This window comes from Schistocerca americana, chromosome 2 (genome assembly GCF_021461395.2).
Source record: "Schistocerca americana isolate TAMUIC-IGC-003095 chromosome 2, iqSchAmer2.1, whole genome shotgun sequence".
Lineage (NCBI taxonomy): Eukaryota > Metazoa > Arthropoda > Insecta > Orthoptera > Acrididae > Schistocerca > Schistocerca americana.
In genome coordinates, this window is record NC_060120.1 from 1,098,191,843 (window position 1) to 1,098,263,931 (window position 72,089).

Here is a 72,089-nt window from a genome sequence, read left to right on the forward strand (position 1 = left end):
AACTGGGGAAGTTTGGCCACCGAGTGCGAGTCTTATTTCAGTTGTCACCACATCGGGTGACTCGCGTGCCTGTGATGAGGATGAAATGATGATGAGGACAACACAACAACCAGTCCACAAGCAGAGAAAATCTCCATCCCATCTTGGAATCGAACCCGGGCCCACTGCATGGGCGGCAAGCATGTAACCACTCAGCTAAGCAGGCAGACACTGTCTGTCAATGAAGCTCTGGTAAGGTTATCAGCTTATTTTTGACAACTCCTGCTTTACATTGCAGATGCAGTGACAATGGGTGGCAAGGCTGTGAGGAAGAGAGTTTTTGACAGGATATGGGTGACAGCTGTCAAAGTGGAAGTACTGTTGGTAGTTAGTGTAGCTGATATGAACAAACATATTTATGGAACCATCTGAGAGGTGGAGACTGACATAGGAAGGTGGCTTGTTGAGTTCAGAGTGACCACATGAAGCATATTTGGGACAAGATCTGGAAGTAATGGAGGAAAGGGCAAAGATTTTCCTTGCCATGGATACAGACTTTCAAAATGTCTTAACTGAAGCTGAAACAGAGAAGGGGTTTTAGGTACTGACTGGAGAGGAAGCACTCCTCCAGATGGCTCATAAAATGTTGGCATAGGATTGTGCCATGTGAGTATCCTTGCAGTACCACAGATGTGGCCTTTGGATGTGATACAACTGTGGGTCAGGTTGTGGTTGCCAACAAGGATTAGGAAAGAAGAGCTGGGTTTGGTATCAAGAAGACACTAGGAAAGGTAATGTACCATGGTTGCAAGGCTTTGAGTGTGGGGGATGTTGGTGTATAAGATCATTGCACTCACAATGAACAACAAGGAATCTGGTGCTAATGGGACAGGAACAGTGGAAAGATGGTGAAGGAAGTGAGTGGTGTCTTGAATGTAGGATGGGAGGTTACAGACAGTAGTTTGGAGATGTTGGTCAATACAGGCAACAATGGAATGACCAGTAGGGAGACCTGTGGGACTCGGTTTATGGACTTTGGGGAGTAGGTAAAAGGTAGGCATATGGGGTGTTGCTGAAGTGAGGAGGAAGATGAATTCAGATGTCAGGTGTTGGGATTGACCTAATGCCTCAAGGAGCTGGTGGAGGTCCTCTTGGGCCAATGAGATGGAATTGCAGTCAAACAGTTTGTAAGCATAGGTCTCAGAAAGTTGGGGGAGACCCTCAGCCACATAGTCACTATGCTTCACGACCACTGTGGTGGACTCTTTGTTTGTGGGAAGGGTGACAGGGTTTGGATTGGTTTTTAGTTTATGGATAGCAGTAATGTTCCACAGGACTGATGTGGGACTCTCAGGGGAGGGATCTGGCAAAGGAAGGTGAGGCAAGGTTACAAGTGAGGAATTCCTGAAAGGTTACCAGGGGTTGACTGGATGGAAAGGGAGATTGATCATGGTTGGATGGAGGTTGTAACTCTTTTAGACAAAGTTGTATATGCAGTTTTGGTTGGCTGTTGCCAGTGGGATGTGTGGTGAAGAATTGTTTCCACTATAGGGAACAATTAAAGAAAGGAAGGTCTTTTACAGCGCGGCATAGCTGACTTAAGCTTAGGGCTACTGGTGAGGTCTTTAGAAAGTACAGAGACTTCCACAGGTATCAGAGTTCTGGCAGGTTGACAAGAGTATTAAGGGGTGGTCGTTCGAGATCAGTGGAGGGTGGAGGAAATTTTTAGGGATGTGGAAGGTGGAAGAAGTGAACTCATATAGCAGAAGGTTCACTCTCGTGACACGTGTGGAAGTACTTGTTACCAGTATGTGGCACATTCAGAAACACAACGGACAAAGTGATCAAATTAATCCTTACTAAACTGAGAGTTAGCGCTTTTTTCTGCTAACCCCCTAACTTTTAGTCAACTCTTGGTTGCTTTCATGGAATAGCCATCTTAGCACTCTTTGTTAGTTGGGTACAAGGGCTTACCAGTTGTCCATCCAATCCTCTGAATGTTTTTTATGGGAATAAATGAGTTTCATTTTGACAGCAGAGTAAACTAGTTAAAAATGGTTAATCAAAAAAGGCTAATATTTCCGGACAAGAATAATACACAGTACATGTAGAAGTTCCCAAGAAATGGACCAATTAATGATTGTTTTACTTTGAGAGCCATAAGTCATCCCATAACTATACACCACACTATCTACACCTGAATTATACTCCTTGTACATTTGTACGGAATGTGTGGTGAAATATTAAAAAGTCAAAGTCTCATAAGTTAGTGCATCATGAGTATCCTAACTAATGACTGAAACGAATAAAAGCACAAGAAAATAGCACTTTCTGATGTTTTTAATGTTGAGAGGAGTAACATGAAGGTGCTTATTTAACAATGCGCTCAAGTGATGAGTCTTGGAGTCACATCTTTGGACCTCACTAGGGAACCTCCCCATCGCACCCCCCTCAGATTTAGTTATAAGTTGGCACAGTGGATAGGCCTTGAAAAATTGAACACAGATCAATTGAGAAAACAGGAAGAAGTTGTGTGGAACTGTGAAAAAATAAGCAAAATATACAAACTGAGTAGTTCATGCAAAGATATGCAACATCAAGGACACTGGGGACGCAGGAGCGCTGTGGTCTCGTGGTAACGTGAGCAGCTGCGGATTGAAAGGTCCTTGGTTCAAATCTTCCATCGAGTAAAAAGTTTAATTTTTTATTTTCAGTTTATGTGGCAAACTCTTATGTTTTCATCACTTTTTTGGGAGTGATTATCACATCCACAAGAAAACCTAAATCGGGCAAGGTAGAAGAATCTTTTTACCCATTCGCCAAGTGTACAAGTTAGGTGGGTCGACAACATATTCCTGTCAAGTGACGCACATGCCGTCACCAGTGTCATATAGAATATATCAGATGTGTTTTCCTGTGGAGGAATCGGTTGACCTATGACCTTGCGATCAAATGTTTTCTGTTCCCATTGGAAAGGCACGTCCTTTCGTCTACTAATCGCACGGTTTTGCGACGCGGTCGCGAAACACACACACTAAACTTATTACAGTGAACAGAGAGGTCAATGAACGAACAGACAGATAATAGCTATGCAAAAATAAAGAAAGTAAAATTTTCACTCGAGGGAAGACTTGAACCAAGGACCTCTCATTCTGCAGCTGCTCACGCTACCACGGGACCACGGCGCTCCTGAGCTCACATGGTCATGATGTTGCCTATGCGGCCCATGGAGTACTCAGATTGTATATTTTGCTGATTTTTTCATAGTTCCACACAACTTCTTCCTGTTTTCTCAGTTGATCTGTGTTCAGTTTATCAAGGCCTATCCACTGTGCCAACTTATAACTAAATCTGAGGGGGGTGCGATGGGGAGGTTCCCTTGTCAGGATAAGGAGAGTCACCAAGAAATAAGAAGACAACAGTTGCAGCTTGAACAAAAAAGAAGAACAAGATTTCTTTCTGATATGGCCATCAATTTCAAAGAGTTGTGATATAGTTTGCCACAAGTTCATTAGTCAAAAGAAATGTCTTATATTCTTCTGTTACACAACAAAGTCACAATGCCAGAAAATTGTATCCTAGTGCAGGAAGACCTGTGGTGGATTAACAACTGGAACTGGGAAAGCACCTGACCATACATACAGACAGTTACAGGTAAACAGATGCAGCAAACAGTAAAACCCACACAATATCTAGCACTGCAGTACCCATCTGGACCTAAAGTGGACTGGTCACACATAACTAGTTGTAGGTAAAGTAGGTGCCAGCCATGACAAAAGTTTTGATGTCATTCAGTACATAATGCCCCAATTTTTCTACATCTGTTAACATACACCGGTATATGGAAATTTCGTTTTAGATGCTTGAAATCTGATGTTTCTTCTGCACGTGTGTGGAGTTTCGAATCATTCCAAGCTGTAGTGGACCATTAACCCCTTAATGCCGTGTGCTGCAAGTTTGTATCATACCTGTTTAGGTTAACTGTTTTTGAGCACAGGGCCACTACGTACAGATTCTACACGAAGCTACCAGTTATTCTGACATATGATGCTATATCCGTACTGCTTCAGGTACATCTAGAACTATATCACTTTTTTTTATTTTTTATTTATTTAGGCAGTAAAATGTTAACATGGCATCTACACAAGATGCTCGTTAGGAGCAATATGCTTTACTGAATTCTTGGTTGTGGGAAAAGAAAGCAAGGTGAACACCATGAAGTGTTTTTATGTAGTGTATGGTTTTGATGCAGTTGACAGGAGTACTGTTGGGTGGCAGGTACAGAGAATTAAAAGCATCACAAAGTGCAGAAACTGAGCTCCACAATCGGGTCACATTTCAGACATCCCACCACAGCCACTAATCCTGAGAGCACGAATTGCACGGACATTGTTATTCACGCAGACCGGCACATCGAAACTCGATGGCTGGCTCTACAGCTACTGGCAACTGCCGAAGTACAAGAGCAGTGATCTAGATTCCCAGTTATAAAGGTGTACTCGAGATGGGTTTCACAGATGCACACAGCAGACAACAAGACCCAACGAAAAACCGTTCAGCTGAACTGTCGGAGTGTTTTGAAACCGATGGAGATGCCTTTCTACCATGGACTGTTATGTGTGACAAAACCTAGGTGCCTTACTTTAAGCCTTACTGCAGTGACACCAAAAATCACCAAAAAGAAAGACGTTCCAGGCTGCACCCTCTGCTTGCAGTCACGATGAGAATCTTTGGAGATTGTAAGGGTGTAACTCCTGTGAATGTGTTGCCAAAAGAGTCACCAATATCTGAGGCATATGTGAAGGCTTCAAACAAATGCAAGAACCATTTTCAAGCCTTTTTTTTTTTTTTTTTTTTTTTTTTTGGGAAGAATCGAGAAATCTTGCTTCAACATGAGACAGCACAGTTGCAATGAGTCTCAGAAGCTGGGAAGACATCACCAGACTTTACAGCCCAGATCTAGTGCCCACCTGTTTCAGTCACTTGACGATTTTCTATGCAAGGCACGATTTTAAGATGATAAAAGTGTAATGCACACACAATGGCTACAAGCACAGGGTAAATCTTTTACTGACAGGTAATGTGTACTCTTACATAATGCTGGCAAAAGGCTGCAAAATGTGATGCAGGCTACATAGAAAAACTGTACATGTAAAATAAATGTTGAATGAAGCTGTGGGGCATTATTCATTGAACGAATCTCGTAGTTTACAAAATTGTCAGTCGACTGATTTGTGAACATGGCTCATTATCCTGGGAGTAAATTTTGTTGAGGCAGAAAAGCCTCTGTCTAGAAACCAGCACAGAGTTAGAAAGTGTTGCTCTCGCGAAATTCAACTTGCACTTTTCTCACGTGATATCTTACGAATGATGGATGAAGGACAGCACACATAGATTCGATAGTCCTACATTCCAGAAATCTTTAGACATGATGCCCAAATGCACAAAGTTAATGAATGTCTAAGCATACAGATTAGATTCACAAAGATGTGAGTGGCTCGAAGACTTTTTAAGTAAAATACAGTACTTTATCCAGGATGGCGAGTGTTTGTCGAAGGAAAGCATATCATCATGAGTGTCCCACAGAAATGAGATAGGACTGCTCTCATTCTCTATATACATAAACAATTGGACAGAGAGGGTAAACAGTAAGCTGCAACTGCTGATGATGCTTTACTGTATGGGAAAGTGTTGTCATTGACTGATCACTGGAAGATACAGAACAGTTTAGACAGAATTTCTAATTAGTCTTATGCATAACAACTTGCTCTAAATGTAGAAAAATGTAAGCTAATGGAGATGAGTAGGAAAAACACTCTTGTGATGATGACACGATTGTGTGAACACACGACAGCTAGGTCTTTTGCACCCATACTAAAATGCAAAGAGTTGAGTGTGGATGAAGGTCGTAAATGGAATCTACGAATAAAAACATAAAAGAAGTCTTGAAAACTTGCTTACACAGTTCTCAGACACAGTAAAAAAGAAAAAAAAATCAATGGAAAAAATTAAAAGAAGATAGCACACACCTGCACCTGGCTGATCCCTCGAATAAAAGGGACACTTGGTCACTCCACAACATGTTAAATTCTCCAGCATAAAAGCTTAGGCCATAGTTCAGATATGTCACAAAATGCGAAAAGCTCAACTACACTCGTCATCAGCTAAAACGGGGCAGATTTTCACCTACATTTCACATAAATTTACCTCTGCCCATATATCATAAAATAAAATGCACACACTTAAAATGTTGCATACAGTCATTTGCATACCACAGGCATCGTAGGCCAGAGGATGCTACCGTTGGAGCAAAATGTCACATTTTAGGGGACAGTGTCCAATATGCAGGCAGACTGAGGCCGCTTTGTCCTGCAGGCATAGTCCATATCATAGGCTAGGAAAAATCTTACCTTCATAGTCTTGAGTGTTATTGAATTTAGCGTATGTTAAAATGAAGAACTAAGTAAAGAACACGTATTTTTTTGTTTCTCCAGAAAAATTTCTGCTCCGAGATACAGTCCTCCAAAGATAACAATGCGCATACCATTTTGAACACGCGAATTTTGGAAAAAATTTTAAAATGGTGTATCTCTGGAACAGTTCTAGATAATTTGTTGGTTTTTTTATTTGAAAGATAACTGCTTTATGATTCCATAGAAATCCTCCATTTGGACTTATCTGTCAAAGTTCTTTTACTACAGCATTCTGAACTTTCTTTATAATTTACAGAATTTTTTTTTCTTTTTTTCCAGAAATAGCAATCTATAAAATTTTGATTATTTTCTTCTGTTGATTAGCACCATATAGTTCTACATTCCCTGAAAAGGAAAGCTTCCACTTTTAGGAACAGATTTTTATAAACAACTGACATTTTTGCCATACAAAAAACCTGTTTTATTATCACATTATGACATAACAGGCTCATAAAAATCAAAACCTAGCCTTATTTAACATAATTTTAGTTTTGAAAAATGAGTAAGCGACTCATTTTTCAAGCAATTTAAATGATTCCAAAATGTATGATAAAGATCCAAAGGCTTAATAGTTTCAATTTATACAACTTCTGTGCACTCTGTTTTGTACTGAAATCAGCCAGTCAGTGAATTAAAAACGTGTTCCACTGCTTCAGTATCTTCCTTTCTTCTTCTTTTTTTTCAAATGGGCCTAATTTGGACCACGTTTGCATAGCTGTTGGGGTTTGATCTTTGCCCAGTGCTGTCGCATCCTCTGTTGGTGTAACTCCTTCCTTTCTTCTGTCCAGGGGGTACCTCTTCTTCGGGGCTTTTCCTCAAACCCTCGGACTTCCTTCATGGTGTGTCTCAAAGGCTGTCTGTTCTGTACATCAGTTATTCCCAGTTCTTCATTGTCCTACTCGATTTCTGTCAGCCAAGTGGTGCGAACCTTCTTGTTTTGCCAGAAGGTGAACAGACGGTTGGTCAATCTGTTTGGAAGCAATCTTGCAACGTGGCTACAGAAAGCTACCCAACTTTTTCTTGCACAGTCAGAGAGTGTCTCGGTATGTTTGTAGAGATCCGAGTTGTGCTGCTTTCTGAATTCCCCAGCTTTTTCTACCGGGCCTAGGGTCTTCCTGAGAATTCAGCTCTCTGAGACTGCAGAAATGTGTGCAAGTTGCGTTTGTGTGCGTGTGTGAATGTGTGTCTACTGCTGACAAAGGCCTTAATGGCCGAAAGCTTTAATTGTGTGAATCTTTTTGTTGTGCCTATCGTGACTCAGCACCTCCACTATATGGTGAGTAGCAACTTTCCTTCTCTGGTATTATAGATGTAACATTTTTTAGAGATGCAGTTGGTAGACTTTGGTTTATTGGTAGAATACTGGGAAGCGTAATTGGTCTACAAAGAAGATGGCTTACAAATCACTTGTGTGACCGGTTCTAGAATATTGCTCAGCCAGTGCACTCCCTGCCGCCGTTATATAAGCAGCTGCCAGCAGCAAGTCGTATACTCTTAGCTCACTTATTTGTTACATAGTTTAATTCTTAATTCTTTGCGTGTTTTTGGGTACTTGCATTGTTTAATTCATAAATTTCGGGCGTATTATAGTATTTGAGAGTTGTAGCATCGCACTTTAGTACCTGAATAGTGTAAAATCGCATAGTTTCCTTTTGCCGCCGAGCACTGTGTCAGCAGTGCGCAAGTAGCAGCATTACTGCATTTACTAGGCAATCTTGTATTTTAATAACTGTTTAAATTTTGTGCCGAATTGTTTGTGCTCTCTGTAAATTAGTTCAGACGATCTTCGCACAACAGTTTTTAGCATGGATAGGGACTGCGACTGCTGTGTTCCGATGCGGGATGAGTTGTCATCCCTTCGCTCCCAGCTTCAGGCAGTGTTGGCTTCGGTCACACAGCTTGAGGCTGTTGCCAATGGGCATCACTGTGGGGGTCCGAATGGGGGTTTGTCGGGGACGGCCAGCTCGTCCCACGCATCCCTCGATCGGACTACGGTTGTAACTGCCCGAGATACTGCCCACATTGTGGCCGACCCCTTACCCATGGTAGAGTGGGAGGTCGTCTCGAGGTGTGGCAGGGGGCGAAAGACATTCCAGAGGGCTGAACGGAAGGCCTCTCCAGTTTGTCTGACGAACCGGTTTCAGGCTCTGTCTCCGGCTGATACTGATCTTCAATTGGACATGGCTGCTTGTCCTGTTCCAGAGGCTGCACCTCAGTCTGCAAGATCCGGGTGGTCGCAGAGGATGGGCTTACTGGTAGTTGGTAGCTCAAATGTCAGGCACGTAGTGGGGCCCCTAAGGGATATGGCAGCAAGAGAGGGGAAGAAAACCAATGTTCACTCCGTGTGCATACTGGGGGGAGTCATTCCAGATGTGGAAAGGGTCCTTCCGGATGCCATGAAGGGTACAAGGTGCACCCATCAGCAGGTGGTTGCTGATGTCAGCACCAATGACGTGTGTCGCTATGGATCGAAGGAAATCCTCTCTGGCTTCCGGCGGCTATCTGATTTGGTGAAGACTGCCAGTCTCGCTAGCAGGATGAAAGCAGAGCTCACCATCTGCAGCATCGTCGACAGGACTGACTGCGGACCTTTGGTACAGAGTCAAGTGGAGGGTCTGAATCAGAGGCTGAGACGATTCTGCGACCGTGTGGACTGCAGATTCCTTGACTTGCGCCATAGGGTGGTGGGGTTTGGGGTTCCACTGGATGGATCAGGAGTCCACTACACACAGCAGGTGGCTACACGGATAGCAGGGGTTGTGTGGCGTGGACTGGGTGGTTTTTTAGGCAAGTACAGAAAGGGCAACAGCCTCAAGGGGTGCAGGGCACAGTCAGGACATGCGGGGACCAAGCAGCAATCGGTATTGTAATTGTAAACTGTCGAAGCTGCATTGGTAAAGTACCGGAACTTCAAGTGCAGATAGAAAGCACCGAAGCTGAAATCGTTATAGGTACGGAAAGCTGGCTGAAGCCAGAGATAAATTCTGCGAAATTTTAACAAAGGCACAGACGGTGTTTAGAAAGGATAGATTGCGTGCAACCGGAGGTGGCGTGTTTGTCACTGTTAGTAGTAGTTTATCCTGTAGTGAAGTAGAAGTGGATAGTTCCTGCAAATTATTATGGGTGGAGGTTACACTCAACAACCGAGCTAGGTTAATAATTGGCTCCTTTTACCGACCTCCCAACTCAGCAGCATTAGTGGCAGAACAATTGAGAGAAAATCTGGAATACATTTCACATAAATTTCCTCAGCATTTTATAGTCTTAGGTGGAGATTTCAATTTACCAGATATAGGCGGGGACACTCAGATGTTTGGGATGGGTGGTAGGGACTGAGCATCGAGTGACATTATACTGTGTGCACTATCAGAAAATTACCTCGAGCAATTAAACAGAGAACCGACTCGTGGAGATAACATCTTGGACCTACTGATAACAAACAGACCTGAACTTTTCGACTCTGTAAGCGCAGAACAGGGAATCAGTGATCATAAGGCCGTTGCAGCATCCCTGAATATGGAAGTAAATACGAATATAAAGAAAGGGAGGAAGATTTATCTGTTTAGCAAGAGTAATAGAAGGAATATTTCAGACTACTAACAGATCAAAACGAAAATTTCTGTTCCGACACTGACAATGTTGAGTGTTTATGGAAAAAGTTCAAGGCAATCGTAAAATGCGTTTTAGACAGGTTCGTGCCGAGTAAAACTGTGAGGGATGGGAAAAACTCACCGTGGTTCAACAACAAAGTTAGGAAACTACTGCGAAAGCAAAGAGAGCTTCACTGCAAGTTTAAACACAGCCAAAACCTCTCAGACAAACAGAAGCTAAACAATGTGAAAGTTAGAGTAAGGAGGGCTATGCGTGAAGCATTCAGTGCATTCGAAAGTAAAATTCTATGTACCGACTTGACAGAAAATCGTAGGAAGTTCTGGTCTAACATCAAATCAGTAAGTGGCTCGAAACAGCATATCTAGACACTCCGGGATGATGATGGCATCGAAACAGAGGATGACACGCGTAAAGTTGAAATACTAAACACCTTTTTCCAAAGCTGTTTTACAGAGGAAGACCGCACTGTAGTTAAGAAATCCTCGCACAAACGAAAAAATGGCTGACATCAAAATAAGTGTCAAAGGAATAGAGAAGCAGCTGAAATCACTCAACAGAGGATAGTCCACTGGATCTGACAGGATACCAATTCGGTTCTACACAGAGTACGCGAAGGAACTTGCCCCCCTTCTAATAGCCGTGTACCGCAAGTCTCTAGATGAACGGAAGGTTCCAAATGATTGGTAAAGAGCACAGGTAGTCCCAGTCCTCAAGAAGGGTCATCAAGCAGATGCATAAAACTATAGACCTATATCTCTGACATCAATCTGTTGTAGAATTTTAGAACATATTTTTTGCTCGCGTATCATGTCGTTTCTGGAAACCCAGAATCTACTCTGCTGGAGTCAACATGGATTCCGGAAACAGCGATCGTTTGAGACCCAACTCGATTTATTTGTTCATGAGACCCAGAAAATATTAGATACAGGCTCCCAGGTAGATGCCATTTTCCTTTACTTCTGGAAGGCGTTCGATACAGTTCCGCACTGTCGCCTGATAAACAAAGTAAGAGCCTACGGAATATCAGACCAGCTGTGTGGCTGGATTGAAGAGTTTTTAGCAAACAGAACACAGCATGTTGTTCTCAATGGAGAGACGTCTACAGACATTAAAGTAACCTCTGGCGTGCCATAGGCAACGGCCTTGCCGCAGTGGATACACCGGTTCCCGTGAGATCACCGAAGTTAAGCACTGTCGGGTGTGGCTGGCGATTGGATGGGTGACCATCCAGCTGCCATCCGTTGTTGCCATTTTTCGGGGTGCACTCAGCCTCGTGATGCCAATTGAGGAGCTACTCAACGGAATAGTAGCGGCTCCGGTCAAAGAAAACCATCATAACGACCGGGAGAGCGGTGTGCTGACCACACGCCCCTCCTATCCGCATCTTCACCTGAGGATGACACGGCCGTCAGATGGTCCCTATGGGCCACTTGTGGCCTGAAGACGGAGTGCTGGCATGCCACAGGGGAGTGTTATGGGACCATTGCTTTTCACAATATATATAAATGACCTAGTAGATAGTGTCGGAAGTTCCATGCGGCTTTTCGCATATGATGCTGTAGTATACAGAGAAGTTGCAGCATTAGAAAATTGCAGCGAAATGCAGGAAGATCTGCAGCGGTTAGGCGCTTGGTGCAGGGAGTGGCAACTGACCCTTAACATAGACAAATGTAATGTATTGCGAATACGCAGAAAGAAGGATCCTTTATTGTATGATTATATAATAGTGGAACAAACACTGGTAGCAGTTATTTCTGTAAAATTTCTGGGAGTGTGCGTGCGGAACGATTTGAAGTGGAATGAGCATATAAAATTAATTGTTTGTAAGGCAGGTACCAGGTTGAGATTCATTGGGAGAGTCCTTAGTAAATGTAGTCCATCAACAAAGGAAGTGGCTTACAAAACACTCGTTCGACCTATACTTGAGTATTGCTCATCAGTGTGGGATCTGTACCAGGTCGGGTTTACGGAGGCTATAGAGAAGATCCAATGAAAAGCGGCGCATTTCGTCACAGGGTTATTTGGTAAGCGTGGTAGCGTTACGGAGATGTTTAGCAAACTCAAGTGGCAGACTCTGCAAGAGAGGCGCTCTGCATCGCGGTGTAGCTTGCTGGCCAGGTTTCAAGAGGGTGCATTTCTGGATGAGGTATCGAATATATTGCTTCCCCCTACTTATACCTCCCGTGGAGATCACGAACATAAAATTAGAGAGATCTGAGCATGCACAGAGGCTTTCCGGCAGTCTCTCTTCCCGCGAACCACACACGACTGGAACAGGAAAGGGAGGTAATGACAGTGGCACATAAAGTGCCCTCCGCCACACACCGTTGGTTGGCTTGCAGAGTGTAAATGTAAATGTAAATGTGTGGGACTGGTACCAAATAGGACTAAAAGGGAATATTAAACGTATACAGAGGAGGGCAGCAATAATAGTAATAGGTTTGTTTGATCCATGGGAGAGTGTTACAGGACTACTAAAGGAACTGAACTGGAAGACTCTTGAAGACAGACATGAACTACCCCGACCACTCTATTAACAAAGTTTGAAGAACACGAATTCATTACAGAAGAAGGATAAACTGATAGATGCTGACCTTGGAGAAGATCAGTTTGGATTCCACAGAATTGTAGGAACATGTGAGGCACTACTGAACCAACAGCATATCTTAGGAGATAGGTTAAAGAAAGGCAAACCTAGTTCATAGCATTTGTGGACTTAAGAGAAGTTCTGAAGATTGCAGGGGTCAAAAATACAATGACTGAAAAGCTATTTGGGTCAAAAATACAGTGAGTGAAAAGCTATTTATAACTTGAACAGAAACCAGATAGCAGTTATAATAGTCGAGGGGCATCAAAGGGAGTGAGACAGGGTTGTAGCCAATCCCCGATCTTGTTCAATCTGTACATTGAGCAGCCAATAAAGGAAACCGAAGAAAAATTTTGAGTAGGAATTAAAGTTCAGGGAGAAGAAGTAAGAGCTTTCAGTTTGCCAACGACATTGTAATTCTTTTACACACAGCAAAGGACTTGGAAGAGCAGTCAGATGGAATAGACAACACCTTGAAAGGAAGATATAAGGTGAACATCAACAAGAGCAAAACAAGGATAACGGAATGTAGTCCAATTAAGTCAGGTGATGCAGAAGGAATTAGATTAGGAAACAAAACATTAAAAGTGGCAGGCAAGTTTTGCCGTCTGTACAACAAAATGAGGATATAAAATGTAGACTGACAATGACAAGAGAATTGTTTCTGAAGATGAGAAATTTACTAACACTGAATATAGATTCAGGTATCAGGAAGTCTTTTCTGAAAGTATTTGTTCAGAGTGTAGTCGTGTATAGAAGTGAAACATGGACAATTAACAGTTTAGTCAAGAAGACAACAGCACCTTTTGAAATGTAGTGGTAGACAAGAATGCTGAAAATTAGATGGCTGTATCACGTAACTAATGAGGTGGTACTGAACAGAATTTGGGAGGAAAGAAATTTGTGTCACAACATGACTAGAAGAAGGAACTGATTGATAGGATACATTCAGAGACACCAAGGGATAACCAATTTAGTACGGGAGGGAAGTGTGGGTGGGGGGGGGGGGGGGGGGGGTAAAAATTGTATTAGGAGACCATGAGATGAATACAGTAAGCAGATTCAGAAAGATGTAAGTTGCAGTAATTATTTGAAGATGAAGAGGCTCATGCATATCAGAGTATCACGGAGAGTGCCATCGAACCAGTCTTCACACTATAGGCCATCACAACGATGACAACACAAACTGGGTGATTAATATGAGGTCTAGACCTGACCCGCACAATTTTCATTTCTTCAGAGTACTGCCAGCGAGTGTTCAGAGAACCTAATATTTGAAAATACAAAACAATGAAATACACTGTGTATCCAGTGCTCAAACAGTTTATGAAACATTCCACAATCACTTAATAAGTACTTTAAAAGCCCATCTTGCTCAAAAGAAATATCATAAAACAAGAAAGGGTAAATTGGGGTACACCAAAGAACTGGAGAATCTAAACAATAAGCTACTACTGTTGAAGTGCCTTGGCAAAGTAAATAATTCTAATTAAATGAAGGATCTCGAAAAAGCCACTAAGAAACTGTATAAGAAAGAGTTACAATTGGTGAAACAAAGATACAACACAAATCTCATAAAAATAGTTAAAACCAATGCAAAACAGCCTGGTCACTAATTAATACTGTTAAAGGTGAAGTCAGAAACTTTGATAGGACAGTCCCAATACCAGCAGATACATTCAACAAATATTTTGTAAGCTGTGCTGATGATATCAAAAAGTTGATCAGTAAACCCAATGTAACATATATAGATTACCTTAAGAGAGCAAATCTAAATCATAACAGGGCCACATCATCATTGAAACACTTCAAAGAGGTATGGCAACATGAAGTTCTTAAAATAGTCAAAGAAATGAAAAATTCATATAGTACAGATATTTTTAATATGTCAAACAATCTATTGAAAGAAATCATACATTACATTGCAGCACCATTAACATATTCTATAAACCTGTGTCTCATAGAAAGAGTTTTTCCTAATCCTCTCAAACTATCCAAGGTGACTCCAGTCTTTAAGAAAGGTATCAAATCAGATCCTGCAAACCACAGACCAATTTCACTAATTCCAGTACTAGGTAAAGTCTTTGAAGGCATAATATATCAGCAGATGTACGAGTACCAAGAACTAAATGATATGTTAAGTGCATCACAGTTTGGCTACAGAAAAGGAAGATCAGCTATACATGACATTTTGGCAGCATTATGTGATCTGAGCAAAGCCTTTGACTGTGTTGACCGCTCACTTTTGCTCTCTAAACTTGAGTATTATGGAATATGTGATAGAAGTTTAAAACTCATCAAACCATACCTCAATAAAAGGAAACAGGTGGTGAGTTCAGGAAGTCATCTGTCAAACACACTCGAGGTTCAACACGAAGTGCCGCAGGGATCTAAATTGGGACCACTTCTCTTCCTTGTACACACAAATGACTTACTAGGAAATATAGATGTAAAGACGTATATGTATGCAGATGATACGACTTTTCTATCTGTAAACCATGTATTTGATAACCTTGTAAGTGATATGAAATTGGCAAAATAAAATGCAACATCATGGTTTAATGCAAATGGTCTATTATTAAGTGAGGAAAAGACCCAGAATATGTGGTTTAGTCTATCAAAGACTACAAAAATAGAAAAACAAAAGGTAAAGATTTTAGGTATCATACTTGACAACAGTCTAACATGGAACTCTCATGTTGATCAAATAGTGGTTAGGTTGTCAAGAGATATATTTGTTGAAGAGGCTGATGTGTTGTGTGACATTTGAGTACGTAAGGACAGCATACTTTGCCTTTTTTTTCAATCTGTTTTAAGGTATGGGTTAATATTCTGGGGAAACAGCAGAAAAATGAATGAAATTATGGTGATCCAGAAGAAAGCAATCAGAGTAATGGCTAAGGTAGATAATAGGACACATTGTAAACCACTGTTCATTAAATATAGAATTTTAACAGTTATTAATTTATATATTCTTGACAGGGTTAACTACATACTTGCTGAACTACCTAATTTAAGTGTAACAAAACAAAGGCATGACTACTATACAATAACCTGTACTTCTCTGCTGTTGCCACAAAACAGATTAGCTAAAACTACCAATAGTCATAAGTATATGGCAATTAAAATATATAACAAACTGTCTAAGAACACGTCAATCAGGCCTGACAAATTATTTAAAGAAAATGTACATAACTTCTTGTTAACTATTCCATTCTATTCATTAGAAGAATTTTTAGAAATGCCCAATATCAACTTAAATATGTAAAAATTTATTTTGTAAAATTAATAGGTTAAGTGAACTGATGAAGTCTATTGCATGTAATAATGCTGATTGACCAATAAAAACTCTGAATCTGCTAAATTCAGATTAGCCTTTTTATTGCAAGGAGATACATAATAGAGTTGATTGTCGAACAAAAACTACCTCAGAAAATGATTATTTTTGGGTACAATAAATTCAAAAACATTACCACATTTTAGATTCACTGCTGGCCATTAAAATTCCTTCACCTCGAAGGCAGCATACAACAAATGTCAAACTGGCACGACGTGTACTTGGATAGGCAAATAATTTGCATTTCAATGCAACCATACAAGACAGGCATAAATAATGTTGTCTATTAACCTGAGTACAAGGATATATTACACAGAGTGTTTCTTATTCACGAATTTGATACAAATGTCATTTTTGTTTATGAGAAGGTTTCCTCTTATATAAAGTAGTACTAACTGTTCAAAAGTGGCACAGCCATAGCCTGTCGGGACTGCAGTTCACCATTTTGCGATATTGGTGCTCACGTCGATCAGGGCCCCTGACTGCTGTGCACATATAAATATGACGGATTCAGGAGGACCACACTCAACCAGATGTGCAATCTCGGCAGCCCTGCACAACAGGTGCGTGGAAGGAGGGGTTCCGTGTTCACTCATTCGGGTTGTGTGATGCACCTCAATTCAGGAAACACGCTCGTTCACAGTTCACAGGACGATGAGTACCTGCACGGGCAGTGCACTGGCATCTGCAGCACCACGAGGTGTCAGTACGGCAGCCTCTGTCGAGGCTCACTCAGTACACAATGGCAGGTTGTATTTACCTGGATATGGAGGCTACGGAGTGAACGGGCATTGCCAGACTGGATTCATCCCTGTCAGAGGCATCAACGGTACAATGGAGTGGTGTGCCATATCACAATCACCTCTGGATCACGTACCTGGTAAGCCAGTAATTTTGCAGTAGATGTTACATTTCTCACATGTTAAGGCCTGTGGCTGTACCCTATGTCTGAGGTAGCCGTACCCTATGTCCGACATCTCTGTGAGGTTAACTTTCGAGAATATAATGCGAGGGCACATGTTACTGGTGCTATCCCCACTCACCTTGATAAAAGACCGTGTCCGACTGTCTGCTCAGCGAGCTCATTTTCCAGATCTTCATGCTTTTGAAATGAGCATGCTGCCGTGTGGTGTACACTGCCACTAGCTGACCACTACAACTGACAGAGGTGGCACGTGTCTGTCATCCTCACTCTGAGCCCAGTCGAGTTAGAGCTGCTGTCAATGCTGGACGTGGCACTTCTGTGTCCTAAATTTCGGACCCCTTGCATCTCGAAACTGGCTAGAAATTGAATCGTACAGTCCTACTATACTGTATATGTGCAATAAGTTGTTATTTGTTGTCCATCCTGCAGTTGTAATTTTAATGGCCAACAGTGCACATACTGCATGCCCAATTTTTCTGGTAAAAAAAATATAAACAAGCAAGAGGCGTAATAGGTTGACTAACCTCAGTAAAAAGTTGTACCTATTAATAAAAAGTACAGCATTACTCCACAACAGATTGCCAACTTTTACAGGCACAACTATATTCACTGTAATACTTTACTAAATAAAAATGCACTTACCCTGTATGGCACTGATTTTGTGTAGCCTGTATTTGGATGCATAAGAGGAGGAAAAGCATCATGCTCAACTACAGTCTCAACAAGTTTTGAGGGAGGATCTGTATCGACAATAGGTAAGTTTGGTGCAGGCAAATAACAACGACGAGTGGAGAGCGTGTCTCTTGTCAGCTTATTTCCAATCATCTTCTGTTCGAAGAAGTAGCCAGAGATATTAGCCCATCGAAAATATATTTCCTGAAAATAAAAAAAATACTGTTAAATAAGAGTTCCAAGAACTACTCACTTAAAAAGTGGGCTATTAAAAACAGCAAGAGTTACAGTTCATTTTCTTTAAACAGTAACTTTTTTCATTGCTGACAGATAGACCTAATATAAAAGTCAGCATAATTAAGGCAGACAATTTATTTTGATTCTGTAAAGCATACATGAGAAAATGGCAGCTTATGCATATATAAATTGGTAATATCTCTTACTTTAAAGTAGTTTCCAATGACTGCCTCAGTAGCTGTGCAGTCAGTGCAGCAGATTTCTAACCAAAGAGGCCCAAATTCAATTCCCAGCCAGGTGCAAGATTTCCCCCACTCGGGGACTGTGTGTTGTGTTGTATTGTATCGTCATATATTGAGATGGCTGTATGGGCATGCCCCAAAAGCCAATAAATAAATTTAAAAATGTAGTTTCCAATAATGTTTTGGTCCTATTTAGGAGATAAGTTAAATTAAAATAGGTTTCACAACAGTATGTATTATCTGAAGGGGAAACAGTGACTGTTGATTTTAAGTTTGTAGGACAGCCACAGGTCACAAGCAATAGTGTTGTCATTTCAAAATAAAAAAATATTGATTTCCATTTGTGGCTGTCCTATAAACATAAAATAGGTTTTCTTGTAGAATGTCTGTATGTCTAAGTACTGAGATGCCAGAAATCAAAATTAAAAAAAAGTCAGAACAATGGAGATTACTGCAGAATAAACATCTTAGGGGGTTGTTATCATTCAGATGAACATTCTGAGAGGTACAAAGACAAGTCATGTAATGGAGATCAGTTAGTTCGAGGTCCATTGAATAATTTTCAAGGAAAATTTGGGTGTTCCTCCTGTAGTCACTTTCAGAATATAATGACAAGTAGGTAGTAAATACAAAGTCATCGTGCTCTTCACGAAAAACATGTGCTCCACCAAAAATAAACGTGAGAAATCTTTTTCTGGACATTTTGAACTCAAATCAGTCAAACTTTAGCACAGTTCATATTAACAATCTGTAATTCATAAATGGGTCAATGCATGGGGCACAGTAACCTAACAGAAAACAGCATTCTTACTATCCTTCGAGCACTAGCTCATTTTCCAGCAACAGTATACACATTCACACATAACTGTTATAGGTGAGTAGTTATCTTTCCCTTATTTTACGTATTGCCCCACCCAGAAATTTCCATTATTCTCATGTAGTTAATGAATACATTTCAGGGAAGCATTCTATTCCATTTATTGCCTTTTGGTGAGTGAAGTGTTTCTACGGAAAATTGCCTCTGAGAAGATTTACTGAGCTATTGCGTTAACTGATTACTTTTATTACCACAATATACAAACATTCTGAAATACATACCTAACAGCATTCTCTGAAATCAGTTAAGTTACATAAACATGAGGAACATACACCTGAAACAGTAGTCAGATAAGGAGATCTCATGTCTTTTGAAGGTAGCACCAATCGGAGTGCTCGAAGTAAACTGCTCTAGTAACAGTGAAGTTAAAAGTAGTAATATTTGCAGTTATGTAAGTCAGGAATGACATCCAGTACAAATTTTGTAAATGATTTTTACATGAAAACTGCTTTAAAATTAATGTAAGACTGGTAACTGTGAACTACTTGTGGTCAAGTGAGCCATGTGAAAGAAATTATTTAAAAATCATGAAGAATTACACTGCACACAAAGTACAAACATAAATGATTAAACATTTATGTCTTAGAATGTAGAAATGGATTTCTGTTACAAATCACATGTGAATGCAGACTCTCAAGAACAAACATTAAATTTATGAAGGACAGTTCTGAAGCCATTAAAAATACAAATACAATGTAAAACCTATGGATGCACAAGCATTTCAAAATTTGAGTCAAACTCAGTCAAGATCAAAAAGATGGAAAATAATATTCAAACAATGGAAAACCCATGATGGAATACTGACAGTATTATGATAAGAATAGAGCGCTACTCAACATACAGCGCAGATGTTGAGTCGCAGCAGACATAATGAAAAGACTGCTAAACATGTAAGCTTTCGCCCCAAAAAGACAACAAACACACACACATATTCAAGCAGCTGAGCTGTGTTTTTGTGAATGAGTGTGTGTGTGTGTGTGTGTGTGTGTGTGTGTGTGTGTGTGTGTGTGTGTGTTGCCTATATCAGGAGACCTTCTGGCCAAAAGTTTAATGTATTTAGTAGGCTTTTTTGTCACGCCTGCCTGTGACTCAACATCTCAGCTAGAGGGTGACTAACAACCCGTCCTTTTCATAATAACGTCTAAAGAATATTCATAAATGTAAGTTTGTAGGTTTTCATGGCCAGTATCAATTTGAATAAAATCATTTTGAGTTTTAATTTGCATCATTATGAAACATGAAAACAACTAAAATGCTGATGTTTCAACCAAGATTGCACTGGCCCTTTGCAGGTGACTAACTGCTTGATTTTGGGGCTAGATCTTCCCTTGCGTACTGTAAGTAATTAAGTAGATAAACAAATCTACTCACCAAGCAGTGGCAGGAGAACACACGTATAAAATGTATTACAGTTTGCAAGCTTTTGGAACCAGTGGCTCCTTCTTCTGGGAGAAGGGTTGAAGGGGAAGGAAGAGGGGTGAAGGAAAAGGATTGGTGAGTTTTAGGAAAAGGTATAGAATTCAGAAAAGTCACCCACAATACTGGGTCAGGGGAGATTTATCACACGGGATGAGAAGGAAAGACTGAGTATTGGGGACTGCACTGCACAAGATTTGAAAACTTAAGACCTTAAAGGTGGAAGATAGGGTAATATGCAAGACAGTGACCATGCTACAACATGCACATGTTAATAAGAGTGAAAAACTTACGTGTGTTGTTTGCAATAGAGGTGGCAGGGAGACAGTAAAAAATAGACAGGTCAGAAAATGATATATGTAGAAAACTAAAAGAAAGTGAAGAAAGGAATAATTACTGCGATGAAATTCTGAAACTAAAGACATTAACATAAATAGCACAAAATGTAGAAAACAGATGACAGTTTGAGCAAGATAAATGAAAACAAAGACTGCCAAAGGGAATGATGACCACATGGGTTATCTTGTTCACGTTGTCTTTTAGCTTAAACAGTATGTATTTAGTTAGACTATGTACAGCAATTTAATATTCTATGTAAATCACACATCACACAATTTGTCCCACCCATAAACATATGACATACCATGTATATTGTCAAGAATTGGTGCAACTTTCTCATAGCTACATGTTTCTTTAAAAGAAAAATGTAAATTTAATTTGAATGTGGCTTGGGTAAATTGTGGCCACTAACAGAGCAGAATTACTGTTTTGATGTCAAAATTGTTCAGTTCCATGTCAATTTCTTGTCGCACCCATAACACTGATTTTATTTATTATATTACACACAATTCAATATGTATATCTGAATTTGTTAGAATTAGAAAGAGTCGTTTTGTTGCTCAAAACAGTAATTTGACGTCAAATAACTTATGATTCTTAAATGTAAAACAAAAATACTAGTACAAACTAGTATAAATGTCCCACCCGAAATTGCACCTTGCCCTCCAAACCACCATAAGAACATAGTCAAATTTTATGACACTCTCAAACCCGTATCCCTACTCCAAGGTTCCTATCCTTGTAACCATTCCCAGAATAAGACTTTCCCCATGCACTCACTCATTACTTCCTATTCCAGCCCTGGAGCAACACAATGTTTTAACTAACCTGTGTCCACTGCACAGTGTTTTATATAGGTATGTGCAACACTAGACTGGCTGAGTATGTGGATGGGCACAGAAGAACTACCTACCTTGGAAACTCCGGAAAATTGCTCTCTGACACATTACTCCATCTGATATGTTCCTGGGCTTAATGTCCATTAACATGGACAGCAGTCGGTCGGTGTTGGCAGGAGATTCTTATGCAAGCTAGAATGTTTTCTTTTATATACACCAAAGAAGTGTGTGTGTTGTGTGTGTGTGTGTGTGTGTGTACTGAAACTGAGGAAAGCAGAGCAAATGTAGGAATAATTAACTCTGTTTTTGAAGGTTGCTTTACTATGGAAAATACAGCTGTACTGCCCCAGATTATTTCTCGCACCATTGCAAAAATTACTGCTAGAGATATTAAGTGTATTGATGTTGCCAACTGAAATCACTAAGAATAGGTTGCAGGGCCTGATGGAATCCCTGCCTTACTCTACAAAGAGTTAATGTTATTTCACCATAATATGCATAGTCCCTCCCTCCCGCCTACCACCCATCCCCACAAAAAAATAAATGCCCATTGATTTGAAGAAAGCACAAATTACAACTGTCCAAACAATGGATAACAGAAATGATCCACAAAACTGTCATCTGATATCCATCTGTTATAGAATCCTGAACATGTCCTGAGCTGAAACATAATGAAATATCTTGAACAGAATGGCCTACTTCATGCAAAGCACGATGAATTTCATAAACACTGATATGCAAAACCTGACGTGCACTTTTCTCACCATAGATCAAGACAATCAGTTGCATTCAATACTTCTTACTTCTGAAAAGCATTTGACTCAATACCACGCAAACAATTATTAACAAGTGTATTATATTTGTGACTGGATTGGGAATGTCGATATGGCAGACACAGCATGTCATCTTGGATGGAAAGTGGAAATAACTTCATGCACGTCCCCGGCAAGTATGTTGGGATCCTAACTGTTCATATCATATATTAGTGACCTTCCATACCAAAGTTTCAACAATCAGTATTATGTGAAGATCTAGAGATATTTATCACCATCCTAGTTACCACTCCTGTAGGGACTAATTACAACAGACTAATTACAACGAGAAAAAGAGGCATTTAAGCACTCTTCCAATATTCCATATGAGATTGGAATGGAAAGTACCCCAAATGTGTGGTATCGATCACTCCTCACAGTGGTTCACAGAGCATATGTGTAGATGGAGATCTTGGAATTCTTATACTCACTCCCTAATACATTTACTTCTTAATGGTTTTTGTTGCTGAAAATAAAAATCAGTTTCAGATGAGGTAGGATATTACGGTCACAGCACATGACAAATATGTTCATGTAGACCTTGCCTCCTCCTCCCCCGCAAGACTTCAGAGTGGAGCTATGTACTCCAAAACAACGGTTTTCAAAATCAAAGATACTGTAAGATTTCATATCTACCAACTCAGAAGAAAATTAAAAACTTACCACATGAGCCACTCTCTCCACACATTACCAATATCAGTATTCAATAATTTAAAATCTGAATTATCTGCATGGCAAGCTGAAGTGTAAAAGTAGTTTTTAAATTACTGGTACTCATGCTGACGCTGGCAAGTTGAAGTGTAAAAGTTGTTTTTAAATTACTGGTACTCATGCTGACACTAACTGCATGTGGTATGCAGAAGGTATGTACGGTACACAGGTCTCTGTATAGATAAGTATATCTTTAAAAAATACTACTTTATAAAAGTAAATATTAATCTAACAATTGGAGGTAACAGGCAACTGCGGAAGCAACAGTTTTTTCAAAGTATTTGCAGCTATATTTCCAACTTGCTACATAAAATTTAATTTGAGTTTGGTCAAATATATCATTAAACAATATAATGATTGTTTACGACTAATTTTCTATGATGTTCTTTGCTTTTGTTAATTTGTACCTCGTCTCGTTCCCCATCCTTCAACATTCTCCTTGCGACCGGTAAGACAACGAGTATGGTACTGGATATGAATCTAACAAGTGAACTGAATAGGCTTACATACCGTAATAAACGTACGTCCTTACTGAATTACTTGTGTAAAAAACATCAACGGTACGTCCAAATTGAATTCGAACGAAGTACGAATCCTACCACAACACCGTTGTCGGTAAGGATAGTATTGTATATTGTTGCTGGGACCAGTGATAGTAACAGTGTCTCTTCACATGTCGTATAATAATACGAAATGCATTTTGTATTGAATGGGGCAAATTATAACTGGTCTGCTGTTATTACATAGAATGAAAATCATGAAAACTCTGGTCGTAAAAACTGACACGTTTGACACAGTTCCTCTCCCAGACCTATATTTAATAGTTAATGGCATCTGCACACTATTTCTAAATGTATTCGTATACTTACTGCTAAAATAAAGCAGTTGGTCAAAGAAAAATTATTCTTCACAAATGCGCATTAAAAAGGTGTATCAAATATTTCGAAGACATACTGTTTACTAAGTAACATGGCAACACAGACGTCGCGTCAACAAATCCATTGATAGAACAGTGCAGCAAATGTTTCTCCTCATTTACAGCGTTATAAGCGCACACATATACTTAACAATCGCGAATGCTTGGCACACGTGATATTACGCCTGTCTGACTGGAACGTAGAATACAAAACTACGATCTATCAGTGTGTGCTCTCACTATCATTCGTCAATCGAAACACTATCTTGGCTTAATTTTTGATTGACAGATGGTATAAAGTCAAATCGCTCCCAAAATATCATGTAGCGTAGCCATATTTTGTACGGCTGTACACTGCATTTCTTCTCTATTCCTCTGCATCAAACCTACCACCAGTAACTTAATTGATGATACAGACCAATTAAAAGCGTGAATATCAGATTCTAAAATATATTTCGCTGTCAGGTTGAACTCGGGGTTGTACAATATACACTATAGGCTACATGCGTTTTATGAGTAGATTTCTTCATTAAAGAATTCTGTTCCCAAATGTCGCGCCCAAGAGACGAGACAATTACTTCTATTCACAAGATAATGTAGACCGGCTGTTAAAATGGGTTACTTCCACACTTTCTTCCTACATAACTGATACTACTTGTGAAATTAGTGAAATCTGCATCAGAGAAAAGCGTACAGTAAGGGTTTCTACATGAGAGAAGCAGTCCCACTATCACTGATTGTACCTGTTAAAAAGACTAGCTATGGTGGTCTTCTCTTAGATTAAATTTACACAGCTGCATCGCACAAAAGGAGGAGATTCAGATCAGAATCTGTATTATATTCAAGCTCATAAATACACAGTACCATATGCATTACCAATATACGGTACAGGTACTTCCCTGATGGTTACAGAAATTTTCGTTTGTGCTTGTTGATGACTCTGTATGCTTTATAAATGTTTTTATTCCATCACTCAATTTATTTAGACTCCAGTCATAACAGTTTTACATGTCTCATACAAATATATTCTGTTTATGAGGATTTTTAAATTTTTGCGTACCGGTATTTGAAATGCCCGCTATTTCCTGCGTAAAACAGTTTTTGTTTCATATAAATACGAAAATTTTTTCGTGAGGTATCATGGTTTTCCTGACGCTCTAGCATCTAAACGCCACGCCTTCGTTTTTGCACCCCGCAGAGTTAACGCACAGATTTCTTTCATTCCTTGTACGGTATTTTTTGCTTCTATTGTTTTATCGTGTAAGGTTTCCTACTCTCTATCCAGCATCTACACTCATAGTCCCGATCGTGTTTTTATTTCTTTGGAACACTTTTGATTGTGCGAGTGAAGTAAGTGTTGATTTGTATTTCCTCTGGATTCGCACGTTCTCATAAAAATTCCACAAATAAAGATATTCTCGCCTAAATTAAAATTCACATAAAATAAATATGTACATGTAAATGAGGTTACTGGGTCAAAGGAACCAAAAATATTAAACTACAGCCTAGTTTACACGACGACACTAGCTCCAGGCAACTGCGTTACCAGCCACTGCCCATGAGTGCGGTGCGGTTGCGCAACTCGTCGGTGAAACTAAACAGTTTCGGCGTGTTCCAACTTTGGCGACACTAGTTGCACGAGTTTTGAGGTTATGTGTGTTCGTAGAGTGTAGACAAACTGAAATATGAGCAGCAGTGATCCCCCATTCACAAATGTTTGAATTTTGAAATATTGCCACTGTACAGATCTATCTTCAAGAGAGTAGATTGGAAACCATTCTCTTCTTAATGCGGCCTGCTTCGAATAATTACTGCTGTTAATGTCAATAATTATTACTGTTAGTAATTATTGGTGTTAATGAAAAAGTGTCATCACCAACTAAAACCGCATCTTATCGCATGCCAAGTTTTCTCGATTGTAATCATGTAATGCATGAAAGTGTGATTTGTAATTTCAGTTCTGGCGACAGTGCTTCATGCATTGCAATTTCTTTATTCCTTATCGCATGATTATTTAGAAGAAACGTTAACAGTTCTGGTGACATTCTAAGATAATTAAAAGAGCTTCTTGGGCCTTCCATTACAAATTATTTCAGCAAGGATGCTGAGCAACCGAGCTGACGTCTTTTCTTCATCCAGTCACGAATCCAAACACGTTTCTTATTTTTTCTTATGTAGCGATTCCACGCAACAAGCTTTCAACTCCATCACAACTCCGACGTGCAGCCGTCGAACCTTTCATTTCAGACACGACTAACTTTCATTCCAGACACGATTCAGGAACCCACAAAACGACTAAATTGAAGTATATACTGGTTTAACCGTGTCTACAGTCAAATATGAAACCATTTGCTTGCAAAGAACTGTATATTTTAGCTATGTACATTCAGTCATAAGCTATGGGATAATTTTCTGGGGAAATAATGTACTCAACTTACAAACAGTTTTTAAAGTGCAGAAGAGAGCAGTGAGAATTATAACTAAAAGCAGGAAGTGGGCTCACTGCAGAGAACTATTCAAAATACTTGGTATTCTAACTGTTCCCTGTTTATTTATGTTCCACACTATAGTATATATAAAGAAAAATATAGTGAATTATAGTACAAACAGCATTTTACACAGCTATAGCACAAGAACAAGCCACTGCCTTCATCTAGATAGGAGAAACAAGCATAAGACCCAAAAAAGTTTCTTGTATCAGGGTGTAAAATTGTATAACAAGCTGCCACAGGAAATCAAAGAAATTAACAGCATGTACTGTTTCAGAAAAACTCTTAAACCGTATTTTCAGGAACACTGTTTTTACACAGTAAGTGAATATTTAAATGTTTGAATGTAATTTAAGTGACATAATGACATTGTATTGTATATTCTGTAAATGTATAACAAGCTGCACAGGACATCAAAGAAATTAACAACATGTACTGTTACAGAAAACCCTTAAACTATATTTTCAGGAACACTGTTTCTAAACAATAAGTGAATATTTAATTGTTTGAATGTAATTTAAGTGATAAATGTCATTGTATTTGTATACTCTGTAAATGCATATAAAAGTGTCAATGTATCTGCAAAAATCACTGTATCCAAACTGACAACATCCATACATTGCAAAATGTCTACGGATGGCTAATCAAATAAATAAATAAATAAATAAAACTCATTCCACGCATAACGAGTGGCGCAACCCAATGTCGCCGTGTAAACTAGGCATAAAGACAGTCAGCACCTCAAGAAAGAAACCGCAGTGTCTTCGAGGAGTTTCCTTCCAGTCAGCTTGTGGAGATGAACATGCATTTGGAAATATTGTGGTTAACCGTAGTATGTTCTGTGATTTCATTTCCAAAAATACTGTGTGCAGACTATGTGGTGGTATCATATCCTTGGGAGAGAATCAGTGTCATAGCAAGGGGATTATGTCAAACCTGACTTTGAACTGTACAAAATGTGGTGCAGTTGCTATAACAATGACGTAGAAATGGCAAATAGTAATTTGTATTGGAATAACACAAGACTAGTTTATGGCCTCAGATCTACGGGGAAAGGGATGGAGGTGAGTTAATTCTTATGTACATTACTTGATGTTCCAAATCCATCTACAATAAAGTTATTGGAACTTCTGTCGCTGAAGGCATTTCAATGAAGCAAACATGTGAAGAAGCACTCAAGGAAAGTGATGGCAGTGAAAGCAGTGATATTTGTAAATGTTTTGATGGTAGCTGGCAAGAACGAGCCCACACTTCATTAAATGATGTTGTGACTGCTACGTCATTTGATATAGGCAAGGTAACAGATGTAGAGATTATAAGCAAATACTGTAAACCTTGTGGCAGTGAAACTGAAACAGTGGATGACAAAACTGTCAGTTGAATTATAATGGTCCAAGTGGTGGGATGGAAATAGCAGGAGTTTTCATTATTGCTAGTCGTTCAGTGGCAAACAGAGCTGTCAGGCAGACACAGTATTTAGGGGACAGTGGCGGCAAGGCTTATGACTCGATTTGTTTAGAACAACCCTCTAGTCCTAATGTCACAGTTTCTAAATAAAAACGCATTGGGAGTGTCCAGGAGAGAATGGGGTCCAGGTTGAGAAGAGTATTAAAAGAGAAGTCAAAAATAGTAGTGGAAGGAGGTAAGAAGACAGGTGGTAAAGATATTGTGATAAATGTTGAAATAAATATATTACAGAATTATTATGGCTTGGCCATAAGAAGAAGCGCTGGGAATTTAGAAAACACGAAAAAAGCTGCATGGGCAGTCTTTTTCCATAAGCTTCCCACAAATGAAGCTCCTCAGCACTGTCTTTGTCTGAATGATCCTGAAATTTGGGCAAGTACAGGAGCAGTGCAACATATAAAAAGAAACATTCTTTACCTACAGGAGTAATGAATGAAATTAAATCTATATTTAGAGATCTTTGTAAATTACTTTGTTGAAGTAATATCTCTATGGGAAAACGCAAAATTTAAACAGATGTGTGAATACTCTCATTTGGATCTGGTTACTGAAACCTGTATTTGTTCAGACTATAACTCTCAAATATGGTGCTTAAGATGCTGTTTTATGCTTCAGTGATGGAGTAACAAGGAAACTGGATGTTTTGGAAGTATTGGGCATAAAATCTGGTGGAACTACGGCAAAATTGTTGGTGCAAATAGGTAAAAAATAGAATCTGCAAAGCAGAAATTACTAATTTAAAATGCACAAAAGAAGCCAGATGGAAAAGAAGAGGGACCAAGAGAAGGGAAGGAGATCAGTATAATTTAGTGGTAAGTGTACTAAAATTGAAATACTAAACTTTAAATTCATTTTTCTCAAAAGAACTTTTTTTTACTTTCAGGTACCACTATTTTCTAAACTAACTGGGTTGGGAATAAGAAATTAGCTCAATTTGTACTCAGGATGGTAATAAGTTATTACTAGTAAACTGAGAACCACTGACCCAGCAGACTGTGTTTTATAACAATTAATGTATTTCGAAAAGCGAAATTTTATTAGTTAACGAATAAAAAAATCTTTAAATCAATAAGAGTTATTTTGTTCATTTTAGTTGTAAATGCAAGCCTATATGTTCTATGCATTCAGTAAATATTTCACTGTTTTAACACTTATAGTTCTTTTGAAAAGTGTACCTGGTAAAAGGGTGAAACAGCGCTGGCAGAATAGGCATAAAAATTAAATTCCATCTCCCCTTAAATTACATTCCCATTCACCCTACTTTTACTTGAAGGTCAAGATTCATTTCTATCAGGTTACCTTTAAAACAAGACTAGCGGAAGTTCTTGAGGTTAATGTTTTAGTGTTTCTATATAATAGCCACAACACTGTAATCAGATCGACTGAAGAATCTACTACAAAAGATAGAAACCAGTGATTTTCATTGTATAAACACATGACTATACTCACCTGGCTTCAGAGAACACCTGGCTGTGCATGTTCTACCATTGTGAAAAAAGCTGCTAAACATGTGTTATGCTTGCCAACTCCCATAACGCTTACTCGTTTTCATTTCAGTTGCATTCTTTGTAATTTTTTGTTTACATTGTTTTATATTTACTGCTGGAATTTACTAATTTTAATGTAGTTTCTGCTATTAAAGAGACGAATAAAGCAAGCAGGCTCAAAATGATTTAGGTTGGAGTAATTATTCAGAGATAAAGAGGTGTGCACAGGATACAGCAGTGTAGAGAGCTGTATCAAAGCAGCCTTCAGACTGAAGGTCACATCAACAGCACTGTTATGGTGACCACTGACACTGGTTAAATATTCTGCTATTCCTTGTCCATCACTTTAGTCTTAAAGAAACGAGACTCTCCATAAAGTAAACACGCGGTAAAGGTAGTATACCGAAGCTCTTAGACAGTCGTTTCTAGATTTACACTCTTTATGATTCTAATGCCCTTTTCTTTGTTCTGAAAACTTGCTTAGCTGCAACCAGATTACACCAGAATATGACCCTTTTTATTAGCCTCTGTGGAAACTATGTTGTACACTAACTGTATTCCTGCGATAAGAGAAAATGACCAGATGTGTCAATGGAATATTGAAATATGTGATTGAATCATACTGACCATTCTTCTCGGTGATTTACAACATTAACTGTATTATCATTCTACGCTAAAAATGCCTTATACCAAAAGATGGGTGAGTCATTACCACAAAAATGTGACGTACACAGTCATGGCCCTATATATTAAACCGTAATAGTTTTAATATCACTGGGATGAAGATGTCAATAAACCTTTACCGGTGATACAGACACCTAGAAAATTACGAGAGTTTCATGTCATACAGCAAGCACTAAAAGAGAAGTGTTTATGAAATTTGAAGGTTTTTTACTTGGTTTAGACAGAAATTATACAACATTAACATAATTTCTTTGTATACAGTAATAATTGTATTTAAAATATCTGTAATAATATATTTAAAGTAATCCCCAATGTGCCAGTAGCATATGGTATAGTCTTGTATTAATGTTGCAAGAAAAGCTTCAATACTGTATTCAATTCTCAACATTTAATGCACATTGGTAATTAACTTGACTACATACATCACAACAAATGTTGATACTGTATAATCTTGGGTTTACGGGCCAATTCACACTGGCTGTCACATCATTTTGTGTCATGTCCTGTTCCATCAAAAAATTCTGCATCGAATTTCGAATGGCGGCAGAAACGTTGGCCGTCCCATCCCATCACATCATGTCATGGTGCAGTCAAAGTTTCTCAGGAAGAAAGTTTTGACATTTGATGTCATCTATCTGTTGTTGATCATGTGACCTCCAAGCTCATTTCCTCCTCATACAAAGACATGTCTCCATATTTCATTTTGTTGGGGGTTTTGTGGTTGATATCAATTATTTATTGTTTGATATAAATTGTTTTGTTTCGTTCTTTCTTTTGTTAAAATTTATAATAAATGACGAAAGGTTAACTGAAACAGTGAGATAGCAATCTCAACTGCACAACATGGGTGCACTAAATTACGTGCCCTCTACTGCATTTATAAATTTTATTTATATATTTCAGGACTGTGTTTAATAATTTACTATGAAACGGGTGCAACTTGAAGTGAAAAAAGTGCTGTAAATAGAAGCAGGTTGATTAATTGGTGGAGCTTATTTTTATGTTGTGAGACATTTGTACTGTTTCAAAAAGAAGTGGACTGAAACCCTCAGACACTGAAACTCATTTGCTTAAATGTGTGTTCATGGCAAGCTTGTTTAGTGTTAAGTAGCTCTCTGGATTGTGTGTAAATTAGCTTTGCAAGCCTCAGTGGTCAGTATGTATGTGGGTTCACTAGCCATTCCCAGTACAAATATGGAACTTGAATTATTAAAAGCCAAATACAAGATGTAAAGAAAACCTATAAATCTTGAAGGAAGAGGTGTTGATGAATCTACGATTATTCCACAAAAATTTGCACTGGACTAGCAGCTAAACTAAAACTTTAAAACAAATCATTTTTTCATGGAATGTGATGAGTACTCGTAACACAGTGTTCCTTTTAGCAACTCTGGTTGCAATTCGATGTAATAAATGAAAAAAAAATCATGCTTCGACTTTCTAAAATATAAAATGCAGTTTCCTCTTCCTAATGCTCCTTGTACAGTGCGTGAAATTCCCCTTCTGCACCACGTAATTACATTTTTTGGTCCCACATTACTTTTTTGTGCTGTTTTGCACTTCTATCTTACTTATGTAATATACAAGCTATCCCTGCAAGCTGGAAACCATTTGAGTCCAATAAATGTCATTTTCGTTCAAAGGTGCACTCCACCATCCGTGTACATAAGCTACCACGTTGTGTATGTACACGAAGCACATAAAAATAGTCGAAAATCATCCTGCAAAGATCGCAGTTCCCACGAAACAACAGTTGAGGACAGCATTGCGAGCTTAGATCACATGATTTCAATTAACTTGACATGCCGTGACGTGATGGGCAGTGCGAATACACCTTGACATGACGGATCTATGACATGACAGTGCCAGTGTGGATTACTTCTACAACGAGTTCACACAGATGTGTTACAACAAAACTAGTTAAAGCACGGCCTCTTTCAGTCAAGCGAAAGTTCTAAAGTATAACGAAATGTAATTAGGGTCATATTTTATTAAAAAAATGGTTCAAATGGCTCTGAGCACTATGGGACTTAATATCTGAGGTTCAGTCCCCTAACTAACCTAAGGACATCACACACATCCATCCCCGAGGCAGAATTTGAACCTGAAGCGCCTAGAACCGCACGGGCACCGCGGCCGGCGTCATATTTTCCCCTTCACCAGCAGTCAGCCATTATAGTATACACACTAATTTGTGTAACGCGTAGAGATAACCGAAGAATCAAAATGACGAAAAATACACGAATTTTATAGCTCCGAATATGCAGTCGTATTCTACTAGAACATAGAGTTCTGTGTCAGCAGTTCACCTGTTTTTGCAGCCAGACATATATAGCAGTTAGTCACGTGATGCTGGTTTCCAGTAGTAAATGTCAGGCCAGGCAGCCAGGCGTTTTACGGGCGCAAGACACTCCCCACAAACACTGTGGGTCACTTTACAAATGCTGCTAATGTGTAACGCAGAGCAGTGTTGGAAGTGGCAATCAGGAGGTATGGCGGTAATTCGAGATTCTCTGTTGGCAGCTTATTTTAAATGATCAATGAGTAAGCTACAGCAGATGACGCGTCTTGGCCTGAATTTAAACACATACCCGAAGCTAACCACAACTTCGTGATGAACAATGTATCCGAGAAAATGCGGTCAGCGATCTGTGGCAAAACTAAAAACAAGACCGCTTTATTCACAATGATTAAATCTAAGTTCTAGAGCGACCTTAAGATGGAAAATATTGCTTCAGCACTAAAAACAAGCTGTAATTTCTCGCTGTCATCGGTTACCTGATACTATCCTCACACTGGCTACACGAGCTGCCATGTTACCAACTGATGAACACTTCTCGTTGGCACTTGGCTGCAAATTATAGGCGAAACACTGTAGTGGTTAATAAAAAAATGGGAGAAGAGAGACCGTGAAAAAGGGTAAGAATGAAAGAAATGCAGATCGGACTTTGTATTACGGAAAAGCTATCGGACTTCGTTATTCGGAAAAGCTATTGTTGGGGTGGTCCTTGTGGCGTTTTTGAGCAAAAGTTAAACCAATTTACACTACAAAAGTTATTGAAAAGAAACAGAGAATAACAGAATGTAACTGACAGGGGGAAATGGCGTAGCTTAGAGTTCATTCTTTGCCAGGTTAACATGTCTTCTTTCGGGCGGCGTCCACGTCTTCAAAAATCTCCTTCATTTCAGCGTGAAAAAATCTGCTCCGAAATCTTGTAATAGTCCAGGGATCACTAATTTATACCAATTAAAATCATCTTGATACTGTATGCAATTTAATTCACTTTGCTACTTCCATCCACCGAATTTCTTAATAACTTCCACAATGTCTACACATTACAATCAGATCAAGATTAGCCATTAAGTTTTTACGTCAGCATCCGATCACGCCTGCCTTAAGATACCGCTATCAAGAGACAATTGAAACGAAAAAAAACAAAAAAAGTTAACAATTTTAGTAGTTTCTCTGCCCTCGAGCGCTCATACCGCTGCGACGAGACATTTTTTTATCTGAGGGAACGAGTGTAGCGCGGCGAAATTCAAAGCCCCGCTACATCGCCCCCTCGACTGTCACGCTAAAACATTTAGCGTGGCAGGCTAGCAAACAATAGAATAGATATACCTAAATGTCTATTATACATATTTTCCCAGGAAACGCCACGTGCATACTTAGAGGATTATCTTTGCCAATACTTGGTTTCTAAATCTATATACTACATACACTTGTTACAGTTTTGATTCTTTTTAGACAATTAATATATATATGTTTACATAGTGTGTGTTTGAGCAAGCTGCTCACCAGCGCAGTTAATGTTGTGCGCTTCCAGCGTTGGTTTCCCAATTCACCTCTGGCAGCACGTAGTCTTTGCGCATGCGCAGTAGCATCACTGAATTTCGCGTGCGGCAGTTTCAAAATCGCTGTGTTATGACAGTCTTCAACAGTATTCGCTCTCACATAGTGTCCATTACAAGTTGTTATTCCAGCATAAATGGCGTGTTAATTTCGGTGACACCATAAGATTGAGCGTGTGCGTGATCTGAAGCAACGTCCATGTCTTCTGTTACGACACAACACTCCAGGTCCTTGTGCATTTTCATGACTATTGTTCCCGGGGCATATATGGTCGATGTAGTTTTTAGCCTCCACATCGCCTACGACAGGTGCTGAGTTTATTGTCTCCAAGCATCTGAAGGCCGGCCAGGAACAACGGCGTCGATGTTCGCAAAGGTAGGTGTTTCACCACTTTGTTTACACTTGCCAACAAACGTTCATTTGCAGTGTGAAAATCCTCATTATCGTCGAAGTAAATTGCAGTTTATATCGATTTACAAACAGTTATTTGGTTTATGCACCATAAGTTTCACGAACAACACAAAATTCGTCGTTTATAACGTTCACTGTTTAACACAGTTTGCAACACTTTTTGCCACATTTACATTTTAACAGTTCACTTTGTCCAAGCATGTTTACATCGTTAATTATGAAAGCTTACATTTCGTGGTCACGTTTCAAAATATGTTGACAATATTAAAGTTTTAACACATATGCAAATACATATAAATTTACAAGAATATACACGTGAAATATTTACACTAAAAAAAATTATACTAAGTCCCATTGGCTTTCTTTTATTGGGGTTATGGTCATTTTGATTTTCTTTATTAAGGTTTTGACGTGCCAAGGGATATAAGACTTAATGTTTAAAGCACGGGCTTTCCTTCATTTATTATTTCTCTTTTTTTTTTTTTATTCCATATCTTGGCTAGTGGTTGACCAGGCTTGTAATGCCATACTCAGTTTTCTTCATGTCTTTTTATTCATACCTGAAAGTTTACTGTCACACAATATATTCTTACATTCCATAAACAAACAATACCCAGCTGCAGGAGGTGGTAGGATAAAGGAGAAAGGAAGAAAAATAGAATGGAAGAAACTATTCACTACCTAAAAACTACCTAATCCTACAGCTAATACATTAAAAAGAGTACACAATACGTTATAATGTTTGCATCACCTTCAAGGGGTGTGTGAAAGGGGGTGCTTACAATTTACCAAATCATGGGTAAATGTAAGTGTCCTTACGTCAAGTCTGTGTAGTGTAACCTCATGACAGATTCTCTGTTTGTGTTCTGACTGTTCATATGACTAAGTGTATGATACCTTAACAAATCCTTGCATGAGTAAATCACATATCTGCTCAGTACATCCTCAATATCTCCACTTCTTGTGGATACCGTCTATACAAATGGAAAATGTATCTCAGAGATTGTCTCTCTCATAATGTGTATTATATGATAACATATCAAATTTCCTCTCAAGAGTTCAACCATGAACTTTCTTCTACTTTAATGAAGGTTAAACATTATGTATGTTGTGTGTATATACATCATTTCTATCTATAAATCATAAATAAAGAACATATTATTATAATTGACAGTAAAATGTCTCTTTCTCACTGTCCGTTGCTCGACGTCGGTTGCACGGGTGGTCACTACTCCTTTGCACTTACCTTGCATAGCCTGAAAAGTCAAATGTCTTCAACGTAGATGTAATTTTGTCATCTGTTCGCTTAAGTGGAGGTGTTGTACGAGTCGCAAAACGGCCTTAATAACTCTCCTATCTTTTGCTTCCTCAGGGTTTTCTGTCATGTGTAAGTAGAATAAAGGCTAACATGGCACTAAATTTCACTTTCGTAAAAAAAATTTTTATACAAATGCATTCACATGAGGGCTGTGTAAAAACTATATTTCAACTTAAGTTCCTTAAAATATCATTCTCCTGTCTGAACACAAACTATAAATGTTTTCTTCCACACAATGGCTTAACAAAACTTAACGAAAGGTTACTAAGTTACACTTCTGAAATAAATTAAAGCTAATGTGTTTCCAAGTTACATTCTTATTACACTTCTTTCAACAGCTGTAATCACCATTATGTTCACTCTGCTTTTCTTACATTCGTTCATTTTCAAGGGCACTGTAAATAGATTCACTTTTAACGTCTTGTACTCACGTGTTCTAACTCATCACAAATGTTTTCTTTCAAACTGAAATTCTTGTATAATCTTAAAGATGTTGACTGTTTACTCACTTCTCCATGTAGCACAATATTACCAAAACATTCTCACTCATTCCTTACTCACATATTCATCATAATATATATATATCGTTATACATTAAACATATTCCTCATCAAACATTAATATATCACATACGTGGGGCCATTTGGCACTTCCATTCTCATAAAACTCCAATAATATTTTCCTCAAATAATCTCTTGTCTCCAACTACTTCACAGTAATTTACCTCCTTATATTAACCTAAATATTAACTCATTCATACTGATCATCCATTCTTACGTCCTCATTCATTCTGCTACATACCTATGTCATTACTGATCTCAATAGCTATTATTTCCTCTCATTATAGTGCCTTGAAATAACTAACTAGTTATTGATTCGCCTTATAATTTACAATTAACAACAAATGTAACCTGTGTAGATATCATTCCTATATGAATATCCTTTCTCATTTAGTAAGTGTACTCACCTGGGTTTACTTTCTCTTCATAATTATGTGTACAAGTGTAACTGCAGTATATAATTTCCATAAATGAATGTTTGTGTTCTTATGCTGTATAACTTAATGTTCGTGTATTCAATACAAATATCTATGATCTCGTTTTCACAGCAACTTGCTCATGTTCAACTTAGTTATTATTATATTATGTTGTTTTAGTGCACAAAGGGTTTCAAATGTCTGTGGTGATGCAGCCCCCTCGGCTTGTGAGATAACGGGTATTCTAGGGAGTAACAACCTGGGTGAGGTATGCTTGCTATTCTGAAAGAACCTGAATATAATAGCTGCCATTTTCTGTTCAGTTGTTTTAATTTTGTAGACTTGGGATGTGAAAGCAAAAGAACAAGGTAATCAACCTGATAGATTTGTTAATTCCTGTTCTACTGTCATTTTGTCATCGTACCTGGGGAAACAAACCGTCTCAGCCGTTGCGCTCTTGCAACACCTCACGACCGAAGCACGAGCGCTTAGCTCGGTCGTCGACTGTTTTCCGTCGTCTGCTGTGTTTGGCCGGGTTCATTGACCAGCTCCACTATGTTTACATTTAGGCCGGTTGGCGCCCACGCGTCAGCTGATGGCGCGCCGCAATTGTTATTGCTACTTCGTGGCGGGGAGTGCAAAACTGTACTGGGGAACGGGGGCGGATTCCGTGGAGGGTTATGATTTGTCATGCGTGAATTTTGTGTGTTCCACATATTCTGTCGGTGATTGTTGGGATTGGTATTGTTTTGGTGGTAATTATGTCTGTTATATGTCATGTACCTGTCACAGTAGCCCGGGTTGTACCGGTTATTCTCACGTCTCCTGTTATTGTTATTGTTGTACTGTCTGTGATTTTCATTTTGCATGTAGTTACCATTTTGATATAGGTGATAATTATTGTTGTTATTATTATTCCACGAATTTCTGCGGTTGTTCCTACCGTCATACGCGTTTCCATTTGAGTATGTTTCGCGCGCAGGCACCGTATTGTGTCGCGGCGCGGACGGATGGTTCCACCAACCACCGTCACTACGGTTCCTTTGGGGTGGGTGCTGGTTTTGGTTACTAATATGAATAAAATTTGAATGGCGTGAATCGCTTCTGTAAACTACGTCCATTTGATCTAAGAAGTTTAAGAAAGTCTTAACGTCATTCTCCGGTACTCCTATTAATCTGTCTCGGTATGGAAAGGGTAAGTGGCTCTTTAAAGTGTCAATTATCGCTGACAAGTCGGCTGGTTTGGACCAGTACAGTGTCTTGTCTAAGTACCTCTCAAAGTATTGTCTTAATGTCTCTTTTTTAGGGTCATAGGTCTCGGGGTTGCACACTTCTCTCCTTAGACTCTGTTGCTCATTCTCGGACCAGAATTGGTCCAAGAAGGCTTGTTCGAACTGTTCAAACGTAAGGCACCGCCGTTTCATAGCGGCACCCCACTTAGCTGCTCGTCCTCTCATGAGATTGGTGACGTATCTGATTTTATCGACTTCTGACCAACTACGTGGAAAAACACCGTCAAATGATCTAATAAACGCAATAGGGTGGACTTTGTGCTTGTCCTCACTGGAAAATGTCTGGAAATACCCATGTCTTACAAACGTGTCATCGGCCATGCCGGTTGGCATAACTGTATTGATGTGATTTAGGTCACTTGCTACTCTAGGTGTGGTAACGTAATATTGCTCGTTCGGTGGAAAAGAAAGCGGCACATTGTAATTTTGATTTGAAACAGGTGATTCCACAATAGGTGGTGTTCTGTCTGTGTCATTAGCCATGGTTTTAGCTGTTTTGTCGTTTCCTGACGATGCGTTTGCACCTATCGCCAAACACGGCACAACATTGTCTCGTAATTTTGTCACTTCGTCTTGTATGTGTTTTGTCTCGTCTTTAAAATGTATCTTTGTTTTTGAAAGTATGTCCTGTGTAATTGTTTCAAGTTTTTTGTCCAGGTAGTCGTCACACAATTTACATTCATGTACAATTCTTTCGGCCATGTTGGTGTCGTTTAGTGACGCGAGGTCCGCTCGATCTTCTAGTTTTTCTATCTTTTCTTTGAGGTGGGTTTGTTCAAGAACTACCATTGTAAGTTGCTGGGTAATATTTCCCACTTCTTCAGTCAGATTTTCTTGGGTGGAGCTAGCTGAAGTGTGGGCCTGAGCTAACTCTTCCACACGGGTGTTCACTTCCTGCTGCACATTAACTATTTGAGTTAACTGATTCTCACATCGGGTGAAATTGTTTTTTGTTTCGTGTGTGAATGTAACCAAAGTTTCTTCCTGTTTAGTGACTCGGTTGGACAAAGTTTCAAATCTCTGGCTGAGCTTTTGAGTGGTGTTATTTAATTCTGTCATCTGTTTTGTCGTTCGTTCAAAATTTTCAGTCATAGTACGGTTTAATACGTCAAATTTTTCGTCGCTTTTATCTAGCCTTTGTTTAAAGTCCTGACCAAGTGCGTCCAGTTTTGCTTCAATTTTCTGACTAACGTCTCGTTTCATGTCTGCAAATAACTCTAATAGTCGGTCCAGTTTGTCAGTTTCCTGTGTCCGATTTCTGTCACATTGCTGAATTTGTCTCATATTCGGTTCTGACATTGATGTTAACAATGGCGCTGACGGTCTAGTCTCGCGTCCATTCCACATTTCGTCATTTAAAGTCGCCATCTGTGTATTATCACAAATGCGAGTTTGAGGCAAAATCATTGCATTGATCTGTGAACTCGTCCATGGAGGGAAACGCGGACTTTCTTGTTGGTTGAAAGATGAATCTACTTCACTTAACTCATCTGCCGAAACTATCTCTACCTTAACACGTTCCATTGTAATAGAATGTATAATCGTAAGTCAAAAAGGGAATAATATAAGTCTGATTAATAAAAATTTGACTCAAATTTAGGTTGAAATATTTTCTCGTCAGTGTAAATGATTGCTCTATTGCAAACAATGATTGAGAAAGCTGCAGGAGGGCGGACAAAATTTTTCGTAACAAATGACTGTTTGGCGGTCAAATTCACGATCTTCATATGCTACAACAATACTATAATTACCACAAACTACAATAGAGATAGATAATTTTAGAAAAATCTAGAAGAAAACTACAGGATGTGTGGAAAGGGAAAAATGGATTCTGCAGTTGGCTATTGAATGCTTGAATGAAACATAATTGTGTGACTCACCATTAAATTTTCTGTCCTGCAGCGGCTGGTCAAACACTTCTGCGTAAATCGTATTCGTCAAAATATGGATTTTCTTAATACATCTCCATCGGATAATCACCAAAAGTCCTCAAAATAACAGTTTTGCATCAACATATGCCATGCAAAGAAAAACAGATTGAATTAGTTACAAAAATTCTTTACAATATTGTTGTATAATCATTTGCTTAGGTACAATAAAGTTGGTGTTTTCGTTACCCTTCAAACTTCAGGATTTTTGGTTATTCTCTGTTGGGAAAAAATACAAATTAAAGTTTCAAATTTGCTCAAAAACGACACATCCGAAAATTGCGTCCTGTCGCGGGAGCCAGTTGTATTGTTTCAAAATCGTTAATGACCGTGAAAAAAGGGAAAGAAAGAAATGCAGATCGGACTTTGTATTACGGAAACGCTATCGGACTTCGTTATTCGGAAAAGCTATTGTTGGGGTGGTCCTTGTGGCGTTTTTGAGCAAAAGTTAAACCAATTTTCACTACAAAAGTTATTGAAAAGAAACAGAGAATAACAGAATGTAACTGACAGGGGGAAATGGCGTAGCTTAGAGTTCATTCTTTACCAGGTTAACATGTCTTCTTTCGGGCAGCGTCCACGTCTTCAAAAATCTCCTTCATTTCAGCGTGAAAAAATCTGCTCCGAAATCTTGTAATAGTCCAGGGATCACTAATTTATACCAATTAAAATCATCTTGATACTGTATGCAATTTAATTCACTTTGCTACTTCCATCCACCGAATTTCTTAATAACTTCCACAATGTCTACACATTACAATCAGATCAAGATTAGCCATTAAGTTTTTACGTCAGCATCCGATCACGCCTGCCTTAAGCTACCGCTATCAAGAGACAATTGAAACGAAAAAAAAAACAAAAAAAGTTAACAATTTTAGTAGTTTCTCTGCCCTCGAGCGCTCATACCGCTGCGACGAGACATTTTTTTATCTGAGGGAACGAGTGTAGCGCGGCGAAATTCAAAGCCCTGCTACAACACGAAGATTCCAGACGAAAGGGAAGAAAAATAAGAGCAAATAAAAAATCAATATGATGATGAAACTAACACATTAAAGTATTAGAAACAGAAATACATTTAAATTAATTAATTGAAAAAAAGACTTTCTCGATTAGATTCAGAAATTTAAAAAATCACTGCATTTGATGGGATTCAAAGTTACGCCCATTTAAATGGAAGGTTGCTATGTCAAAACACCAAGTTAAGTAGTTGTATTTATGACTGTGCTGACCCAGTCTTATATATGAATTGCACCTTTCAAAAATTTGGCTTTACACAATGTTGTGCAAAGCTTATCTAATGTACACCAATCGTATCTTCTGCAAGAAGCATCCAGTAATGTTCGGTTAGTGGTGCATATGAAATGTGTGCATTTCTTAGCATCATTGCACGTGTATCTCTGTGTGTGTGTGTGTGTGTGTGTGTGTGTGTTGTTTTTGGTGTGGCTGTCATGTGTGATGAATTACGAAACAGAAGTGCCAGGAATATGACTTGGGATCCAGCTCGACACATCAAAAAAGAAAATTTGACAAGGAGCTGGAAGTGAACTGGCCAACTGTTGGACAGTCTAGCGATGGCAAACGGTTCGAGCATAACATCGAGTGCTCTGATTTGAGGAAACCAGCACCGGCGTATGAAGTGTCAACTACCAAGTAATTTTAATCAGACTATAGACATTGAGTATGAACATAGATGTAGACAGACAGGTGTATCAACTTGTGACAGAGTTGCACTGTTGTTTGTTTATAGCAGCAAGGGATCTAAACCACAACTGAGGTGGACAAGATCTTGTTTATGGCCTCCCAGGTCACCAGACCTCACAGTTTCAGATTTTTTTTTTTTTTTGGTGGTACTTAAAAGACAGAATCTTTGTCCCACTTATGGCAGCTACTCTTCAGTATCTGAAAATCGAATCGTTGAAGCCACTGATTCAATAAAGGCGATCTGTTCATTCATGTGTGGACTGAAATGGACTACCATTTCGATGTTTCTCCGGTTAACGGTATGGTACAATGTCTGTGCAAACATAGAACTTTGAATCTTCCCCTATCAAATCACATGCACATTGTGTTTCTGTCTTTCACAGTTTGTCTGTAATAAGCAGTTGAAACCTGTTCTTTTCATTGAATCACCATACATATCTATACAAAACACTGGACCGATTTCAACCACATTTTGTATACATATCCCTTTCTATTAGGCAACAATCGCTGTTGGGGTAAGGCCCACCAACCCACCACGGTTCAGGAGATATGATGCCGTATCTATTCATAATAAATTTTGCAGACAGTATCCATATATGGTGCTAAATACACCTGAAGATTATATTGAAAGAGGACTTAAATTCATAGTGACACAATTTCTTTGAGTGAAGAAAAAGATTTTGAACTTTCAGTAGTAGGGCTAAAAGAACAAAATATACATAAAAAACTTTGTACTTCACTTATATACACTGAAGCGCCAAAGAAACTGGTATAGGCATGTGTATTCAAATACGGAGATATGTAAACAGGCAGAATAAGGCCCTGTGTCGGCATTGCCTACATGACAACAAGTGCCTGGTGTAGTTGTTAGATTGGTTACTGCTGCAACAATGGTAGGTTAGAAATATTTAAGTGAGTTTGAACGTGTTGTTATAGTCGGTGCACGATTGATGGGACACAGCATATCCTAGGTAGCGATGAAGTGGGAATTTTCCCATATGACCATTTCACGAGTGTACTGTGAATATCAGAAATCCAGTAAAACATAAAATCTTCGACATTGCTGTGACCAGAAGAAGATCCTGCAAGAACAGGATCAATGACGACTGAAGAGAATCGTTCAATGTGACAGAAGTGCAACCCTTCCACAAATTGCTGCAGATTTCAATGCTGGGCCATCAACAAAACCATTCAATGAAACATCATCGGCATGGGCTATCACAGCTGAAGGCCGACTCATGTACCCTTGATGACTGCAACACACATACCTTTATGCCTCGCCTGGGCCCATCAACACTAACATTTGGAATGTTGATGAATGACTAACATTTGGACTGTTGATGAATGGAAACATGTTGCCTGTGTGTAATACCTAAACAACAAGCTTCCAATATCATACCTTTTTATTTTTTTCTCGCCATTAATTTGTATGAATGTTTTCTTTTCCTCTTAAGTAATAAGAAATTTGTACATTGCCGCAAAAGATGGCAAAGGTAGGTTTTTAAAATTATCTTTGCAACAGAAGATCAATGTCTGGAGAATACTCAATTTTTTTAACAACTTTTGTTTCAGTCTCACTTGAGAGTACTTATGTTTAAGATCTCACATAAAAAGGATGGGTAATTTTTACTCGTGTGTCAACAATGTGTGTATATTGGTTCATAAGTATGACTTTTGCCTGCAGTCATAAGAAGAGGCAGTAATCTATTCCTTTCTGCAAGACATCTTAAAATATATATGTGCTATCATCAAGATTTAGTTGATAGACTGTATGATCGGCAACCACAGAAAATTTAGAGGTAAATTAATGATATCAGCGTAACCTAATAGTAACTTCTATTAAATCTAAAAAATTATCCTATATACATTATTCATTTTTATGACTTCAGAATTGGTAAGTTGCATAGTATTTTTCTTACACTATGAGGAAGACCAATTTAGTTTCAACAAGAATATGCTTTAATTCCAGTACTGCAAGTAGTAATTATTTCTCATTGAGTAAATTTCATTCTGATTCATACTCTTTGTGTTAGCTGCGGGGATGCCTCCCAGCACGTTTATTCCAAAACTGACCAACAGACTAACACAACTGGCAACCGATTTTCCAGGGCCAAGTCATAGCTAAACTTGTACAGACCTTTTCTAGCGAATGTTAAATGAACATACGCAAAAATTTTGTCATTATTGTGTAACAGAAAAACCAATTTTTGTCTATTCTCTTATTGCATGAATATGAGTGCAACAAAATCCATATTATATGAAGGCGAGGAACATAATGTAAAAAGCGAGGTGCAGAGAATTTAAAAGACCAATTTATCCACCAACGGGAGACATAAGTGAGGTACTTGGCTACTCAGAGAAGGTAGGAAATTTGTGCAATAGCTTGCATGATCACACTTGTCGTAGTTAGCTTTCTTTCCTTTTTCCTCACCGTTTCCCTAGTAGAAAATCTACTAGCTGAAAGGACTTAAAAATCTAAGGAAATTTCAATCATTTGTGTCGTAATACTTCTCGACAAACTGACAAGAATTTATCGAAATGCGATTTTACAGGAAATTGCAGGTTTCAGGTGCAAGATTTATTTACATAACAATTTTTCTACCTATTTTTATTAATTATTTGGTAATTGGTAACACGATCAAAATGGCTGAACAAAAATTACCCAATACAGAAGGTGCAATCGGCCAAGATGGCGGTGATTTGCACGAACAGATAAACGAAAACGAAGCGCCAACCACGCAGCTAGCAGAAAGCCGACATAAATCAGAGATAGGTGTCATGAAGTAACAAATGAGAGCACAGATATACAGGCAAACAATGAAGATATCATGATGACTATCGATGAGACTGTTCAGCTTAGTAACTTGAGCACAAAATGCAACGATTTGCATAAAGTTTTTCAGATTTCAAAACAGAACAAAAATAGGTGTTCGAAGATTTCCAATACAGTGTCACACAAAAATTCGATAATCTGACACAAAATCTGCACACAGAGATATGTGAAAATTTGAAAGAAATGAAAGAAAAATTAAAAGAGGAGGTTATTTCTGACATTAAAGAAAGTATTGATGTTTTGAACGAAAAGGTAGGCTCAGTTAGTAATAATCAAGAACACGTAGAAAGTGAATTAAAGGAAAAAACGTACAGGAATAATAGCATAAGAGCAAATCAAAACCAGATGTGTAATACTATAAAGAAAGTGGCCACTACTGTCTACAAGCTACACAAGGACTATGAATGTTTATGATTGGCAGTAGAGGAGCTAACATTAAGAGTAGAAAGCTTGGAATTAAGAGTCTGAATGTGCCAAAAGTGAAAGAACTCAGACAGGGAAAAAATTAGACGATATAACCAAAAGAGCAGAAGCAGGTACCTTAGATCAAAGTAGTACATTAGCGCTGAAGGTAGTATCTGAAGGCAAAGTGTATGTAGACGTGGTAGAAGACAACATGAAGAAAAGGGAAACCGAATCATCAAAGAAGTAGGTCACATTGCTCAAGATGGGTGCATGTAATAGTTATCCACATCTTGTCACAAGCCTGATAGCGAGCGCAAATGAAGGTTGCAAAATTCGTGATTTACCTACAGCAGTACCTACAATAAATGCACAATTGCCACACAGTGCTCTGCACACTTGTAACAACACACTGCTGTTAGATAATGCCGCATGTTCAACATCCATCTTCGTTGATGAAGGGTTACTTAGACATAGGAAAAGAGGATTAACAGACGTTTTTTTTCAGTGGGTTCCGCAACGTACTTCTGCATAATTGGACAGAGGCTTAAAAGATAAGATATGTTGGTACACACAAGTACTGGTTGGAAGCCATTCAAGAGCGATTACGACATGAAGTCTTTAACATGAGCCCATTTAATAGTAAGCACGGGAAGTTTGTGGGATTATTTCGAAAAGGATTTAAATAAGACCAGATATTGGACCAATCCAATATCACAGGTGGAGAAATTGAAGATATTAAACAGCCGACTTCTTGCCACACATAAGGAAAAATTAGTAACCACACCAGAACACGACACTGAGTACTTTTTGTCAGTTTTGGATTCCATTGACCTGATTTGTGAAGAGGCACCATGGCAACATAAAGCAGCAGATAAACAAACACCTCAACGCATCTTTGTAAACCAACATGTAAGTAATAATGTTACTATATAACAAGCATGGCAGCTATATCTGACGCAGTACATACAAAAAGGGAATGGATATTGTAATGGAAATGGGAGAAACAAAAGATTTAAGTGAGGTTATCGGAACAACAGGAACAATTAGAACGGACAAGCGAACTACGGTCCGCCAGTACAAGGCTATCCGCCGCCCATAAGCAGTAACAGCTAGCCTATGCATTGGCAAGCAGTCAGCAACAACCAAATGCTGCATGCTGTGCCACAGCCAACCTTTCGACAACACGAATTCGTGCAAAGATGGGACATGTGCAATTCATGTTCCACACCCACGAGAATCATCTCATTTTTTTGGGTCTATGATACGAAAACTGAATCTAACCTAATCAAGGTCACACACACTGTACAGCTCACTGAAATTACTCCAGTCACCCAGGTCAATGGTCCTGCACCAGCAGAAAACTCTATGGGAGCCTTTATATTTTATGAAGTAACAGCTTTTTCATGAGATGAGAAAACATTTTATTTTCCAAGCACAGATCAAAAACTAACAAGAATAAACAACTCGTAACCAAGCCGACTACGGCAAAGATAAATGTCTATGAGCTGCAGCTTTCACCCGCTGTTTTTGGCGCAGTGGATAAATGACGTCGCCACATCAGCCCCCTTGCTTTTGAAACCGAGTGCACCAGGTATGTGGGGAAACTTGCACTTGATTTTTCTACCAGCTCTCGTGAAAACATCTGGTGCAGGCAATGGCTGCTCCTGTTCTGCACTTGCTGCTTCGTTGTCCTCTTCTGAAACCGAGGGCTCGGCGAGACTATCTGCTGTTCCTTTGGCTTCCACGTTTGAGGGTGATTTTGCAGACCGAGGAAGGAGTGTACCCTCTTCGGTGTAAGCAGGTTTAAGCCGCTCAATTGAGTGTCTCTTCTTTACCATCCTTATCGATTTTGAAGCTGTGGCTTCCTCTTGTGATTACCCTGTATGGTCCAGAGTAAGGCGAAACAAGCGGCGGGCGCACCGTATCATCCCTAAGCCACACGTGGGACGTTGCTTGCAGGTCTTTATGTACAAACACTCTCCGGTCTCCATGTCTGCCAGGGTTAGTGGGTTTGATGTTTCTCATTCTAACGCTGAGTTGTCTCGCGAATTGCGTGCATAGCTCAGGGGCGAACGGCTGTGTAGATGCTGGAACGATAAATTTTCCAGAAACCCTCAATTGCTCGCCATAAACCAATTCTGCGGAAGAGCATTGTAAGTCCTCCTTCACGGCCGTTCTCAATCCGAGTAGGACCAGCGGTAGTGCTTCAGGCCATGAAGTGGAACTACACATTAATGCAGCTTTGAGCGTGCGGTGTAGTCGTTCCACCATTCCATTACTAGATCGATGATAGCTTGTGGTGCGTAGGTGGTTGCACCCGCACAGTAGTAAAAGTTCATTGAAAAGTTGGCTTTCAAACTGCCTTCCGCGATCTGTTGTTACGTTTTGCGGAACGCCAAACCTGGAGAATCATGAATGGAACAGTGCTTTTGCAACCGACTCCGCAGAAATGTCTTGTATTACAACTACTTCTGGCCACCTGGTAAAACGATCAATGATTGTGAGCAAATAGCGTTGTTCTGAAGAGCATGATAGCGGGCCCACAATGTCCACATGTATATGTGAAAATCTTGCAGATGGCGTCGGGAAGTCAGCAATAGCTGCAAAGACATGTCTGCTGATTTTATTACGCTGGCATGTTAGGCATGCACGCGCCCATGCACGACAATCTTTTTGTATTCCAGGCCACACTACTTTGGAGGAAACTAACTTGGCTGTAGCTCGTACTCCTGGATGTTATAGGTTATGTAGTGCACTATAAATCTCCCGACGATATTGTTCTGGTATGTAAGGTCGCTCCTTTCCTTTTGCTACATCACACCAAATTCCGTCTGGAACATTTGGGACAGACACACGTCTGAGCCGCAGCGCAGTTCTCTGTTCCTCTATTAGACGGCGCAAGAAAGGATCTTCTCGTTGTTTAGACGCTAACTCGGTCCAACGAATTGAATTTAAACTGGCACAATTCCTAGACAGGCAATCTGCGACCAGGTTGTCTTTTCCTGAAATGTGACGCACGTCAGTTGTGAACTGTGCGATGTACTCGACTTGCCCGCACTGACGTGGTGAATTGAGCTCTGTGTCTCGTTGAAATATAGCTACTAACGGCTTTTGATCGGTAAAAATTGCAAAGTGCCTCCCTTCGACAGACGTGCGAAAATGCTTTATGGCTAAGTAAATAGCAAGCAACTCACGGTCAATAGCACTCCATTTTTGCTGCTGTCGAGTCAGGTTTTTAGAGAACAATGCGAGCGGCTGCCATCTGCCATCAACTTCTTGCTGTAGCGCTGCACCCACTGCTGTTTGGCTCGCATCAACCATGAGCGCTAAAGGAGCGCTCAGTCTTGGATTTCCCAGTAGTGTTGCCCGAGAAAGACATTTCTTTAAGTCATGGAAAGCTGCTTCAGCATCTGGACTCCATGGAATTTTACGATTTCCTGTTGTGTTTTTACCTGCAAGTAACGTTGTGAGTGGCTCTTGGGCGGCAGCTAAGTTGGGTAAATGACGTCTGTAATAGTTGAGCATGCCTAAAAATCTGCGAACTCCTTTGTAAGTTGTGGGAAGGGGCATCTGTTGTACTGCTGAACCCGCTCAGGCAAAGGTGACAGGCCTGCTGCTGAAATCAAATATCCCAGGAACTTAACCTCGCGTTTTCCAAACGTGCACTTTGTTTCGTTAATGATTATGCCATACTCTGTCAGACGGCGAAAAAGCTGCCGAAGATGTTCGACATGCTGATATACAGAACCAGAGAATACTAAAATGTCGTCCATATAACAAAATACGAATGCTAATTCTCGAAGCACCTCATGCATGAATCTTTGCCATGTTTGGGCAGCGTTTCTGAGGCCAAATGGCATAAAATTGTACTCAAACAAACCGAATGGTGTGATAACTGCTGTTTTTTTAATGTCAGATGGAGCCATGGGAATCTGGGAAAATGCTTTGGCGCAATCAATCACACTAAATATTTTGGCACTGCTAATCGTAATGTTAAAATCAGTCACATTGGGTACTGGGTAGCGGTCGGGAATTGTGTGGGCATTGAGCGCCCTGTAGTCTCCACATACTCTCCATGAATTGTCTTTTTTACGGACAGAAGTCTGTCGAACTCAGCTCGCGCCGCGAGCAGCTTCTCTGGAGGCAGACGCCGCGGGCGGAAGGCAACGGGTTGACCTTGTGACGTGCTGATGTGGTGTTGAGTATTGTGTCTGCATTTCCTGGTTGCGTTGACGGGTTCGGTAAGTGCTGGAAAGTCTTGAAGCAGTTTACGAGAAAGTGATTCCTCCGACAGTGCTCTGATATTGCCTACAGTATACGAATCGTTACGACTGTCGGGTGTCTTCACACGTGTGCGCCCCGCTTAGTTGCGGGTACGACATCGTATCACAATATCCCGACGTGGATGACGCGGTAGAGGAGCCGGAAATCTTCGTGCGGAAAGACACGGGCACATCGCACTGCACTTGAACCGACGCGGAAGACGCAGTAGGCAATATCCTTTCTGTGGGAACTGTCACCAAACGACGGTTAACCAGGTCGGGCATAAGTCGGTAGTTCCGTAAAAAGTCCGCTCCAATTATGGGACTCGGCACATCAGCAACCACAAAAGTCCATTTTGGAAGGAAGTTGGAATTCAGATGTAATACCAACTGTTTCTCACCATAGGTAGATATTCTGGAGTTGTTTGCCGCAGTCAGCACACTTTGCATTGTTGTCGTGAGTATATCACCTCTCTTTCTTGGATACACACTGACTTCTGAACCTGTGTCAATCAGAAACTTCTCACCCGAAGAGAGGTCCAACACGAACAATCGGTGTGATTGGTTGACTGCAGATACCGTGGCGTTTTTACCTCTTTGAATCACGCTATGACTCGGGCGCCTATGTTGTTGTTGACGAACGTTAGCGCCCTTTAACGCCCGCCTTTTAAGTTTGGGTAGCTGCAGGGTTGAATACATTGACGGGCAGTGTTACCGAAGCGTCTGTGGTACCAGCACCATTGATCTGTCAAATCCTGTTGGATAGCATTTCTTCGTCTTTTCCAACTGCGACTTCGTAGCTGCTGCTGGAGTGAAGTTACTTGCACGTTGAGTTTTGCTACTTGTGCTGCCAGTTGCTGTATGGTGGGTTCGGTCGATGAGCACTGCTGTTGGGAAGTATTATTGCATGTTCCTGGCTGTAGTTGAATACGGAACACGCACAAACTTCGGTTAAGGTGTTTGCGATGGTGTCTGCCTTTTTTGCTAAGACTTGCAATGGTAAGTCTGTTTCTGCTGCAATGACGGCACGGATGTTGGCAGGAAGTTTACGAAGCCATATTAGACGTAAAGACTCTTCAGGTAGGAGTTCCGGGCCGGCTAATGTACGTAAGGCTTTGAGTACTTGTGACGGAGTCTTGTCGCCCAAATCTTCGTATGCGGAAATTTTTTGTAGTCGCAAATCTGGTGACAACGTATAATGCTGTATGAGAGCTTCCTTTAGCACAAAGTAATTTTGTTGCGACAAGGTTTCTTCTACTTGCTCTATCACTTCTAAATTTAGATGTGAAACCACTATATTAAATTTGTCAATGTTGTTAGACACCCCACGCTGCCGAAATATGCATTCAGCCTGCGTAAACCAAAGCTGGGGGCGCGTCGGCCAGAACGCGGAAAGCTTAACATTTCCGTGTCGCGCGTAGGTATTCCCATCTTTTGCGTTAACATCTGTCGTTCCGTTTTGTGGCGAATCAAAGGGCGTGGACCGCGATCCTTGGTCGAACAGACTGTAGTCTTCAATCTTGATTCCACTGCCCCATGCTTTTGTCTCTGAATTCATTATTCTCGTCGGTATATATATTTTCTTTATGCTTCTGCTACGATTTTTCGGGGTCACCACTATGGGAGCCTTTATATTTTATGAAGTAACAGCTTTTTCATGAGATGAGAAAACATTTTATTTTCCAAGCACAGATCAAAAACTAACAAGAATAAACAACTCGTAACCAAGCCGACTACGGCAAAGATAAATATCTATCAGCTGCAGCTTTCACCCGCTGTTTTTGGCGCAGTGGATAAATGACGTCGCCACAACTCCAACCGGTGGCAGTGAGGCCCCACACTGCTGACAGGTACAGAGTGGGGACAATGCACTTATAAACACGTTTGTGAGATATGACGAAAATGTGATATGTAAGATTTCTTGTACGAAGAGCAGGTACAGGCAATTATAAAATGGTTCAAATGGCTCTGAGCACTATGGGACTCAACTGCTGAGGTCATTAGTCCCCTAGAACTTAGAACTAGTTAAACCTAACTAACCTAAGGACATAACAAACATCCATGCCCGAGGCAGGATTCGAACCTGCGACCGTAGCGATCTTGCGGTTCCAGACTGGAGCGCCTTTAACCGCACGGCCACTTCGGCCGGCCAATTATAAAGACAACGATATTTGACATGGAAGAACACTTAGTTCTAGACTTAGGTACAATGATTAACCTAATGTCAACTGAATTTTTCCAAGAGTTCAAGAAAAGAGGTAAAATTTCCACATTCTCAGCGCAGAATTGTAGAATACAGATGGCCATTGGAAACAAATCAAAAGTATTGAAGTTACAAGCACTTATTCCATTGAAAGTAGGATACTTTAATGTCAAATGTAATTGCTTCATCATTGACAATTTAATACTAAATTGTTTGATTGGGATGGACATGTTTAAAACTTGTAAGATGCATATTGACATAGGAAGTGGTAAATGCCACTTCAGTCTAAACAAACAGATATTTTCTGTCGATTTAACAAAAACGTCACCCAAGAAGGTCAAGCAGAAGGAGGAGTCTGATGTGACAGTTCAATTTGTATTTCCTACTGTATTATTTGTAAACACTCACTGTAATGAACAAGTCTCAGAATCAGATGTAAACTATGAAATGGTAGAGCAAAAGGTAAGTGAGACTAGGACCTTAAATGAACAGGAGCAACAGGAACTTACAGATCTGTTATTTAAGTTTCCACATGTATTTGGAAAACGGCTCAGAGTTATTAAGGATTATTAGTTCAAAATGGATGTTTACCCACATGAAACTTTTTGTGTATCATCATATCCCTTCCCTGGACGAAAAGAGAGGCAGTACGAGAAGAAATCAATCAAATGATTAAACAGGAGATCATTCAACCTTCCTTTTCACCTTATTGAAGCCCCCATATTGCCTGTAAGTAAACCAGACAGATCAGTAAGATTGGTTCTGGATTCTTGAGGTGTTAATAAGCTCGTAGTATCTTTTTGAGTCAGGTCTGGCAGCCTGGACGAACAACTCTTGAAGTTCCGTAATACCTGGTGTTTTACCATACTGGACCTGAGAGTTCCTACTGGCAAATCAAACTCCGTCAAGCAAATACAAAGTACACAGCTCTTGTATGTGGTGGTAGAAGCATAGAATTCTGCGTCCTGCCATTTGGCCTGATTTTATGTGCAGGTGTATTCATCGGAGCGGTAGATAAAGCATTAGGGCGAGAGCTACATAGCAAGGTTATGGTCAATGTTGACGACTTGGGAATAGCCTCCCCCATTTGGCCAGAAACTTTCAGCTGATTGAGAAAGATTTAGAACGGTTTTCAGAACACAGGGTGACAGCCAATTTAAAAAAGTCTGACTTAGGCAGGGAGAAGATAAAATTTCTTGGTCACAATATCCTTGAACAAAGTATCCCCCCTGACACTAAGAAACTCGATGCCATACACAAGTGTCCAGCACCTAGGTACAAAAAAACTTAAAGCTTATTTATGATTAGCATAATTGTTCCATATCCAAACAACTGATGAACAGTGATGCCCAGCTTAATTTATTATGCAAAAACAAACTATGGGTATGGGATGACAAGTGCCAAGAGGATTTCAATGATATTAAAGAGGCATTAGTGAATGCAAATACACTCAGCCACGCCAATATGGAGAAGGATTTCTGTCTGTGCACAGACGCATACTCCCACAGTCTGGGGGCATTTCTGGAGAGGAAGATAGTAAGATACTGCCAAAGATAATTAGTTTTGCTAGCTCACTTTAACTGAGGCAGAAAGATCATACTCTGTATCCGAATTAGAAAGTTTGGCAGTAGTCTGGGCATTCAGAAAATCTGAGTGCTCTTTATGGGGTAAGAGTACAAAAGTATATCGTGATCACCAATCTCTTTCATTTTTATTGACAAGCAGATTACTGCATAGGAGATTGGCAAAGTGGTGTCTATATCTGCAAGAATTTAACTTCGAAATTATTTATATCAAGGGCAGTCAGAACATGATTGGCATTGCTTATCAAGGTTACCTCAAAGTCTAGATGAATTAAGTGGATTTTTGAGACAGGATTCTGAGATAAGAACTTTTCTTATGCAAAGTAAAATACTGCAATCTTACTACAGTAAGTTTTGTAAGCAAATGAAAAGCATGCAACAATAGGACCTAAGATAGAGCAACATCAAACAAAAAGTAGCACAGGAAGGCAACGAACAGGTTAAAATGTGGTACAGGGAATATAAAGGTGTTTTATTCCATATCAAACATCCTGATTCAGAACAATGGCACGTTTGTCATTCTGAGAAGTACATTGAGGAATTCATGGTGTACACCCATGAAGTGTGAGGACACTATGGGGTAAGTAAATGTACCAAGAAGATAGGTAAACATTGCTACTTTCCAAATCTGAGACGACGAGTACATCAAGTACTACGAAAATGTATAGTACGTCAGAAGGCAAAACATTCTAACTCAGGGATGGCGACGGCGTGCCAAACTGCACACGTGTACAGATGTGCTGCACGCGTGCCGTCCACGGCTCGGTCCGCCTCGCCACTACACGTCTTTCCTCGGTCTTTTGCGGCACTGCTCGGCACGGCGTGACATTATACTAGCTGTGCGATGCGCCCTCCTTTCATCCGGCATAGTTGATTCGTAGTGGCAGCCATGTTTATTCCTCGCTGTTTGTTAGCGATTCATAGGAAGTTTATAAGTACTGTAGAGTGGTTGTTGCAATGGAACACACGCTCGCAAAGAGGCGGGGTAGTGACACAACGTCACGAGCCTTCAGAGCTGCAATATTTTTTCGAAGAGAAGGATGAAAATTCTCAATATCTATTATGCACTCGCATACTCGCCGAGCACCGCAAATTTGCAATAGAACAGCATTATAACACCACACACAAAGGACTTAATGATTTAGTTGGATTGATATATCAAACAAGTTGGCAGAATTAAGAAGACGTAGTGTTATGCAGCGAGACGGACCGAACGCGAGTACCACTTACAAATCTTTCTGTTGCTGATGTTTGTATTTGTACATAATTGTTGTTAGAATTCGAAATTAGAGTCCACTCAATTTTTGTTTCCCTTTTTTAGCCTGCAACCGAACGTTGCGACCTGTCTTTAAGAGCAAGCTACACAATAGCGCTCAAAATTGCAAGAGCGAATAAGCCTTTCAGTGATGGTGATTTCATCAAGGAGTGTATTGTTGAGGCGGCGGAACTCTTGACGCCACTGGAAGTAAAGAAGTTTAGTGATATTAGTCTTTCCAGACAGACTATAGCTCGCTGCATAGCTGGTATGGCAGCGGGGGTCTACAGGCAGTTAATTGATAGTGCCTGCAAGTTTATTGCATTCTCGATTGCTTTGGACGAGTCGACCGACATTTCGGACACAGCACAACTAGCGATTTATGTTGGTGGAGCCGACACAAATTTGCACGTGATGGAAAAACTGTTAGATTTAGTACCAATGAAACACACAACGAGGGGTACCGACTTGCTAAAAGCATCTGAAGAGGCAGTTGGCCTGAATTGGAAAATGTTAGTTTCAGTCACCACAGATGGAGCGCCAGCAATTCGAGGTGCTCAAAATGGGCTTGTAGCATTGTTGCGTAAAAAACTAGGACGATCGGCAGAAGATTTGTACGGAATTCATTGTTTTGTACACCAAGAAGCTCATTGTGCTAAGTATGCAAACTTGGAGCATGTGATGAAGTTGGTAGTCACCATAGTACATTTTTTGAAGTCGCATGGCTTAGTACGCCGTCAGTTTCAACAATTTCTCATGGAACTGAACGAAAAGTACGGAGATGTTATTTACCACTGGGAAATACGTTGGTTAAGTCGAGGATCATGCCTCGAAAGATTTTTCAATTTAAGACTCGCTATTGTTGAGTTCCTGAAGGAAAAAGGAAAGGCAGAGCCAAAATGAGAAGATCCAAAATGGATTGCAGACCTCGCCTTTTTAGTTGATCTGACTGCACACTTGAACGCTCTCAATAAGACTTTGCAAGGTGAGTAGCAGCTTATTTCTGATCTAATGAAAAAAGTGGATGCATTTAATAAGAAACTCGCATTGTGGAAGGAACAACTCATGAAAATGAATACTGCCCATTGCCCTACGCTCTCTAAAGTCAGAGAGAATGCAACTTCTGATGAATTCGTTTCTGTGTTGGAGGAACTACAAGCATAATTTTCTAAACGTTTTCAGGACACTGCCAGTCTGACATCTGTCTTTGAACTATTTTCTAGACCCTTTGCCGTTTCAGTTGAAAGTACTCCAGTGCATTTGCAAATGGAATTGATCGATCTGCAGTGTAATTCCCGTTTAAAGGACGAATTTTCTTACGTAAAAACTGTCCAGGAATTTTACGAAGGTTTTCCTTGGGAAGATGGTTCAAATGGCTCTGAGCACTATGGGACTCAACATCTTAGGTCATAAGTCCCCTAGAACTACTTAAACCTAACTAACCTAAGGACATCACACACACCCATGCCCAAGGCAGGATTCGAACCTGCGACCGTAGCAGTCCCGCGGTTCCGGACTGCAGCGCCAGAACCGCACGGCCACCGCGGCCGGCCCTCGGGAAGAGTTTCCCCGTCTCCACAATGAGGCTGCAAAAGTTATATCAGTGTTTGGATCGACATACGTGTGCGAAAGGTTTATTTCGATTATGAAACTAAATAAGTCAGGATTACGTGGCAGTCTGAGTGACGAAAATATGAGAAACTGTCTGCGTTTGTGCGTGTACCGTCAGTTTGTGCCGGATATGTACTTTATTATGTCTGCAGTGAACCAAAAACAATTAAATTAGTGGTGATAATTTTGTTGTATTTGTCATATGTTTTGTTGAGAATTGTAGTTATTGCAAATTTTGTACAGCAGTTCCAGAATATAAAATTTGCTTGTTTCACATATAGTTGGAATCACTTATTCCACATCATACTGCATGCTGTAGACTACTTTCAAGTCTGTTTCTATATCTCAGCTTAAATGTTGTAAGAATTTTACGAGTGATGATGTGAGAAGCACGATATTGTTGGTGTAATGCAGTTTCAAACCCAGCGTTATTGTTATTTTTCTGTAGGCGTACGAACAGCCAACAAAGATTCAGTTTTGCTCAACAAGATGTGTTGTACAGAGCTTAATATTATCTAATGTCATAATATGAAACTAAGCCACATGCTAGCAGGGCGGTGTTCCTTAGAGAGTTGTGGCGATTCGTGAATGAGTCGTTCATTTGAACGAATGTAAGTAAAGAATCGTAAGAATCGAATCGTGATACGGACGAATCGTCGTTCAAAAGAATCGTAAGAACGATTGCATGTTTCCGAGTCGTGACGATTGCAAGTTCCAACGATTCATCGATTCTTAGTTCGCTATGCTTCGAAGGCAACTTCCGAATCATGCCGAATGATTACGACCGCCAGATGGCAGTCAAGTGGAGGATGCGTGTGAACAAAGGAAGCTCGGAACGAACAAACGAAGTTCGTGGGCCGTAATATTACTCGTGAAAACGAAGCTGACACTTGGCGGTGGCTGACGGGAACGAGCGTGAAGGGATTTCTGATTTACTGTCCCTACCATCAGCCACCGCACCGACGTCAGCTGTCATCAATTAAGGCATTACACGTATAAATCGAGAATCACACTTGTAACGTCATATGCATGTTTAATCATAAATAAACTATTTCTGGCATATCTTATCATGGCACAGTTCGATTCTAACCCCATTGACAATTTCAGACAAGTCCTGCCCATCTGTGAGTAAGATGTAGAACTTTTTGCATTCCGTAAGAATCGTGCCATCGCAGACTAGAATGAATCGTGAACGAATCGTAGGAATCGATTCGCAATGTGAGATTGAATCGTAGGAATCGAATCGGGAAAAAGAATCGTGTCCCAACTCTTATTCCTTACGCGAATGCACTGTCGCGTGCGGCGTGTTCGTAGTTCCGCGCATGCGCGCGCAGTCAGCTGATGTGGTAGTGGGGGGCGTTGATGTCAGAAGGAAGCAATCCGCACGCGTGTGAAACCTCGGCACGCGCGCCGCGTTCTTGGCCGTTCCTGCTCTTAACACTTCTAGACATATCGAGCTACAGCCGATTTTAACTAAGAAACATCTAGATTTAGTGTCTCTGGATGTAGCTGGCCCCTATCCAAGAGGCAAAGGTGGAGTAAGATACATAGTAGGACTATATGGTGATTTTACAAAGCATATTATGATGTACACTGTACGTAGTGCAACAGCGACCTCCATCACGAAAAAGATCGAAGAAGATTAGTTGAGGAGGACAGGAAAACCGCGAGAAATACTTACTGATAATGCCTCATGTTTTATAAGGCAGAAATGGAAGCAATATCTGACACCACATGGTATAAAACAGATCTTGGTATCAAGATTCCACCCCAAGACATCGCCAGTAGATAGAGTAGTCAAGGAATTTAATAGGTTCGTAAGAACATACACACCGCACACACACATAACGGGTAGAAAATGACACACCTCTCACGCAGGTCATTAAGAATCTTACAAGTTCTTCCACTGGTTTCATACCAAATGAATTAATGTTTTACACCAGACCAAAGGATAAATGGGAGTCACCCCTACCAAAAATACCAGCAGTGGAAATGACATTAGAGGAGAAAATTAAACAAGCGGTAATCACACTGAAAAAACAGGGCTGAATATAGTAAGAAAATCTGTGATCAGAAGCTGAAGCGTTTTACACAGTTTAAGTGAAGGCCAACGAGTTCTGTTACAAACAAATCCTAAGTCAACAAAAGATGGAAAGTTAAACAAGAAGTGGTAATTTCTTTATACAGGACCGTATATAATTTCCAAAATCCCATATCCTAGTGCTTATAGATTGATTTACAAGAGGACTGGTCAAGACAAAGCTCTCTACCCCCATAAGGACTTAAAGGTACTTGTGAAATAAACATTTTTCACACAAGTATTTTACTGAAAATGACTGTACGAAGTGTACATAATAGTAATTAAATTTCTGTTTTCTTTTGAATACTAGTGTTAAGGAAACATGTTTAGATATAAGAGATTTTACTTGTGTTTTTATACATGAAGTAGCAGGCAAGTCAAACAGAGAGATACGAAATGATACAGCACTTCGCTTGATGTGAGGAGTGGTGAAGCAGAACAGAACTTGCGACACACACTGTGGTATAATCACAACAGTGAGCTACGTCAGTAGCAACGACCCACACACATGTGCATGTAAACACGGCTGCAGGAGGTTTAATTATTAGATATCTGACATGACAAATGACCGCCAGCTAACGCGATTAAACGCATCTCACCCTCACACATATTTAAATGAATTATATATGTACATGAAGAAAGATGGAATAACTATAAACTTAAGGTGGACTACATGATATATATATTTGCAAAGTTTAACTAAGGAAATGTACAATAGACTACGAGAAATATCTACATAAAATGATAATGTTAACCTACTATATACAGATATGTACAGGTGTTTATAGAAAGTGAACTACAGGACATGTAACATACATTTCAGGATATGAACCATGACAGCTAAAATGGAGGCAGGATACAGTGATGAGTTGTATAAATATCTCACGTGTTATAGAATTTTGAACATACTTATCTCTACAGGGTAAAGATAAGTGAAGCTGGTGATGTACTGGGCGGTACAGGCGAATAAAACGGTTGCCTACTGATGTAAGAGAATGACTGAATCAGTGGCCACTGAGCTACTACACATTTTAGTTTTAAGTTGGTTTTAAATTGTTTCTTTTCAGTGAACTGTGCATCGACACGGTGTGAAAGAAGAAATGATAAGCTTCAAGAGTGGCATGATACCATATAAGTTAACATTCTGCACCTCAATCGAATATAATAGAGGGAAACATTCCACGTGGGAAAAATATATCTAAAAACAAAGATGATGTGACTTACCAAACACCCGCACATACACAGACACAAGCAGACATTTGTAAAGGCCTTTACAATATATAAAGAAGCTGTGACTTGCCAGACGGGGGCGTTGGTATGTTGATGGAGACAATAAAAACAATAAAAAGCACACACACAGATTTTGGGCTTTCGCGGCCCACGGTTGCTTCGTCGGGGGGGGGCGGGGGGATGTGGGTTTTTTGGGGTGGGTGGGGAGTTGTCCTGGTCCCGGGGGCGGGTGGGCTTGCCTTGGGGGGAGGGGGGGGAGGGACGGGTGTGCACACGCGCACGCACACACGTCCGTCTGCACATGTGCACGCACAGGCGGACATATGTAAATGCCGATGTCTGCCTGTGCGTGTGTATGTGCGGATGGATGTGTGTGTTTGTGTGTGTGTGTGCGTGTGTGTGTGTGTGTGTGTGTGTGTGTGTGTGCGAGTGTGTACCTGTCCTTTTTTCTCCCTAAGGTGAGTCTTTCTGCTCCCGGGATTGGGATGACTCCTTACCCTCTCCCTTAAAACTCACATCCTTTCGCCTTTTCCCCCCCTCCCTCTTTCCTGATGAAGCAACCGTTGGTTGCGAAAGCTTGAATTTTGTGTGTATGTTTGTGTGTCTATCAACATGCCAGCGCTTTCATTTGGTAAGTCACATCATCTTTGTTTATTCCACGTAGGAAAAATATATCTAAAAACAAAGATGATGTGACTTACCAAATGAAAGTGCTGGCAGGTCGACAGACACACAAACGAACACAAACATACACACAAAATTCAAGCTTTCGCAACAAACTGTTGCCTCATCAGGAAAGAGGGAAGGAGAGGGAAAGACGAAAGGATGTGGGTTTTAAGGGAGAGGGTAAGGAGTCATTCCAATCCCGGGAGCGGAAAGACTTACCTTAGGGGGAAAAAAGGACGGGTATACACTCGCACACACACACATATCCATCCACACATATACAGACACAAGCAGACATATTTAAAGACAAAGAGTTTGGGCAGAGATGTGAGTAGAACAGCATGCCACCCTTCACCTCAAAAAACTATCCAATCTCCTGGTTTCCCACCTCCGGAAAGGCAACTCACTCACCCTTCACAACCTTTCCAGCAAACCTCAACCACCTCTCATTGCACACAAATCCAGTCTCTCCCATCTACTCAATCTCCCACTTCCAGCTCCACTCTCTCGAAAACCTCAAAATTCCAATCAACACAATCTGGTACCACAACACCCTAATTCAGTAGTTAACCTTTCCTCCAAACCTCTCTCCCAATCCGAAACCTCTGTCCTATCCAAAGGCCTCACCTTCAGCCCCACTCCCAGATTCAACCAAACAGCCCTCGTCAAAGATTTACTGTCCTACACTCGTACTCTCTGCTGGGAGTATCACTTTGCCACGAAGAAAAATGATCCTAATCCTACCCCTAATGATCCAACTCCCCAAGACACTATCCAAATTGAACTCTGCCTGGAACAGTTCCGTCCTCCGTCACACCGGGACCCACCTCCTCTTCCTCAAAATCACCCTCTCCAAACCTTCCAGGAATTTCTGACTTCCAGCCTTGCCTCTCAATCCTTCTTAAAAAACCTTAATCCTACTCCCAACATCACCACCGCTGAAGCCCAGGCTATCCGTGATCTGAAGGCTGACCGGTCCATCGTCATTCTTCTGGCGGACAAGGGTTCCACGACCGTGGTACTTGATCGTCGGGAGTATGTGGCTGAGGGACTGCATCAGCTTTCAGACAACACCACATACAACGTTTGCCAAGGTAATCCCATTCCTGATGTCCAGGCGGAACTTCAAGGAATCCTCAGAACCTTAGGGCCCCTACAAAACCTTTCACCTGACTCCATCAACCTCCTGACCCCACCGACACCCCGCACCCCTACCTTCTACCTTCTTCCTAAAATTCACAAACCCAATCATCCCGGCCGCCCCATTGTAGCTGGTTACCAAGCCCCCACAGAACGTATCTCTGCCTACGTAGATCAACACCTTCAACCCATTACATGCAGTCTCCCATCCTTCATCAAAGACACCAACCACTTTCGCGAACGCCTGGAATCCTTACCCAATCCGTTACCCCCAGAAACCATCCTTGTAACCATTGATGCCACTTCCTTATACACAAATATCCAGCACGTCCAGGGCCTCGCTGCGATGGAGCACTTCCTTTCACGCCGATCACCCGCCACCTTACCTAAAACCTCTTTCCTCATTACCTTAGAAAGCTTCATCCTGACCCACAACTTCTTCACTTTTGAAGACTAGACATACCAACAATTAAAGGGAACAGCCATGGGTACCAAGTTGGCCCCTTCGTATGCCAACCTATTCATGGGTCGCTTAGAGGAAGCCTTCTTGGTTACCCAGGCCTGCCAACCCAAAGTTTGGTACAGATTTATTGATGACATCTTCATGATCTGGACTCACAGTGAAGAAGAATCCAGAATTTCCTCTCCAACCTCAACTCCTTTGGTTCCATCAGATTCACCTGGTCCTACTCCAAATCCCATGCCACTTTCCTTGATGTTGACCTCCACCTGTCCAATGGCCAGCTTCACATGTCCGTCCACATCAAACCCACCAACAAGCAACAGTACCTCCATTACGACAGCTTCCACCCATTCCACATCAAACGGTCCCTTCCCTACAGCCTAGGTCTTCGTGGCAAACGAATCTGCTCCAGTCCGGAATCCCTGAAGCATTACACCAACAGCCTGACAACAGCTTTCGCATCCCGCAACTACCCTCCCGACCTGGTACAGAAGCAAATAACCAGAGCCACTTCCTCATCCTCTCATACCCAGAACCTCCCACAGAAGAACCACAAAAGTGCCCCACTTGTGACAGGATACTTTCCGGGACTGGATCAGATTCTGAATGTGGCTCTCCAGCAGGGATACGACTTCCTCAAATCCTGCCCTGAAATGAGATCCATCCTTCATGAAATCCTCCCCACTCCACCAAGAGTGTCTTTCCGCCGTCCACCAAACCTTCGTAAACTCTTAGTTCATCCCTATGAAATCCCCAAACCACCTTCCCTACCCTCTGGCTCCTACTCTTGTAACGGCCCCCAGTGTAAAACCTGTCCCATGCACCCTCCCACCACCACCTACTCCAGTCTTGTAACCCGGAAGGTGTACACGATCAAAGGCAGAGCCACGTGTGAAAGCACCCACGTGATCTACCAACTGACCTGCCTACACTGTGATGCATTCTATGTGGGAATGACCAGCAACAAACTGTCCATTCGCATGAATGGACACAGGCAGACAGTGTTTGTTGGTAATGAGGATCACCCTGTGGCTAAACATGCCTTAGTGCACGGCCAGCACATCTTGGCGCAGTGTTACACCGTCCGGGTTATCTGGATACTTCCCACTAACACCAACCTATCCAAACTCCGGAGATGGGAACTTGCTCTTCAATATATCCTCTCTTCCCGTTATCCACCAGGCCTCAATGTCCGCTAATTTCAAGTTGCCGCCACTCATACCTCACCTGTCATTCAACAACATCTTTGGCTCTGCACTTCTGCCTCGACTGACATCTCTGTCCAAACTCTTTGTCTTTAAATATGTCTGCTTGTGTCTGTATATGTGTGGATGGATATGTGTGTGTGTGCGAGTGTATACCCATCCTTTTTTCCCCCTAAGGTAAGTCTTTCCGCTCCCGGGATTGGAATGACTCCTTACCCTCTCCCTTAAAACCCACATCCTTTCGTCTTTCCCTCCCCTTCCCTCTTTTCTGATGAGGCAACAGTTTGTTGCGAAAGCTTGAATTTTGTGTGTATGTTTGTGTTTGTTTGTGTGTCTATCGACGTGCCAGCGCTTTCGTTTGGTAAGTCACATCATCTTTGTTTTTTTATATATATATATATATATATATATATATATATATATATATATATATATATATAGGAAACATTCCACATGGGAAAAATATATCTAAAAACATAGATGATGTGTCGTTTGGTAACTCACATCATCTTTGTTTTTATATATATATATATATAAGTGATATGAATGAACCATTTAAAGTATACACAGTAGCAGTCCGATAAGTGGTGTCATAATGACACAGGGTACAGTCACTGCCCCAATTTTCTCTTTACAACATGTATATGTACGTGATCATTATAAAGAGGATTATTATTTGTGCCTCACAGGGTAGTTGCATTGTCTAAGTTGCCTTGCCACAGTTTGCACTGCTCCTTCCTTGGACATGGGTGTGTGTGTTGTCCTCAGCATAAGTTAGTTTACGTTATATTAAGTAGTGTGTAAGCCCAGGGACCGATGACCTCATCAGGTTGGTCCCATAGGAACTTACCACAAATATCCATAAATTATTCATCATGTAGAAGAGAAGAAATAACTCCCGCAATTTCTACATGTCGAATGACAACAACACATATGGTAATTAAACACATTTGTGAAAACTTAAGTGACATGTCGTCTGGCATAAACAATGTCTATTTCATTTAGTAGGAACATAACAAGAATCTACCATGAACAATGCTGATTGAGAGTCTTCTTTTCATTCTGTAATATGTATGTAAAGGAATCTGTTACTTATAAACTAAACTGGTATGACTGTTTATGAAAATAGTCAAAGCTAATCTAGCATTTTAAGTACTCCCAATATGAAACTCATTATGAAGTAAGTTTGAGCAGAATGTCAGCAATAATATGCACTATGTGAATGTGTGGGGGTTTATGTGGCGTTGAACCGTAATAACACAATTTTAGGATCGAAACGACATTTATTTCATCACTTAATAGAGTGAATACAGAAAGACGGCAGTGGAACTTAGCGCTAGAACACAAAGACCACAAGACAAAACCAAAGAGCCGTCACTTCACGTCAGAGACGCAACAGAGATCCTCCTCTCCCCCCCCCCCCCCCCCCCCTCCCCCACCAGCACTGTGGAGCACGGTGGGGCAGAGCTAGCATACGTCCACAAAAAAATCTTGATGCCAGTGTGGCAGATGAGGTGGAGGCGGTGTCCAGGGCTTGAAGTGTGTGGCCCAGGCACATCGTTGTCAGAGTCCCGCTCATCGGATAGCTGCACAGGAAGTGGGAAGTCGAAGGGGGCCACAGTGACGGCGTCGGCGGGCAAGGTGTCGGCGGAGGCAGGCCAGCAGGGAGTGGCAGGAAGTGGCTCCGGGAGAGACCACACGGGCTTTCCTCGCTGAACAGAAACCGTACTTGCTCGTAGCAATTTTAGAGTGTTAGGATGTCGAGCTTCGAGACATACAGACGTGGTGCAAATTCGGTGGCCAGTTCCATTACCGACTGCTGAGACCTGTGAAGGGAGGCACGTGTGGAGGGGCGAGAGGGGTCACAAGGAGCGTTGGTCAACTGACCTTGGCACGCGGGGATGGCACGTGTCGAGTGTCAGCAGCAAGTGACGACTGAGGATGCGGTGCGCTAGCCACGAAATGCGAGGGATTCCACAAAGCGAGAACACGAGTGTCCGTGCCAGGCCGGAGTGAAGTGGTCACGGCATCGGTGGCAGACGACGACAGAGGGCGTGGCGCGGCAGCCGCGTGATGCGAAGGGTCCCACGAAGTGAGAACGGGAGTGTCCTGCCAGTCCGACTGCGTCGTTGTGGAACCGGCAGCAAGGAAAGTGCAGCTCGACACAGGAGCGAAGCAGAGCGAAGACACAGTAGGAGAGGGAGGCAGCGGTAGAAACTGTAAACCAATTACAGGTTCGTCCACGTCGGTGATGTGGAAGGTCCGAGAAGACGTCGCACTCGGTGATACGCGAAGCGACATCTCCGTGGTGCCGAGGACCACAATAGGAGAATGATTTGCAGCGATCAAAACGTGGTTAGAAGGAGAAAGTGTGTTGCCTGCACGCTCGGCTGGGATAATGCTGACATCGGCGCTGGTGTCGACGAGAAAGCGAGTGCCCGTTGACAAGTCAGTGACGTAGAGCCCTCTTGCAGCCGGAGCAAGTGGTGCGGCATTGGACAGTAGGCACTGTGAAAAATCGTGGTGGGACATCTTGCCTAACTGTGCCTGCTGGTCTCAGTTGAGAAAGGTGGAAGGGGTGCAACAGTTGTGGGCGGCGTCCCCGTAAGTAATGTGGAACCGGCACAGTGCTGCTGACTGTGTCGGGGCAGGAAGCCGATTTGGTTGTTGCTCGGGCGAGGACGGTGGGGGGGGGGGGGGGGGGGGGGGGGGGGGGGAAGGCGCAGGTACTACCTCCTGTAGGCTGCTAGGTGGCAGCTCCTGACAGGCAGCTAAAGTGCTGATGTGAGCATGCTGTCAGCAGAGTGCGGAACTGAAGGCACAGGCATGCCAACTGTGTCAGTGACGAATGATTGCATATGTCCGCTCGGCCATGCATATGTGAATCTCAAGATGGTTGGTAACGTGAGACAGTAGGCGGAGTTGGAGGTGCGATGGTAGTTTGACCAGCCATAAAGTCCAAAGCGCAGCGTCTGGTAGTGTTTGATCATCATAAAGGCACTGCCAAAACTGCGAACGTGTGAGGTCGTTGACGTGCTCGTCATGGATAACATGGCGGATAGCCTCTGCAGGAGGGTGGGAAAGGCTTTCGATAAGTGAAGTTTTTGCCGTCACATAATTGGGGGAGGCAGACGGCGAGAGTAGCGGAACACTGAATAGGTCAGGATGGGTGTGGCGGTGGCTCACTAGGCAGACAAAACTTCGTCCGAGATCCTGTAGATATCCAGTAGGTGGTCCACCAGGATGAGCTTTTGCAATGTAGGCAGCTTAGTAAATTTGCTGGGTAACATATGTTGATGTAGCACAGGCAGGCGAACATCACTGTCAGCGGCTGAGGGAGCCCCAACACCAGGAATGCAGTACCAGTGGACGATGTGTCGCCCGAGGTTTGTGTAGGGGGCCGGCCACAAGCATCACACGATGTGGAGTGAGCCGGTGCAACTGATGGCACAATGCGTCCCAACTGCAGGCCCAGAGGCAGGCACAACATAGGTGCAATGGCTGGTGCCGTTGCTACAGCAGGCGGAAGGCGGTCATGATTCAGCCAGAGGGGGACTGATCCCGAAAGCAGCGCTGAAGAAAAGACCGGTGCCATTATGAGAGCGGGCGGTAGGCGAACTTGACGTGACCACAGGGCGATGGTCACAGAAACCGGCATGACCGAGGCTATCGGTGTCACCAAGATGGCGGGTGGGAGGGTGGGGGGGGGGGGGGGTGCAAGGAGGTCAGGCATGTAAGAATGTGTAACCCCGTGCGCATGAACATTCGAAGGATAGTTCTCGAACTTTGTTAGCACATCAACCCAACCTGAATGCGACTGTGTAGCTGATGGGAGAAACACAATGTCCTTCATGTGATTATAGTTCGCAATGTCGCTAAGTGGCGTGCCCTGACCGGGTGGCAGACACTGCTGCGTAGTAGCATTTGACTTTGACCATATTGGACCAGTAATGGTTAAGTGGCGGCAGGCATGGCAGGGGTCAGGTAATTGTTCACTTTTAACCAAATGTACATTAGGAATGCTTGTATATACACAAGCACAGTTAAAAGGGTGCATGGTACTAACACAAAACGTCACTGGTGGATCCACTGTTCCAGAGACAATGTGGACTGGCACACGAAGTTCATTAACAATGAAAATAAGCACAAAATAATTGGTTCAAATGGCTCTGAGCACTATGGGACTTAACTGCTGAGGTCATCAGTCCCCTAGAACTTAGAACTACTTAAACCTAACTAACCTAAGGACATCACACACATCCATGCCTCAGGAAGGATTCGAACCTGCGACCGGAGCAGTCGGGCGGTTCCAGACTGTAGCGCCTAGAACCACTCGGCCACTCTGGCTGGCACACAAAATAATTCCCGAGCACACAACGTTGATGTTGGGGTCACCACTGTGGGTTTTACGTGGCGTTGAACCATAATAACATACTTTTAGGATCAAAACGACATTTATTTCGTCACTTAAGAGAGCGAATACAGAAAGATGGCTGTTGAACATAGTGCTAGAACACAAAGACCACAAGACAAAACCAAAGACCATAGTCAAAGAACTGCCGCTTGACATCAGAGACGCCACAAATGTATTGAAATTGTAACTATGTAAATAACAATTTGTTTAACAAGTAACAGCATACAAAAACAGACGCTTGTGCAAAATAAGTGATTAATAGAGCTGGATGGAAATTAGGTAGGGAACCTGTGTAAAAGTGATTTTTGTCAAATGTGATCTGTGTTGACAGATAGGTTATAATATGCTACCCACTGCACAAATAATGGTGGTTTACATGAGAGTGCACTGATCTCTGTTTACTGAAATGTTGGGGAACGAACGGGGACGCAATACTCCATATTGCACCAGGCATTTCATCATCTTACACATAAGTACAATATTTAGTGGTTTTTATAGTGGAGTGAAAGTAAAACTAATTTTAAAAATTAAATGAAATGGAGCATACATACATTTTACAATAATTCATTACTGAGCAACATCTGAAGCTGAGCTTGTAAGTTCAGCAGTAGTATCTTTTTCTACCTCGTCATGTAGCTCATGGTTGAGCTATCATTCTGTTCCCTAGCTGTGGTGGTCTTGGGCTCCCGAAAAACTGCCTTCCATTACTATTTTTCAAACCCAGTTGTTACTATTATTTCTGTCTCCTACTCCATGAAGACATCATGGTGCTAGTACTCTTTCTCAATATATTTAACCTTTGCACTTGCCATGATTTATCTAGTGTTTGTGCTCTTTCCAAGCCAAAGTGGGAAACTGGAGATATGGTTCATGACTAGATTTTTGTTTTGCTATGTTCCAGATAATTTTAATTGTAATAAAGTATCATACAAGATGTAACATAATAGCTATTACTAGTTTTCTGAAATAACAGAGGGCATTAAATTAAACATTTTGCTTGACAATGCAATGTCCATTATTGCATTCTTTTTGTACTTATGCTGGGATGTAATGAAAGGGCTGGAAGTACTTCACAACAAAGCAAATGAGAAATTTAGAGCATCAACTTAGCAACGGCTCATCATACGGATATGCTACTGTTTTCTTTCTATGAAATTATCATAATTAAACACAATGAAAATTGAAAATACAGTTTTTAATGTTATTTAAATTTGTTCACAGCAAAATCTAATTCTGACTGAAAATGTGTGTCAGTACCAGAAGAGTGAATGCAGAAAATGTGCGTGTAAAACAATAAAAAAAACCTGTTGGAGGCAGCAAATTTAGCTTTCAGTGACTGTTCTGTAATTAGGTCTCCTGTCTTTCCATACTATAAAAAGGAAAGTTGCTGCACACCACAAAGTGGAGATACTATGTTGCAGGTAGGCACAACAAAAAAACTATTATTGATGAAGGCCTTGACAGTCTAAAGCTTTTATGTGGGAGAATTTTTGTTGTGCCTATCTGTGACTCAGCATCTCTGCTATATGGCGAGTAGCAACTTTCCTTCTCATAATATTGTTGCATTCCGTCCCAGATTTTCCATTGTTTGTCTTTTGTCTTTCCATACTTTCATAGGGAAACACTCAAGTATTTTTATGCCTGAAATGAAGTAAATAAATTTTACACAAAATACTAATTTCAGTAATTCTTTGTTTCTGTGGGAAGCAATCCAACTGAAGAAAAGCATCTAAAACCAGAGTGATGAGCACTATCTCTTGTACACAAAATGAAGCATTAGCAGACACTGTATTGTTGTTGTTGTTGTTGTTGTTGTTGTCTTCAGTCCTGAGACTGATTTGATGCTACTCTATCCTATGCAAGCTTCTTCATCTCCCAGTATGTACTGCAGCCTACATGCTTCTGAAACTGCTTAGTGTATTCATCTCCTGGTCTCCCTCTACGATTTTTACCCTCCACGCTGCCTTCCAATACTAAATTGGTGATCCCTTGATGCCTCAGAACAAGTCCTACCAACCGATCCCTTCTTCTGGTCAAGTTGTGCCACAAACTCCTCTTCTCCCCAATCCTATTCAGTACCTCCTCATTAGTTATGTGATCTACCCATCTAATCTTCAGCATTCTTCTGTAGCACCACATTTCAAAAGCTTCTACTCTCTTCTTGTCCAAACTATTTATCGTCCATGTTTCACTTCCATACATGGCTACACTTCATACAAATACTTTGAGAAACGACTTCCTGACACTTAAATCTATACTCGATGTTAACAAATTTCTGTTCTTCAGGAAAGCTTTCCTTGCCATTGCCAGTCTACATTTTATATCCTCTCTACTTTGACCATCATCAGTTATTTTGCTCCCCAAATAGCAAAACTCCTTTACTACTTTAAGTGTCACATTTCCTAATCTAATTCCCTCAGCATCACCCAACTTAAGTTGACTACATTCCATTATCCTCATTTTACTTTTGTTGATGTTCATCTTTTATACTCCTTTCACGACACTGTCCATTGTGTTCAGCTGCTCTTTCAAGTCCTTTGCTGACTCTGACAGAACTACAATGTCATAGGTGAACCTCAAAGTTTTTATTTCTTCTCCATGAATTTTAATTACTGCTCAGAATTTTTCTTTTGTTTCCTTTACTGCTTGCTCAATATACAGATTGAACAACAACGGGGAGAGGCTACAACCCTGTCTCACTCCCTTCCCAACCACTGCTTCCCTTTCATGCCCCTTGACTCTTATAACTGCCATCTGGTTTCTGTACAAATTGTAAATAGCCTTTCGCTCCCTGTATTTTACCCCTGCCACCTTCAGAATTTGAAAGAGAGTATTCCAGTCAACATTGTCAAAAGCTTTCTCTAAGTCTACAATTGCTAGAAACGTAGCCTTTTCTTAATCTAGCTTTTAAAATACGTTGTAGGGTCAGTATTGCCTTACATGTTCCCATATTTCTATGGAATCCAAACTGATCTTCCCCAAGGTCGGCTTCTACCAGTTTTTCCATTCGTCTGTAAAGAATTCGTGTTAGTATTTTGCAGCCATGACTTATTAAACTGATAGTTCGGTAATTTTCACATCTGTCAACGCCTGCTTTGTTTGGGATTGGAATTATTATATTTTTCTTGAAGTCTGAGGGTATTTTGCCTGTCTCATACATTTTGCTCACCAGATGGTAGAGTTTCGTCAGGGCTGGCTCTCCCAAGGCTGTCAGTAGTTCTAATGGAATGTTGTCTACTCCCGGGGCCTTGTTTCAGCTCAGGTCTTTCAGTGCTCTGTCAAACTCTTCACGCAGTGCCATATCTTTCATTTCATCTTCATCTACATCCTCTTCCATTTCCATAATATTGTCCTCAAGTACATCGCCCTTGTATAGACCCTCTATATACTCTTTCCACCTTTCTGCTTTCCCTTATTTGCTTAGAACTGGGTTTCCATCTGAGCTTTTGATATTCTTATAACTGGTTCTCTTTTCTCCAAAGGTCTCTTTAATTTTCCTGTACGCAATATATATCTTACCCCTAGGGAGATAAGCCTCTACATCCTTACATTTGTCCTCTAGCCATGCCTGCTTAGCCATTTTGCACTTCCTGTCGATCTCATTTTTGAGACGTTTGTATTCCTTTTTGCTTGCTTCATTTACTGCATTTTTATATTTTCTCCTTTCATCAATTAAATTCAGTATTTCTTCTCTCACCTAAGGATTTCTACTAGCCCTCATCTTTTTACCTACTTGATCCTCTTCTGCCTTCACTACTTCACCCCTCAAAGCTACCCATTCTTCTTCTACTGTATTTCTTTCCCCCATTCTTGTCCATTGTTCCCTTATGCTCTCCATGAAACTCTGTACAACCTCTGGTTTAGTCAGTTTATCCAGGTCCCATCTCCTTAGATTCCCACAGTTTTGCAGTTTCTTCAGATTTAGTCTGCAGTTCATAACCAATAGATTGTGGTCAGAGTCCACATCTGCCCCTGGAAATGTCTTACAGTTTAAAACCTGGTACCTAAATCTCTGTCTTACCATTATATAATCTATCTGAAACGTGTCAGTATCTCCAGGCTTCTTCCATGTATACAACCTTCTTTTATGATTCTTGAACCAAGTGTTAGCTATGATTAAGTTGTGCTCTGTGCAAAATTCCACCATGCAGCTTCCTCTTTCATTTCTTACCCCCAATCCATATCCACCTACTATATTTCCTTCTCTCCCTTTTCCTACTCTCGAATTCCAGTCACCCATGACTATTAAATTTTCGTCTCCCTTCACTACCTGAATAATTTCTTTTATTTCATCATACATTTTTCAATTTCTTCGTCATCTGCTGAGCTAGTAGGCATATAGACTTGTACTATTGTCGTAGGCATGGGCTTCGTGTCTATCTTGGCCACAACGATGCATTCGCTGTGCTGTTTGTAGTAGCTTACCCGCATTCCTATTGCTTTATTCATTATTAAACCTACTCCTGCATTACCCCTATTTGATTTTGTATTTATAACCCTGTATTCACCTGACCAAAAGTCTTGTTCCTCCTGCCACCGAAGTTCACTAATTCCCACTATATCTAACTTTAACCTATCCATTTCCCTTTTTAAATTTTCTAACCTACCTGCCCGATTAAGGGATCTGACATTCCACGCTGCGATCCGTAGAATGCCAGTTTTCTTCCTCCTGATAACGACATCCTCCTGAGTAGTCCCTGCCTGGAGATCTGAATGGGGGACTATTTTACCTCCAGAATATTTTACCCAAGAGGACGCCATCATCATTTAACCATACAGTAAAGCTGCATGCCCTCGAGAAAAATTACGGCCGTAGTTTCCCCTTGCTTTCAGCCGTTCGCAGTACCAGCACAGCAAGGCCGTTTTGGTTAATGTTACAAGGCCAGATCAGTCAATCATCCAAACTGTTGCCCCTGCAACTACTGAAAAGGCTGCTGCCACTCTTCAGGAACCATACATTTGTCTGGCTTCTCAACAGATACCCCTTCGTTGTGGTTGCACCTATGGTACGGCTATCTGTATCGCTGAGGCATGCAAGCCTCCCCACCAACAGCAAGGTCTATGGTTCATTATTGATTAGTAATGCTTTCATTCTTTCCCTCTATCCAATGAGAAGATTATGAACTTCAGTGTCCACATGTTCCACAATACAGGATAAC